The 72,089-nt window shown below is 34.5% G+C and overlaps 3 protein-coding genes across 3 annotated transcripts in view; 2 read left to right on the top strand and 1 right to left on the bottom strand.

Moving 5' to 3' along the window:
- Positions 1–12,088, top strand: part of LOC128162228 (uncharacterized) — a 34,315-nt gene extending 22,227 nt beyond the window's left edge. Inside the window, exons 3-4 of the mRNA XM_052825403.1 lie at positions 9,300–9,507; positions 11,270–12,088. Of these exons, the coding sequence (XP_052681363.1) occupies positions 9,300–9,507; positions 11,270–11,940 (879 nt within the window). The 3' untranslated portion in view covers positions 11,941–12,088. The remainder of the gene's footprint in view (positions 1–9,299; positions 9,508–11,269) is intronic.
- Positions 12,089–26,256: 14,168 nt separating this feature from the next.
- On the bottom strand, positions 26,257–30,425 carry LOC128163654 (uncharacterized). The gene is made up of 3 exons (XM_052827279.1): positions 30,086–30,425; positions 27,698–27,823; positions 26,257–26,840 (listed from the first exon to the last, which is right to left on the bottom strand). Exons 1-3 carry the CDS (start codon positions 30,423–30,425, stop codon positions 26,257–26,259), a joined length of 1,050 nt encoding a protein of 349 aa, XP_052683239.1.
- Positions 30,426–41,236: 10,811 nt separating this feature from the next.
- LOC128163576 (mitogen-activated protein kinase kinase kinase 20-like) lies at positions 41,237–62,413 on the top strand. Its single transcript, XM_052827201.1, has 20 exons — positions 41,237–41,499; positions 41,695–41,782; positions 42,691–42,789; positions 43,094–43,159; positions 43,652–43,680; positions 43,788–43,871; positions 44,319–44,372; positions 44,864–44,950; positions 48,238–48,367; positions 48,484–48,535; positions 48,823–48,958; positions 49,048–49,092; positions 49,236–49,263; positions 49,544–49,680; positions 49,935–49,997; positions 51,121–51,216; positions 57,690–57,815; positions 58,430–58,504; positions 58,735–58,999; positions 59,257–62,413. Exons 1-20 carry the CDS (start codon positions 41,344–41,346, stop codon positions 60,408–60,410), a joined length of 2,970 nt encoding a protein of 989 aa, XP_052683161.1. The 5' UTR covers positions 41,237–41,343; the 3' UTR covers positions 60,411–62,413.
- The last annotated feature ends 9,676 nt before the right edge of the window (positions 62,414–72,089 follow it).

Here is a 72,089-nt window from a genome sequence, read left to right as displayed (position 1 = left end):
TGTACATGATTTCTTTCACTAGACAATAATTTTTTTATAAATGGGGCTTAAAATAACAAAAACATTACATTGATACCTTTAATAATCGGATTGTGAATTGAAACAATTAAATGAAAATAAATTTATTCAAACTATTTTGTTAAATGGTATTGAAATCTTTTAAGCTGTAAAGAAATTCGTTATAAAGCTGTGAAATTTCGTTTTTATTCACATCTACGGGACTCAAAATCAGTTCACTATATCTGTAAATTCATTATTTCCGAATTCGTTATAACTGGAAAAATTTTCAAAATTTTGATAGGAATTTGCTGGGGACTCAAAAAAACTTCGCTATATCCGTGTTCGTACTAAACGAGTTTAAATGTACATCTGCTTGTTCCATGCGACTGCCATATCACGTGACCACTATGAACGTATAATATTGTACTGTTATATATATTCTTTAGAAATATATTGCATTTGAGGGACTGTTATTGCTTTTAAAAAGGACATACCAGTTGAACAAAAGTATATGTGTTTTCATCACAAAAATCTGCCGATATTTTTTATTGGCCGCCTTAACTGTACTGCACACCCTTAGGCAAAGGGGATTCAACGCTCATTGGAGTCATAATACAATGCGGAAATTAAGGACAACGCCATTTTCAACGGGAATTAATTAAAAATTATTGAAAACATTTGAGAAATTTTTAAAAATCTTTTACTCAAACACCATTACGCCAGGAAAGCTGAAACTTGTGTGGAAGCATCTTCAGATAGTGGTAGGATGGAGTCACATTGGTGGCCTTATTTTTACAAAGGATAATATTGAGTAAATCTTGAAAGACCTTCTTCTCCTTAGAAACTAATTAGCCAGGAAAGCTGAAACTTGCGTGAAAGCATCCTCAGGTAATGTACATTTAAAATTATGAAAATCATTTCCCCTGGGTGTAGGATGGGGCCACAATGGGGGTCGATTTTTTTTACATAGGGTGATCTAGAGTAAATCTCCGAAAATCATCTTCTCAGAAACATATCAGCCGTGTGATTCTTTTAAATTGTGTTTGATTGGACAATTCTTGTGCGTCACAAGGGGTTGAGAGTTTGATGTAGGTTAATTTCCCATATACATAAACAATTGTTTAGGATCTTTTTGAGAACTGCAATGCTCTACATGTGTTATGACTACATGTATAAATTTATCCTGTTAGAAAAGGGACTAATGATAATAAGAATAAAAATATGCACGAAGGAAAAGTGATTTTTATTTATGCAGGATCTACATGATTATAAAACATTGTCCAGATAGTTTGTATTATGACTCCATTAAGCTGATTTTATCATACCTACCGGTATTGTTCCTCAGGTGAGCGATGTGGCATATATATATATATATATATATATATATATATATATATATATATATATATATATATATATATATATATATATATATATATATATATATATATATATATTGAAACACAATAAAATCCACAGTGGTCGGCGAGTTATAGATAAAAATTAAATAAGAAAACACGACAAACGTTCAATATAGCTTAAGCGCTTTCATTTTAAAATCTTCAGAAGCTATAGCTTCCACGATACACGTGTTTTGGACTAAGTGAGACAACAACCGGAGGCTAGGGCTGTATCGCCCTCGGGGCTGATATTTCTCTGTCTCAGCCCGTCGTTAAGGGGTGTATTGCCCTCAAATTTGAAATCGATAATTCCCTATATCTATGCTTTAAATTAAGACTAGTTTGTGAAATAACGATAGAATAAGGAATAAATGATACAAAGACCCTACACGTCTGAATATTTTAATTTATTGCCGAAAATTGAAAAATAATTATTCAAAAATAGCACCAAAGAGTGATATGTATCTCAGTAAGGGGAGGTAACCTTCACAACGATTGTGTATTTAGAACAATAGCACGCTTTATTTAATATCAATCAACATTTAAATTATGGAGGATATAGAGAAGGATGAAACGAGACTTAGAAAACCAGAGATTAGACTGTAAAAATTAAGTGATTGAAGTAATGGACGTGCTTATGAACGTTCTCAAACAACTTGCTATACCAACTTATAGATTTTTAGCTCACCTGAGCTGAAAGTTCAAGTGAGCTATTCTGATCACATTTTGTCTGTCGTCCGTCTGTCTGTCTGTCTGTCCGTCTGTCCGTAAACTTTTCACATTTTCAACATCTTCTCAAGAACTACTGGGCCAATTTCAACCAAACTTGGCACAAATCATCCTAAGGCAAAGGGAATCAAAGTTGTGAAAATTAAGGGCCACACTCGTTTTCAAGGGGAGATAATTAGAAATTAATGAAAAATTTCGAGAAATTTTCAAAAATCTTCTTCTCAAGAACCAGAAAGCCAGGAAAGCTGAAACTTGTGTGGAAGCATCCTCTGGTAGTGTAGATTCAAAGTTGTGAAATTCATGACCCCCGGGGGTAGGGTGGGGCCACAATGGGGGGGTCGAAGTTTTACATAGGAATATATAGAGTAAATCTTTAAAAATCTTCTTCTCAGAAACTAATCAGCCAGGAAAGCTGAAACTTGTGTGGAAGCATCCTGAGGTAGTGTAGATTCAAAGTTGTGAAAATCATGATCCCTGGGGGTAGGGTGGGGCACAATGGAGGGTCAAAGTTTTACATATGAATATATAGAGTAAATCTTTAAAATTCTTCTCCTCAGAAACTAATCAGCCAGGAAAGCTGAAACTTGTGTGGAAGCATCCTCAGGCAGTGTAGATTCAAAGTTGTGAAAATCATGACCCCCAGGGGTAGGGTGGGGCCACAATGGGGTGGTCGAAGTTTAAAATAGGAATATATAAAGTAAATCTTTGAAAATCTTTTTCTCAGAAACTAATCAGCCAGGAAAGCTGAAACTCGTGTGGAAGCATCCTCAGGCAGTGTAAATTAAAAGTTGTGAAATTCAAAACCCCTGGGGGTAGGGTGAGGCACAATGGGGGGTCGAAGTTGTACATAGGAATATATAGAGTAAATCTTTAAAAATCTTCTTCTCAGAAACTAAACAGCCAGGAAAGCTGAAACTTGTGTGGAAGCATCCTCAGGTAGTGTAGATTCAAAGTTGTGAAAATCATGACCCCCAGGGGTAGGGTGAGGCCACATTGGGGGGGGGGGGGTGTTAAAGTTTTACAAAGGAATATATAGAGTAAATCTTTAAAAATCTTCTTCTCAAAAACTAATCAGCCAGGAAAGCTGAAACTTGTTTGGAAGCATCCTGAGGTAGTGTAGATTCAAAGTTGTGAAAATCATGACCCCTGGGGGTAGGGTGAGGCCACCTTGGGGGGGGGGGGGTTAAAGTTTTACATAGGAATATATAGAGTAAATCTTTAAAAATCTTCTTCTCAGAAACTAATCAGCAAGATGATTCTTTATAATTGTTAAGACTTTGGCTCCAGGACAATTCCTTGGCCTCACAAGAAGGTTCAGAGTTTGATGCAGCTAAATATCCAATATATATACAATTGTAAAGGATCTTTTTGAGAACTGCAATACTAGTACTCAACATGTGATATGACTATAAAATTGAAGCAGGCAGCTATTTTTTCATTAGAATCTTTTTGTATTACTGTATTGAGTTATTGCCCTTGATTTATTTATTCTTGATTATTTTAATTAATGCATCCACTGTAAACCAATTAATGTGATGATTATTTTTATACAATAATAAATATTCAATGTATATAAGTTGTTCTGCATAAGTAGTTTTGGGTTAGGCCGGATTAGTTTGTTTATTTTTGATTTCCAATTTTTAGATACTATGAATTATTTTAGGCCGGCACATATATAGTGTCTTTTGCCTTACGACGAGCGACTGTTTGGGGTTAAACTTAAACAGGTACGGATAGATTGAGTGTGTGGACACCCCTGCTCTATCTAATCTTCGTGTTTTCTAAACTATGATACAGAGTGTGCGTTCATTCCTGCCCTGTGTCGCATTAATACAAGTGTGCGGTCATACCTGCTTGTGGTAATTGCGGCGGAGCACTAGTATATGGGCATCCCTGCTGGTTATCTGGCCTTTCTAGTGCAAGTGTGCAGCACCCCTGCTTGCGTTAGGTTGAGCTGTTGGCGCAAGTGTGCGGTCATCCCTGCTTGCGTTATCCCTGCTTGCGTTAATGTTGGTACCTGTTGAGTTGCGTAGGTGTGCGGTCATGCCTGCCTGCGTAACGTTGAGTCCCTATATATGTGCAGGAGCGGTGATTAAAGTCTGCTCTAGTAAATATTGGCAGCAATCAGGGCTATCCGAGTTCCAAGGAGGAAAAATGGATTTTATTTATACAGGATCTTCATGTATTATTGTACATTGTCCAGATTGTTTGTATTATGACTCCATTAAGCTGACTTTATCATTCCTATTGTTCCTCAGGTGAGCGATGTGGACCATGGGCCTCTTGTTATGAATGGAATCTGACAGGAAACTTACGAAATCCCAGTGAAAGAATTTTACTCATTACAAAGCTGCGTAGAATGGAAGTTTTTCACTCGATAATTTTGATTCTAGAAAATAGTGCTTCATCTCAGACGACAGACCCCCTTCTACTGTATTTCAAATAACGATCGTTTGTCAACAAAGTCCGGCAACTCTTACAGTTCTTAACACATATGAAAAGGAATAAAAGCGAACAAGTTTTGTAAACCCGATAAAAATCTATAGCTTCTTTATGATAAATTAAATTTCTTATTTGGAATTGAAATAAAATTCTTTGATTTTAGATATATGATATAAACAATATTGCTGTTGTTTTGATCTTGTCCCTGGTATCAGCCCTCGGATGGTACCGGCCCGCGCCCTTCGGGCTTGGGCCAATAGCAACCGCTCGTGCTGATACCAGGGCCGAGATCAAAACAACAGTGTGATATTCTATATATCTCTATGTGCATGAATGTCATGTTCCCAGAGGGTGCTCATAACCCCCACTGAAATAGGAAGTGCTGTAATATCTTGTAAACCATTAATATCTTCACCTTAAATATTCTAAATGATTTTCACCAAAGTCAATATAGTAGATTCAAATGAAACAAAGTTGAAGTAATGAAGCGCTGCTAGATTTAAAAAAAATTATAATGTGTCTAATCAAGATATGAAGAAAACTAGACATAGTGATTAGAAAAGCAAAATTTTACCATCGAAACATAAAATTAGAAATATTTAATGTATATGAAAGTAAGATATAGTTATATACATTGTCTACCCGTATTACAAAACATAATGAAGCGCTACTTTTTAATTTAAAATAGCACTTTGTTGTGCATGTTTGTAATAAAAATTGCTTCAGTCAGCAAGAGTTATCTTTTATTAAAGTATACTTTTAGAAAGTTTTACATACATGTTTACATACATTATATGATAAAATGCCACAGTTTCTGATTTTCCTGAAAATGTTTTCATGTTCATAAATTTGGATATAAGAAAATAGAATATGGATCCATATGTTTGAGGATGCTAAAAATGTAAACCAGATCACTTTGTAATAAGACAAAAAGGGGATCAAATAAATGATCTTCCAGTAATTGGCTTGATCTCAATATACATGTAGGGACATATTGTCTTGAATAAATAGAGAATAATACATGGCAAAATCTGTATCACATTATATATCTACCCGAGACTCCAATACATTCATTTATCTACGGGGGTCATTTTTCCTCATGGTTAACATGAAGAAAAAAAAACTTGGGTTTTTTTTTTCAAAAAATCTTATTATTGTTATGCAAGGGGGGGGGGGGGGCATTATCCTACGACGAAAAATGACCCCCGGTCATTATTCAACGGGGATCATTTTTCTTCGTTACCCGGAATTTAATAAAGATTTTAGACAAAGTTTCAGGCAGCTGCAAAAAGCCGAATTTTAACATAGATTGAATTACCTACTTCAAACTTAAAATGTTTTGAAGCATATTCGAGGAAAACGTGGACATATACAAATTCAAACTTTCAAGACCCCGTCTTTCAGTTCTCTCAGTGCTTTAATTAGTGTTATCACAGACAAAGAAACTGAAAAGGTAAATAGTGGTAAATAAATGATAAATGATCAAAATTTTGAAATGTCTTAAAAAACATTGGGATACCCAACCCTTAATTAATATTCTTTTACACTCAGTCTGTCTTTTTGATAGCTGCAGAACTGTAGCTCCATGGGAAATTTGGGTTGATGGTCCGTTGAGCTACAGGTCCATCCATATAAAAAAAAAACCTGTATATCCATTGCGCACAATAAGTTGCGCGGGGTTTTGAACTTATATACTTATACTTTTTGGAAATAAACTGCAAAATGCCTGCACTAGAGAAGCGGCTTATACCATTGATATTTTAACTTGTGTAAGATATTTTCTGTAAGCTATAACTGAATTTTACCTGAAAAGTAATCATTGTGAAATTATTTAAAAACATTCTTTAATTTTCGATAAACGAGCCCGAAATAGCAAAAATGAGAATGAGGTGGTGAACACGCTTTGGCGGATCTAAGTCAGTTGGAGTTGGCATCAATCATATACATGTACTTGCAATGAAATAATATTGAATGATTAAAGGTACATGCAGATATACCGTTTTAGCGGCATTTTTGCGATGTTGAAAAACAGACCCAATGTTTGTCAGCATGACTAGATATATGAAAAAGAAGTTTATAGATAAATTTTGGAATTCTTTGATAAATACTAACGAGGTTCCATCCATAATTAGAAAATAAATAATGGCGATTTACCTATGTATATTCATAAGCGATTTAGCTTGAGTTTGAATTGCGTTTGATTTAAACTGTATAATTTGCAGTTTAAACTGTATAATTTGCAGTTTAAACTGTATAATTTGCAGAAACTTTAAACTTTTGTAGCTTAATCGAAAAACGCAAACATTTCTTTCCTTAGTTTTCTTTTATTTAAAACTGCATATATGGTAAAGAGTGAATATATTTATTGGGACTTACTTAGAGTATACATGGAAGTTAAATTTTGACAAATATTAAATATTAATAAATACAATGAGGCAATTTCAATTTTGATGGATAGCCGCCTGTGAAGCATGACCTCTGGTTAGAAAATGGAATAGAACTTTCCAGAAAGGAGTAACCAAGAACGCAGGTTGAGTAATTTTAAAGTCATGACCAAAAGTGTAGCACGAGTCCATCATGCATCGCATGCAAATACCTTAGATCAGCAATCTTTGGTTAGTTAAAAAAAATGATTAATAAAATGGATTAATTTGATGTGGTTTTATTTTTTATGAAAAAAATGTTTAACGTGGTGCCCCAGGAATGTAGGTTTACTTATTAACGCCATGGCGGAAAGTGTAGAGCGAGTTAACCATCGGATAGATATTTTTATTCTGATTTTTGATTGCAATAAATGTGCATACACTAGTGTATCTTTAATTTTATACATTTTTATACCATGACAGATTGGTAGTAAACATTGTACCTTAATTTTTGAACAGATTGTGTTCTACAGTATATGTTTATATTAATTTGATAAATGAAACGGGATAAAGTTTGATAGTGGGATGGAGAGGGTTCCCAAATTATTTGATCAAAGCAGTCGTTCTTCTGAAATTCATGCAGCTGGTTTTTCATTTTGATTTTAAAGAATATGTAAAGAAAGCAACGAAAAAAGGTTGGACACAGAAGATATACTACAAAAAAGTAAACCTAAAAAATATGCTTCAACATATTAAGCATTGTATCCTATTCAAGTGTAAAGTGTGAATTCCCACCTTGCGCGAGTTGTCATCTAGTATTAACCTATTTAAGAAATATATTCTGTAACAAAAATTTCAATACCATAATTCCTGAGACATTTTACTAATTAGATATTAGAGAGGTTGAGATTTCAAACGTGTACGTGTACGTGAACTAGGGGAATCATCTAAATTCTTCGCGTATTACGTCATGTTTTTGTGACGACATGGTTTCTACCCATTCTCTAAACTTGTAGAGTGTCGTCTACACGAAAGTACAAACGTGTAGCTTTTTACAACAAATATCAAAGTACTGAAGAACTGACGGGAGTTGATTTTGTCGAAGTTTATTTATTTTAAAATCAATGATATGTTATTTTGCATGACAAGTACATGTATTTTCTAATTTGAATTACGCACATTTTTATAATATGAATTTTTGGACTTTTTCGACAAGAATGTCGAGAAACCCCCATATGAATCATGTTAAATAATATCTAAAGATAAAATTAATTCAATCAAACTATGTATCAGTAATAGAAATATTTCTCGAAAATTGTATGGATCAAAGCAATATTGAACTCTAGTCTCGTTCAACCAAACGCTCGGCTGGCACCGTAAATCTCCGACAAGGATTTACGGAGACAGCGGAGCGTCGAGTCGAACGAGACTATATTGAACTCTGGCGTGGGAATACATACAAGTACAAAAAATATTTAAATTGTTCGAACCATTTAAAATCTGACTATTTTGAAGATATTTATAAATAAGTTTCCTTGAAAAACAATGCTTTAGCGTACATTACATCGAATTTATCAATTATTTTCAAGAACTAAGTCTTGTCAGCAGCAGTGATTTATGCTGAGGTCCAAACACTGTTTCACTTTCGGTTTGTCTGAGTAACTGCATAGGAGAGTTGATTAAAATCAACTCCCAAAAATCTTATTGATGAGTGATTGTATTCTTGGGATACATTATATAGGTTTTAAAACTTCATTTGCATGAAAATTGATAAGAAATTTATCATTTATTTGGAATTAAATAATTTCATGTCACAAAACTGCGTCGATTTACGTACACGTTTATAACCTACAAGTTAAGAAATTTCAATTGATAAATAACAAAAACCTGTACGTGTAGATATAACACACATACAAGTACCCGTACACGTTTTAAATCTTTACCTCTCTATTATTTATATACTTGCTTCTAATATCTTTTAAACACCCTTGAGGCAAATAAACAGGCGAACCAGTAGTAATATGTCTCTGTTTTTGGTATTAACATTTTCACAGAATACATATTTTTAAACTAGTTTATTGAGTCTAAAACTGCATGCAACTTTTTGTGCGCAATACATGTAAAGTGTTTTGTATGGGTCGTAACGAAGCTCCATCGTCTGTCAATTCAAATTTATTTTGTATCACATGTTATCTGGGGTATGACTCCTGGAGGACCTCATGGCTTTCCAGAATTTGAAACCATTAAGTATTGTATCATTTATATGTAGAGTCTGACCAATGTGGGCCATGTTACTTTCTATGCAACATAGAATTGTTATCATTAACTTATTTGGATTTTAGAATTTGATATTTTTTTAACATAGAGCTTACTTAAAAGATGTGCCACTGCTCATCCCTTTTCAAAAGGAATACACACTCAGAGGACAGTGTTGTCAAGTGATGTTACAGCAGAAGTCAGTAAGAGTGTTGGACTTATCCATATTAATGGACAACCAATTGCGACGGGGTTTCGAGTGGGAGACAATTTCATCGCTACCTGTGTACATGTCATTGGCAGTGTCATTATAAAAGGTCAGATTCAACGTTTTTCTGCTTATATGAGATGAAAGTAAATTATTCTATACAATATTTTTGTATAGTGCCAATCTGTCAACTTTCTGTCTACAGTAGGCCTTTTTTTACTCAATGACTTTATTTCATGAATTCCGGGAGATAAACCAGTACGCAGCAACTAATTTTCACAACCAAATAGTAAATTGTTAGGAAAATAAATAAACATTTGAGGACTGGTTCACGGCTAGAAATATCAGTGACAAAGAGGCTCTTCTTTACCGGATGAAACTTTCCCGACAAGAACAGGATATGTTTGTCAGTAAACTTTTACATTTCACTCTTCTTTTCGCTTACCACTTTGTCATTTGCACTCACCGAGACATAGTAAGGGGAGCTTATGCTATACCCCCCGAGAGTGCATCTAGACCTAGTTATAGTGTTTGGTGGAGGTCCTTTATCTTACTGGTAGTTATGACTTATCCTACCTTTTAAAAAGCTTGCATGGATGATGCATCTGGACACACTTAAGGACTTGCAAAATTGGATATGCCATAAATTTGAAATGCTGGATGCATGAGGGTAAGGTTTTCGAAACAGATTCCCTTTAATAGCTATATCTAAGTTACTATTGGTCCTATCATTACCACACTTGCATGGCTGGTGCGTCTTATAATACTGATGCACTTGACAGGCTTGAATGCTGAATCTGAGCCATAGGTTTCGGATGCTGGATGAGGTTAAGGTTTTTTGAGCTGGTTAAAGTTTTTAGAGCATGTGCTCTCTAGTGATCACATCTTAGTTATTACTGGTCCTAACTTCCGAAAAGCTAGCAGGTTATGTAATTTTTATATGCAAGGATCGCTTCCTTCATAACCAGCATGAATCGTTAAAGAGAGCATTTTATTGTTTATATTAACATCTTTCTTTTAACTAATTAATAAATTCATTATGAAAAGCTAGTAAAATTCACTATGAAATTACTGTTAATGTACATAAGAACGTTAGCTAAAAGAAAAAGCCAAATCGTTTCCTGTGAGACTTTGAGTCAACATGATCATTTCGTGCAGTCGATGATTTTTCGTAGGTCGCTCTAGTCTTCGACCAATCAATAAAAGGGGCGTGCCTATTTCAGTCCTGTCAGAGCTTGTTAGTTTCAGCCGTTGTAGATTTTGACCAATGGGTATACGGGGCGTGTAGATTGCTGTCTGGCTGTTATCTATAGAGCTATGAACTAACAATAAGTTTCCGTAAGAAATAGACGAAATGAGACTTGTTAGATGTTACAATGTAATATATGATATTGTTTCTGAATTATCTATGAGGAAATGTTGTATGATTGTATCATTTGATACAATATCATAATAATACAATATATGACTTGATATAGTATCATATTGTATGACAAACTTGGCCCAATTCACACTTAGGTGATGGAGAAATTTTAAAAATTGTTAACAATAAAATGACCACAGCTTCTTTAGATAGTGAAGATTCTGAATTGAGCAAACTGTGACCTTCTGACTTCAGAAAGTGTGTAAAACTAAATTAACATAGCTCATACTGGAAATTCACATATACTGAAATCACTTTCTACAGATACTTTAAAGAGCTGTATATAAGTCAAATGACCATTCAGACCTATAGACTTTGATTCTATAATCCTGTTTTGTTTATTTGTACATGTATATAATATATGCATTGTCGATTCATTTGAGAGTTAGAAATCAAATGGAGCATAATTTTATTTTCCATTGTTTTAAAATGTTCATTTATCATGCAGATAACCCACATGTCATTAATTGTGATAGAATTGCCATTGAGTTTGAGAGAAAAGTATGCAACATGAAGGAAGATCCAGATAAGATATTTCGATTTCAACCAACTGTTGCATACATCGATGAAGAATTCCAATTTGTTGTTTTGGAACTGAGTATCCATAGTAATGGGGTTCCATTCCCTCCACCGCTGATATGTTTTGGAGATATCAAAACCTCAGATGCTATTCACCTTGTTGGGCATCCTGGCAGAAAGCAGATGATGGAGGATAGTGATATTATCCCTAAGTGGTCACCAGATCACGACAAAGAAATCAACCCATATATTAGGGCACTGGCAGAGTGGAGTAAAGAGTGTCTTCCCAAGTCGAATGGTGTGAAGATTGATTATTACAGTTTTCTTCTAGCTCCACCCCGAAAAATCATATTCCATACTTTTTTTAATGAAGGATCATCGGGATCCCCTGGGGTTACAATTAGGGATGAAAAACCATGTGTGGTCTTAATGATAGAAGGAGGCACACCTTATTCTTTGGACACAATTCCAATATCAGCTTTACTTGTGGAAGACTGGTGTAAAGTGGAGTATGGATTTGCCATGTCCGATATATATAAAAAAATGTTGAATTCTCCACAGAAGAGTCTTGCATCAAATATTTTCAGAGAAATTATCTGACTTGATGTGCATTGAATTTTGTCATCATGATAGTCTGTTTTCTACAAGTTGCCAGGAATATAAAGATGATGTATGTGAAGTACATAAAAAAAGTACCTCTACATTTTGTAAAGAAGAAAAATTAATTGCTACTTCGTTTTTAAAAATGACAACACAGCCATTCTCCAGAAATGGTTCCAAATATGGGATTGCTTTCAGTGAAAAATGAACTTTTGATATTCGTGTTTTAATTGTAATAATATTGAAGTACAACTATTCGCCGATATAATTATGAAATTTGACTCACCAAAATTTCTTCGTTCACGAAATATTTGATTTTGAAGACCATATTAAAAACCCTGTTACGGAAGTCAGAAGTGAATTAATGCAACTAATCCTCGGCCTGTACAATAACAGTAAAATCACTAGCCACTTTGTTTGATATCATATTGAATACGAATGACATATTTGACAGAATCCTGAAGAATTTAAATTTAAGGGGAACATATTTTCAAAAATATCTTTATTTTAAGAAAATCTTTATTTCCATAATAAAAAAGAAAATAATGCATCATCTTTCATTCAAATTCAAATGTAAACTAGGAACAATTTCATATGTTCAATGATTTTAATTAAAATATTGAAACAACAGAACATTAATATAGAGATGTTGAGAAATTGTACATCACAAATTGATGTCAGAAGGATTTTTAAAGATAATGACCCGAAGTTACGGAAGTTAGCAAATGACCTTTTTCATGGAGAATTATTTTTTCCAATACATTTTACAACCAAATATTAGAGAATAAAAATCAAATACAGGTTATTCATTGTAGAAAATACATTTTTAACTTAATAATCACGCTTTTTATAAAATTTCTTTCCTTTAATTAGTATGTAATCAACATTACATAGATTTAAAAATGTTGACATGAAATATCTGTCTAAAATAGTGAAATACCTAATTGTATTAAAATTGCATGCTCTAATTGATGTCCCAAACACAATTATGAAATATACCGGTAAAAAGTCAAACATATAAATCAGTTGTCTTTTTATATTTGATAAAAAGCTTGGATGGTTCGTTACGGATGTCAGAGATTATCATTTCACAAATATCTACTCCTATGATGTTTTAAATAGTCATGAAATTTAATGGTTATATCTTCCTAAACTTCCTTTTTTATGTGGAGGAAGTGAGGTCTTATCCCCTTTAAATATGGGTTGACTGAATCCACATCTCACCTTTTTCGGATTTTCACTTATGTTTCTCCATGTTTGCCTGCTTTGCATTAATGTATATACGCATATAATGCATTAATGCATATATATACATATGTATATGTATTGTTACTAATAAGTCAACTAAATAAGGTCTGTTTTTCGCAAGTATATATAAACTCTTACTAGTTTTAGTTTCGGGTATTAGTTCTTTAAAATACTGACATCCGTAACTAATCATGTTTTAAAAAAAATCATGAACAGAGTATTTATCAAATATTCTGATCCGGGAATAATACCATTTCGATATAAACATGCATGCATATTAATACAACGTTGAAAAGCCAAATATATTTTGGTCACCTGATATTTTTTTTTATCAAATCACATGTTGTAGAAAACAATAAGCTTGATGCACTATATTTCAATAGAGTAAACTTTAAATAGCATATTATGCTAATATTACATAAAAAATGACCACTTTGTTGATTTTAAAACATAAGAATAGATTATCCGTCGTGGAAAATATACATAAGAAGCACTGGAATGAACAGATGCCAAATCTGTTTTTCCCCCTGATATCCGTAACGCTGCAGCAAATATTTAGAAAATATTGTCAAATGATAAATTGTCTTAGGTGAATTGGTTTTAATCTGCAACTGATATATCTCTTGCAAATAAAAATAAACTAAAACAGATAAATCCACACATAATGATTCATATTTTTTCGATAGTTTAGTACACTCTCATCATATTTTTCTTAAAAATGCACTTTGTATCAAAATATTAATTGCTTCAGTTAAGAATATCAAAGTCCCTTTACTTTTTAAACTCATGTTCTGTTTCGCTGAACAATCCAAATTATTATCGATGGAAAATCGAGCCATATATCACTGATTGAAAATACTGTTACGGATGTCATACGTTACGCCGGTCAGGGGTTTTAGTAAATTTTCCTCTCACTGTACCATGCTATTACATTATTTTTCTACAGATGATGATAGATAGCGTTGGAACACTGTGTACTCCAAAGGCATCATGAATAAGTTTTTCAAATGCCATGAATTTAGTTGAAAATGGCGTTACGGAAGTCAGGCCTTGAAATGCGTCAAACTCAATTTTCAATTTTATAATCGATGATGAAAAAATCACATAGATTTTCGACTGTAAATTGTATATATTTTTCTTTTAATATGCCTATGACATTCAATTACTATAATATCAATAGATATTGTTTTGAATATCATCGCTTACTTTTAAGTCAAACACGTGTTACGGAAATCAGGACTGTTTCAGCGACAATATATAAATCGGGGGGAAAAAAGGAAGAAAAGATTTTTATCAACAGGTGTTTACTGACAAAACACGCTATGTGATCCTGAAATAAAAAATGAGTTTTAATTGTCTCTTTCATCACCGTAATTCTATTTAGTATTGTAGTAAAATTGAAATATTCACGTGCGACATGCTGAAAAATACACAAACCGATTTTTTATTGAAATAATTTGACATCATTTGACACTTCAAATGCATATTGTTTGGTATCAAAATTTGTAATTTTTACTGTAGATATCTCCTGAGAAAAGTATCAGCCAAATACATTAAACGGCAAATAATAATTTTGTGATGAATGCTGGCGACAACATTATATCATAATTGGAACCATTTCTGGAGAATGGCTGAACAATGACAAATTGAATATGAAATACATGTAGTATCTTTTTTTTCCTGTTTGATAACTTTAAGAGGGATAGATTGCCATTGTGATTCCGGTATTCCCATCTGATAAAAAATGTGACTAAAGAAATAACATTTCCATCATAATAAAACATATCAAGGTTCATTCTACATATTTATCAATGATTTTTATTCCAAAGATTAGAATACTGAGATTTAACTATGTTGAAATTCATGTTTTATTGTACAGTGTGTATATATATATATATATATATATATATATATATATATATATATATATATATATATATATATATATATATATATATATATATATATTGTACATGTATGTAGTTAATTTTTTAGTACAGCTTATTTAATCTTTCAAAAAAGATCATGTTGTTTGACCACAATGTTTGATTATGAGCATGCCCACTTTAACAATGTACATTATCTGATTTAAGCCTTTTAATATTGCATTGTTTATGCATACATTTCTATTCCGTATTTTGTTACACAGTTTTGGAAATCTATGTGAAATGTCTCTGGAATGCTGCTGATTAATGATATGAATTGGTTTCTTGGTGATACCATCTTATTGCTAGTAATATTAGAAATGTGGATATTGTTTTTGATTGGTCATTATGAATAATCTGATCAGAAACATAAAAACTCACTAAATAAAGGAAAATATTGTTATTATATGATAATGATTTGGCTAATTAGTAAAAATACACAAAAATTGACACAAATTAAATTAATGTGCATATTTAATTTTTTCCACTTTCTTGTAGTTAATAAATGTATCTTACAGGTATCATATTACAAGCTTTTATTGTTGATACTGTGAGTAGCTAACATAAAAATGCAATATAAAATTGTATCAGAGGATGTATCTTTCTGATAAAGCAAGGATTGGTATAGTCAACATTAAAAGATCAACTTTTTAACTCACCTGAGCTGAAAGTTCAAGTGAGCTTTTCTGATCACTTTTTTGTCCGGCGTTCGTCTGTCTGTCTGTCTGTCCGTAAACTTTTTACATTTTCGACTTCTTCTCCAGACCCACTGGGCCGATTTTAACCAGACTTGGCACAAAGCATCCTTAGGTAAAAAGGATTTAAGGTGTTTTTTTAAATGGCAGGCCACCCCCTCTTTTAATGGAGATACTCAAACATCATTGAAAATTTGTTGGTGTTTTTCAAAAAACTTCTTCTCAAAAAACATTCAGCCATAAAAGCTTAAAACTTTTTATGGAAGCATCCTCAGGTAGTGTAGATTCAAGTTTGGTCAAATCATGATCCCTGGGAGTCGGTTGGGGCCAGAATGTTTTTACACAGGAATATATAGAGTAAAACTTTGAAAATCTTCTCCGAAACTGATCAGCCAAAAAGCTGTAACTTTTGTGGAATCATCTTCAGTTAGTGAATATTCAAGTTTGTTCAAATCATGTTCCCCAGTGGTAGGGTGGAACCCAAATGGGGGGGGGGGGGTCAATATTTACATAGAATATATAGAGTAAATCTTTTTACATATTATTATCTGAAACTGATCAGCCATAATGGCTGTAACTTTTGTGAAAGCATCCTCGCGTAGTTTAGATTCAGATTTGTTCAAATCATGATTCCCAGATGTGGAGTGGGGCAACAATGGGGGGGGGGGGGTGTCAATTTTTACATAGGAATATAAAGGTAAATATATCTAAAAAGCATCTTCTAAAACAAAAATTGTCTAGAAAACCTTAAGTCAGTTCAGATAGTGTATATCAAAACTTGTCAGAATCATTTTCTTAAGGAGTACGGTTGGGCCACATGGGGGGGGGGGGGGGTGTCAATTTTACATGTACAAAAGAAAACATTTACATTTAAATTATTTACAAAAACTCAAATGTAATTATATATGGTTTTACAGCATTTTGATATATTGTTGATTCTTAAAATTGTATAGACTCTGGCCCCTGGACAATTCTCTGAACTCACAAGGAGTTCAAAGTTTGATGTAGATTTATAATTCATTTATAAACAGTTGTTTAAGTCTAAACATCTTCTCAAGAACTGCAATGCTCAATATGTGATAAGACTATAAAATCATCCTGTTAAAAATGGTCTCAATGATAAACAAAAAGATTATGCAGGGGATCTTTTTATACAGGATCTATTATACGACAATGATCAAATATTTTGTATATGATTCCATAAAGCTGATTGTATTATGTCTAGCGTTGATCAGGTGAGCAATGTGGCCCATGGGACTCTTGTTCATGATTCTATCATGTCAAATAAACAATCTTTGATTCATTTTCTCATTTTGTAGCCAAGAACATTTGTATAATTGTTACCAAGTTGCTTGTCATTCTGTTACTATTTATGTACTTCTTTTTGTGTTTTAGGTCGAAGTCGGGGGAAGCTTATGCTATACCCGTGGCGTCGTTTAAGTTGTTACCTATCCTGTCTTCACCAAACTGGCATGGATGATGCATCTGGACCTACCTATGCACTTGAAAGTCTTAAATGATGAATCTGGGCTATGAATTTAGGATGCTGGAGGAGGTTAAGGTTTTTGGAGCAGGTTAAAGTGTTTGGTGCAGGTGCCCTTTGATACTACTGGTCCTAACTTCACCAAACTTGCAATGGCTGTGCGTTTTATGATATACTGATGCACTTGACAGGTTTGAATGCTGAATCTGAGACATGGGTCTTGAAGGCTTAGTGAGGTAAGGTTTTTAGAGCAGGTTAAAGTTTTTGTTGCAGGTGCTCTGTGATGATTATATCTTAGTTACTACTAGTCTTAACTTCCCCAAACTTGCATGAATGGTGCATCGTATGATACTGTTGCACATGACAAGCTTGAATGCTAAATCTGAGCCAACAGTTTTGGGGCTGAATCAGGTTAAAGCCTTTTGAGCTAATAAAAGTTTTTGGAGCAGGTGTCCTCTGATGATTTTTTTCTTAGAACTTTATAACTGGTTTTAACTTCACCAAACGTGAATGGATGGGCTCAATGATATCGATGCCCTTGCAGATTTGAATGCTGAATCTGAGACATAGGTCTCGGACGCTTAGTGCGTTAAGGTTTTTTGAGCTGGTTAAAGTTTGTAAATCAGATGCCCTCTGATGATCATATCTTAGTCAATATGTTTTACAGTGCGACCGTTGTGGCGAGCGCATCAAGAATTACACATAACTTGAATCATTGTCAACTTAGTGTTATTTAGGTACAATTAACGTACTATGTATCAACGAACGTCAAAAAATTTAAGAAAGAGAGAGAGAGAGAGAGAGAGAGAGAGAGAGAGAGAGAGAGAGAGAGAGAGAGAGAGAGAGAGAAAGAGCACAGTCCCTGTTTGTACATGTAGGTGTGTGATTTCCCACTTTCAAATTTAATGGTTTGATAATATGCAATACTTGCATAATTTTTTAAACTTTTTATTTCTTCTGTGTATTCTTTTTTATTTAGTTCAAAATAGTCCATTGTTTATTCCCTCCCTACTCATATACTAACTTGCTTACTGTTCATGCATGCAGAACTAACTTCAAATTGGATCGATTATATGGCAGTAAACTATGGCTCTTTCTAGTATATATTTATATAATCTCTATATCAAAAAATAAAAATCATAGTCAATGAGGCAGGTGTCACTGTCTATACTGAAAAAGCTAGTACACGCATTATAGATGTTTGATCCACCTGTAAATTTATCGCGGGAAAAATAGCATGAGAACACTGTCACGTCATCCATGACCCTTTTTGTCTTTGTTTACATATCTCGACTCAATACAACGGTATAGAAGTATGTAACAAATCTCTTGGGTCTCGCCAAAGCTTGTGCAGTACTTAAAAACGTGTCTTCAAACCTCAAGACACCGTGAATTACGAGTTAAATGTCGGTCATTTTTGGCATAGCACCACGTGTGAAAACAGAACATTAAAGGACATGAATCTATAGATTTAGCTCTTTGATTTTCCCGCGCACACTGGTTCTTAGAGCTCCTAACTTCACCAAACTTGCATGGATGGTGCGTGTTATGAAACTGATGCACTCGATAGGCTTGAATGCTGAATCTGAGCCATTGGTCGCGGATGCTTAGTGCAGTTAAGGTTTTTGGAGCTGGTTAAAGTTTTGGAGCAGATGCCCTTTGATGATTATATCTTAGACATTTCTGGTCTTAACTTCACCAAACTTGATATTGATGAACTTGATGCACTTGAAATGTTCCAACGCTGAATCTGAGCGATAAGTGTTGGATGGTGGATGTAAGCTTGTTTTAGAGCAGGTGCCATTTCATAGACTCTTAGATTTTTTTTATCCAGTCTTTATCTAATTTGAATAGGTGCTGCATCATGTGATTCTAATGCACTTGACAGGCAAGTTGAATCAGAGCCATAGGTTTCGGATCCTGAAGGAGGTTTATTATTTTTGAACATATTACATGTATATATGATTACATTTTTAATAAATAATAATACTGTTTCGAACGTTTATGGTTGATTTAACTATAATAATAAAACTTGCTTGATAGATATGTTTGGTGTTAATGATATTTCATGATTTCTATTATACAGTATTGTACGATAAGATAAATTATTGTATTACTGTAAACGTATTATATTTTGCGTGGACGATATTTGGCGGAAAACAGTTTTTGAACAAGTTGGCGTTGATTTAAATTAGCGTATTCCTGAATGTGACTATTCTTATGCATATATGCATTTCATTTAGCGATGTACTTGAATTAGCGGAAGCCGCGTTCCGCCAAAAACGCCAAAAAGAATACACAGCCAAATGTAATACGTTTAATGTATATGATACATGTTCAATATTATATTATACAAGTATTGACTGGGGTTGAGGGCAATATTGATTATATTAGCCCCCGATGGACGTTATATTGGCCGACGCGAAGCGGAGAGCAATATATTTGTCCCAAGGAGGCTATTACATTGTATAATTAATGTTGCCCGAAAACACAGTAAATATTTGTTTTGTTATATGAAGAAACAAACTAAAATTCGATGAAATATTACAATTATTGACTATTCGGCTGTATAATATTATATAGTGAGCATATCGAACTAAATGTAACAATGTATTTTATATTACTGTATTGATTAATATTGTATCTTACAATACCGTTTCAGATTAACATATGATTATTAAACAATTTTAACATGATTTACGATATTGTGTCAAACTACATTACAGTATCGAAGAATATCAAAGATCATATAGTTTTCCCGCGTTTCGTAGAATAGCGGGAAAATGTTGTATGATAATAACGTGTTCGAATAGATTCGCGTAGGAATACAGGGCGGGGCAATAGGAAGGCCAGTATAAAAGGTCAGAGTTAATAGTAAAGGTCATTCTAGCCAGTTTCACTCAGCGCACGAAGCTTACATTCTTTTTTCGCGGGCAGCATGGCGGCACCAAATGACGAATTCTTACAAAGAGTTTCAGAAATAATGGACTCCAAACTGTCTTCATTCGAGCAAAAGATATCCAAACAACAAAAACAGCAACACGAACAGCAATTGTCCAGGATTCAGGCAGCAAACGACAAGACGTTTGTTTTCAAGAGAAAGGGAAACGAAGCCCAGTACAAATTCAACAACAGCGTAAGAGAAACATTGATAATAGCCAACACCAGCTTAAGCGAAGGGGAACCAGAAATGGCCTTTAACAGCATTTCATCAGGTATAGAGCTTATTCATCAGAGACAAAAGTTAATTAAATTAGCAGACTCTTCCAAAACAGGTTGGCGAACAGTGCAAGAATATACACAGCATGAATTAGCGTCAGACGAGGAGGACGAAAAACGAATTTTTAAAGATGAAATCAGGGCGGAGAAGAAATTAAAGGAGGAGAGGATACAGAAGGCGAGGACCAATCCATACCCGGAGCGAGCCAGCAGCGTGCAGAACCAGCCCAAGTCCTACGAGAACAGTAAAAAATCGGGAACATGCTTCAAATGCGGTTTCCCCGGTCATTGGGCAAAGAATTGCACCACCACCAACAACAACAAAGAGACAGGCTCTAAGTTAAGTACTTTAAATAGTAATGTTCCAAGTATGTGTATTGTTCAGAGCAAAGATTTACATGCATGCATGAGTGAGCACTTTTCAGAGAGTAAAAATAATGTCTGCCGTTTTGTGGCCACAATAGATGAAAATGTCAGTCCAGTTGGACGTTTGAGAGGTCATTTGACTAAATGGGTAGATATACAAGCAGATAAGTATATTTTGAAAATGGATACAAAATTCCGTTTAAGACTATTCAAAAAAGTGTGTGTTTAGACAACAATAAATCTGCTAGGGATAATGTCAAAGTAGTTTGTTGTGAGATTCAAAAACTCATTGATAAAGGTTGCGTAGCAGAGGTCAAGAATGTTCCTTTTGTTGTGAATCCTTTGACACTCGCTTTCAATAAAACAGGTAAACCTCGGTTGGTGTTAGATTGCAGGCATATCAATAGTTGTATTCACGATTTCTTTTCAGAATGGAAGATGTCAAAACTGCTAGAGAAATTTTTCAGAAGGGCGATTTTTTGATAAGTTTTGATTTAAAATCAGCATATCATCACATTGAAATTTTTGAACACCATAAACAATATCTTGGTTTTCGATGGGAGATGAAAGGGGATATAAAATACTTTGTGTTCAACGTATTACCTTTTGGCATTTCTTCTGCAGCATTTATTTTTACAAAACTTATGAGAAAGGTGGTTCAGTATTGGAGATCTTTGAGTTATCGGGTCATTATGTACTTGGACGATGGTTTAGCAGGGGCCGAAGATTTTGATCAAGCGTCTACACTCAGTGAGGTTATCAAACGCGACCTGACAGAGTTAGGTTTCATTATAGCCGAGTCTAAAAGTGTTTGGTTCCTACAACAAAATATTGTGTGGTTAGGTTTCAAATGGGATATGAGTAACGGTATTTTAAAAGTAACCCAAGAGAGAGTTAGGAAACTACTCAGTTGCATTGGAGAAGTGTATTTGAAAAGTCAATCAGGGTGTTCGCATTTTCGGGTGAAATCTATTGCTAGTATAGCAGGTCAGATCATATCTATGGAAAACGCTATAGGAAATGCGGTCAGTTTCAAAACTAGGTATCTTTATCAAGATATATTGTCAAGATTCAGTTGGAATTCTTACATTGAATTAAGTTTGCAAACTTTAGAAGAATTAGAATTTTGGAAGATTAATTTAAGATCTATAAAAGGCAAAGAAATAAAGACTTCCAAAGAACTTTCAGAACTAAATATTTTTAGCGATGCATCCGACTCGGGTTTTAGAGCTTACGTAGAAAATTCTGAGATATCAGATGTAGTAGGCCTCTGGACTGGAGAGGAATCCATGAAAAGTTCCACCTGGAGGGAACTAGAGGCAATTAACAGGTGTTTGAATACTATAGGAGAAAGTATTCAGGGTAAAGAAGTTACATGGTATACCGACAGCAAAAATGTTTGCAGAATTTTGGAAGTCGGTAGCAGAAAGTCGTATTTACATGAAATTGCTGAAACAATTTTTGAAAAATTACAGAATTTACATATCATTTTTGACATTCAGTGGTTACCAAGGGCAGAAAACATTCAAGCCGATTCACTTAGCAGGTGTTTTGACAGTGACGACTGGGGAATAAAAAACAGTGTTTTTCAAATTATTGATGGATGTTGGGGCATACACACTTGTGATAGGTTTGCTACAGATTATAATAGTAAATGTACCAAATTTAACTCTAGATGGTGGTGTCCAAACACAAGCGGGATAGACGCTTTTAAGCAATTCTGGGGTAACGATAATAACTGGTTAGTTCCACCACCAAGGTTGGTTTGCAAGACAATAAATAAATTAAATCAGGATAAGGGTAAGGGTACCCTTGTTATTCCTCAGTGGAAATCGGCTCCGTTTTGGCCATTATTGTGCAAAGCGGAAAAGTGGGATTATTTCATTAAGGGCGTGAAAAAACTTAATTCTTTGATAACCGAAAGAGGCAGAGGGGCAAACGGCATATTTGGGGGCCATAAAATGTTCGACATGGTAGCACTGCGCTTGGAATTTTAGATATTAAATGCAACTCGTTCAGTTTTTTTTATTTTTTATTCCAGAGCTAAACATTGAACAGAGAGTACACGACAGTTTATTTTTAGCGGGCATCGACACATATCAGCGGACAATGCAGCTCTAGCAGAAAAAATGTGTGAATATATTGTGAAATCCAGAAGTGAAAACACAAGCAAAAAATATATGTCGTCATTCAATAGGTGGTCAAAATTCATTACGAACAAAGGAAAATCAGCTATTCCAGCCAATTCAATGCATGTCGCTCTTTATCTAACGTATTTGTTGAATATCGGATGTTCTTTTCATGTTATATCCAGTGCTGTGTACGCTATCAAGTGGGCGCATTCCATTTTAGGATATGAGGATCCAACAGAACATCCATTCATTAAAAATATAGTAGAAGCTTCCAAACGCAACAACAAAGCCAGAGTTATCAAAAAAGAAGTCGTCACGACTAAAGATCTCGTATTATTGTGTGATATTTATGCAGATAGTTCCAGTTTGTTGGAAGTGCGTGATATGTGCATGATTCTACTTTCCTTTGCAGGTTTTTTACGCTACAAGAACTAAGTTCACTTCGTTGTTCGGATGTTAAATTTTTCGATGGATACGTCAAAATTTTCATCAACAAAAGCAAAACTGACCAATATAGACAAGGAAACGAAATACTAATTTCAGCAGGTGTTACATTGTACTTCGTAAAAATGTTGCAACCTTATATCGACATTTTTTCTGATCATTTTTTGTTTAAGTCCGTGTTTAAATCCAAGGAGGGTTTAAAGTTAATATACAAAAATAAAAAACTTAGTTACACACGAGCAAGAGAGTGCATGTTATCAAAACTTAAATCCGTTATGGGAAATGTCAACATTGGTCTTCATTCCTTACGATCGGGAGGCGCGACAGCAGCAGCAAATTCCAACGTAAACGAGCGATGTTGGAAAAAGCACGGACGATGGGCATCAGATTCGTCTAAAGACGGTTATGTAAAAGACAGTTTAGAAAGCAGACTTTCAGTTTCAAAAAATTTGGGATTATGATAACAAACGAAAGACAGTCAGGTTACATGTTTTGTCTTGTTGGGGTTTTTTTTTTCAGTACTTAAACTATTTCGCATAATATTTCATACTTTGCTTACTTTTGAACATTTAATTCTAAGCTCGTCTGGCTCACACCTAAGTTGTGTTGTTCTTAATGTGTTGGAAATATTCTTATAAGTGTATATTATACTTAACTATGATTTGCATATGATATTGTAAAGGTGGATTCATAAAGGTGAAGCCTTGTTTCGGAGAGCTTTGTAATCTATGATTACCCATGGGGTTTTTTCACTTACATTTGTGCATGTAGTTGTCTGCTTGTTGTGTTGGTCAAGATAGGATTATTATTTAGAAAAAAAGTAAACATTAAATAATTTAAAAAAAAATCAGAATATTTTACTTAATATGTTTGAAAAAAAGCAACACGAGATGTACAACTTTTCATTTTTATTTAAGTATTATGATAAATGTAAATCTGTGTTATTTCTGTATGATTTTAATTAACATTTTTAATTTTTAAAACGGGCATGGTCACGATTTTGCTCAAGTTTTTTTTTATTGTTTACAGTGCTTTAAGAGTGTATTTCTAATGCTCAAATGAAATTTGACAGTCTGATGTAAAGTTATTAGCAAGATACAGGGCTCAGAATTCTTCGTCATATAAACAAGGCTCGTGCCCTTTTTTTAGCTAGCTCAAGAGAGCAATTCTGATAACATTTTCCTTGTCGTCCGTCTGTCTATCCGTGTATTTGTCTGTAAACTTTTCACATTTTCAACAACTTTTCCAGAACCACTAAGCCAATTTCAACCAAATTTGACACAAAGCACCCTTACGCTAAGGGAATACAAAGTTGTATAAAAAAAAAAAGGACCACGCCTATTTGCAAAGGGATATAATAAGTAATTATTTCATGACCTTTGCCCAAATAAATATGCTTTTCATGTTTCTAGCTAATACTAATATCAAAACAACAGACAATTATGATTCAGATATTTACCCTGATGTATATACAAAACTAAATAGACTTTTGTTTGTTTGGCGTAGTTGTCATGGCCGTTTAATCAAATGTGCAAAAATTAGATAAGTACATGAATATCAGAGAGATATCAGTCAGATATATAGTACATGTACATCAGATAGATTTCATACATATACATTGAACTCGACATGCGCCGTTCAAACAATATGGCAGCATATATCAAATATATATATGTAATATACAATATTAGAAATACTCTCTTGACCCGAGGAGCCTGGAAAAAACAGTGCCCCACGGAGACAGTATTCTAATCAAAATTATGCACTTTGTCACCGAGTCCTTGAATACAGATGACCTGAAAAACCATTCTTTGTCCATATTCACTTTCCAGCACATCTTTCTTCTATTCTTCATGGCCATGACGCTGCAAAAGAAAACTCAACCCGAAAAAGCTATTCACAATTTATAATTGTACAAAAAACAATACCTATGCAACTATTCACAAGTAGTTTAAATGGAAATTTATAATAAATTATAACCATGCAACCTAATTCTAAATAATGGGTTTGGGTGGGAGGGGATTTTTTGTGACCGACTCAGGGAACAGTTGAATATAAAAGGAAGAGCTTAACCCGCACGCTCCAAGACCAGGAAGTGTAGAGTTATTTCCCTTGAATTAACATTACTAGAGTTATAGTTCTTGCCCCAAACAATATGCTTAACTGCATGAAATAACAGGGTTTATCCATATTTGATAAACCTAATTATTTCATGACCTTTGCCCAAATAAATATGCTTTTCATGTTTCTAGCTAATACTAATATCAAAACAACAGACAATTATGATTCAGATATTTACCCTGATGTATATACAAAACTAAATAGACTTTTGTTTGTTTGGCGTAGTTGTCATGGCCGTTTAATCAAATGTGCAAAAATTAGATAAGTACATGAATATCAGATAGATATCAGTCAGATATATAGTACATGTACATCAGATAGATTTCATACATGTACATTGAACTCGACATGCGCCGTTCAAACAATATGGCAGCATATATCAAATATATATATATGTAATATACAATATTAGAAATACTCTCTTGACCCGAGGAGCCTGGAAAAAACAGTGCCCCACGGAGACAGTATTCTAATCAAAATTATGCCAAATGGATTACGGACACTGTCACGTGAACCATCCGCCAATACCAGGCGGCAATTTTGACAACAATGACACCTGTAGATATGATACATAAGAATGTCTATACTTGGGCATTTTAGATTCAGATATATGTATATGATATATAATAAGATAGATAAGTAAACGGACCATGACTTGCCAGGGATATATCAGCTAGTATATTTTAAGGATAGGTGCGAGAGGAAGATGTCACAAACTGCACAGTAGCATTTTTCAGGGAATTTATGTATATATTGTTACCCAGATCTGACAAATGCACACCATCTAATCTAAATAATCTCTTTTGAGTTATCTGGATATCTGGATATTTTATAGATGCACCATTAAGCTTTTTCAAAACAAATGTTGCAATGGCACTATTTATTCTACGCCTAGAGTTTTCACCTTCAATGGTTGATAAAGACTGCCTCCAATTACTTCTAGGTAATATATGTGACCATACAATGAGAGTGTTTGGCAAGAGGTCTGCTATTTGAGATAAAGTTAGTTTCATGAATTTTTGAATACCTTTAAGGGTATTTTGAGGGTCCCCAATATTATTACCACCGCAGTGAATTATCAAAATAGTTGGTTGTTTATTAGCTATTAACATACTTGACACAGTTGTATACAAGTACTCCCAAACCATTCCCCTTCTACCATTCCAATTAATGGTAAAGTGGTTTAATCCAAGGTTTAACTGATTTAAGTTCTCTGCATATTTCTGTGCCCAATGAATAATAGATGAGCCAATGATCCAAACTGAATCGAAATTTATGTATGATTTAACAGCATAAAACTAAAAATACTATTAACATGGTCTTATGTAGGATTTGAAAGCCGAGGAACTCCATCTACCCATGTGCTTGATTTGTATTTCAGAAACCCTTTTAAGTACAGGTAAGTTGCACCTCCAATCCTAAATGAGTGCGACTTGTATGAATTTGTAGGTACCTCTAGGAATTTTAAGGATTTATACAGCATGGATGAAAATTGATATTGAGTCAATGGTTTAGTATTGCAGTGGGCAAATAGATGTGTTGCTTGAATGCATTGCCTATGACTTTGAAATTTTTGAAAAATTTGAAACATCAAAAAAGAATCTGGTGTTTTTGGTATTCTAATGGATGAACCGTTACCAAATTGATCTGTTTTTGAGCAACCCACAAAAACTATAAACTCATCCTCCAACATTTGAACATGATTTCTTTCCGATGCCACTAGCTCACTTACTCTCAATAAAGCAAAAAATGCAATGAGAAATGCTGACTGAAATAAATGTGCTTCATATGAAGAAATAGTTAAATGTGGAATGATACTGGTAATTTGTGTTAATAAAGACAATGTAATTGGTTGTCTAATGTCCTGAGTTCTGCATGACCTTTTAAATCCTGCTAACAACTTTTTGACCAAAAAGGATTCCATAGCATTCTGCCAACCATGTAAATTTACAACAAAACTCAAACCAGTCATATAAGATTTTGCTGTTGAAAATGCAAATCCAGATTCCTTCATATAAGCTATAAACATTAGTATATGATCTATAGGTGGTGGCCTCAAATGCTCAAAGGAAGCTTGAACTCTGAAATTAAAAAATGCTTGGATGCCTTGTTTATAAACTTTACTTGAGTTTTCAGATATACTGGCTTCTAACAGTTGATCTATAGTTGATGAATAATCTCCCAAAATGGAGCAGGAATTTGACATGGAAAATTGTCTGCTGTAGGAGCCAACTGTCGGAATCTTGACCACTGAAAGCGAGAAATAGCATCTGCTTTATTGTTATTTTTCCCCGGAACATGTATAGCTCTAACCTGGATGTTATAACTAAGGGTATACAATACCAACGCTCGAATTAAAACCATGACCCTGTTATTTTTTGAAGACTTTTGATTAATAATATGAACTAATGAGAGATTGTCAATATGTAACAATAACTTTTTTGCATAGAGTTGTTCTGCCCAAATAAAAACTCCCAAAACAATAGGCACAAGTTCAAGAAAAGTAATATCTTTTGTTGTCTCATAAAACCAATGTGAAGGCCAAGCCAAATAACACCACTGACTGCCAAATATAACCCCACACCCTTTTGAACCTGAGCTATCTGTATAAAATTTGAGTGTCTCATCATCTTGCCATGTCAAAGATGGAAAAGGGGTTAAGCCATTAAACTTTGTAAGAAATTCTATCCACTTTTCTAAATCCAATCTGATTTCTTTTGAAATTCTTACGAAATGGAAAGATTTTTTACCTCCTGCTAAAGCCGCATATACACGACGACAAAATGCTCTTCCTGAGGGCAAAGCTTTAACCACAAATGCAAGTGACCCTGCTAATGACTGTAATTTTTTAACGGTGACCTTTTTACAACTTAAAGCATCATTAATTTTTTCCAAAAGTTCAGTAACTTTATTTTTTGGAATGAAAATAGTTCTTGAAACTGTGTCAATGCCTAATCCTAAGAAACAAATAGATGTACACGGACCTTCTGTTTTTTCTGGAGCTAATGGGATCCCTAAAATTTCAGATAACTTTATCATATGAGCCATTAACATCTCACAATCAGCTGTGTTTGCTCTACCTATAAATAAAAAATCATCTAAATAATGAATGATCCCCCTTGAATTTGACCTTTGCTGCAGCTCCCAGTGAAGGAAGGAAGAGAACATCTCAAATAATGAACATGAAATTGAGCAACCCATTGGCAAGCATTTGTCCACATAATATGAATTTAAAAACTTGAAACCTAGCAAGCAGAAATCTTCAGGACAGACTGGCAACAATCGAAAAGCACTTGAAATGTGCATTTTGGCCATTAATGCACCCTCCCCCATCTCCTGAATCAGTGACAAGGCTTGATCAAATGTAGAGTACGACACTGAACAATATTGCTGATCAATGTAATCATTGATACTATTACCCACTGGGTGTGATAAATTAGAAATCATACGCCACCCCCCTTGCGTTTTGGGGAGGATACCAATAGGATTACACCGCAAATTTGAAATAGGTGGACAGGGAAAGGGGCCTAAAATTCTACCCAATTTTATTTCTTTATTTATTTTTTCATGTAACTCAACAGCATGTTCCTCTGCAGATATCATGTTTTTAAATTCAACCTTTTTTCTAATGCCTGTATATTGAAGTGAAAACCCATTTTTAAACCCATTTGATAGAACTGTTGCTATTTCTTTGTTTGGGTAATTTACCAGTAAAGAATTGAAGTTATATGTATTGATTGGAGTGCTGCCAATATCCCATAATTTATGTAACAAGTTACATGTAGGTTTGCCGTCCTGTGGTTTGTTGTCGATTCCTGAAAAATTTGTTGTTGGAATTAAAATTTTCCGAACGAGCAGGTGCATTTTTGGGAATTTGATTAGATTGATTATTTTTGAAGCAGTTAATGGAGGGATGATATGCATTACATGTGATGCACTGATGCAAATACTTGCAATATTGTTTCTGACAAACACCTTCATAATTGTAGGCATAACATTTCAAATACCTACGAGTTGACTGATTTGACAATTGGGTTTTATTAACTGTTTGCATGTAAAACAACCATAGTTCAGCATCAATAGATCCCCAGTTTAAAGAGGAGTCTACAGACTTCTTTAAGCGAAATTGCACATCATAATCCAACCAACCTGAATTGTTACTAGCAGCCCCCCTTTTAATTGTTGACATATACCTAAAGAGTGAAATGGCTTGTAGTGGATGTTTTTCTAAGTATATAGAAGCATATATGAAAAATGCATCCATCCATTGTGAGAAGTTTGTAATTTTTGTTTCTTTATTTTTTGGTTTGACCTGAAAAACACCCCCCTCGAAAACAATTTGATTTTGCATTTCTGTGCAAGGCTCTTGAAGCAACAATTTGTTTAAATGAACAAATTCGCCATTCCAAATTTTATCTTTGAGAGCTTGGGATACATGGGATCCCAGTATAGAAGTAACACTGTTAAATGGGTTTGGCGTGTCAATATTATTTTCCAAATAATTTTCTGTACCTTGATTCATGGGAACATGTGACGACAACGCACTCGGTGCGTCAGGGGTGGGGTTAACTATGGGCGGCATGTGAGGAATCATCCCAATCATCCCGCTCCGTGACATTCCCTGGCCTGCTTCAGTTGACGCCTGTGTCGCTGGTGTCGTCGGAGCCGCAGGTGTTGGAGGAGTCGCTTGTGTCTGAGGAACGGGCTGTCTCACTTGACCTCCTCGACGATTTCCGCGACGACCTCGTGCCAATACACTACTCGAGGCAACTGTATTTGTTCCATTTGGCACGGCTGCGTATCCACATGGGCTTCTCGCCTTAGATGCCCTTTGGTTCCTTACCCTCAGCATGATATTGTAATAATATGCCGGTATAAAGTAATAAAACTCGCCGATTAATACGATAAAACTTGATTATTTCTCTAGTTGATTTTTTGTGACCGACTCAGGGAACAGTTGAATATAAAAGGAAGAGCTTAACCCGCACGCTCCAAGACCAGGAAGTGTAGAGTTATTTCCCTTGAATTAACATTACTAGAGTTATAGTTCTTGTCCCAAACAATATGCTTAACTGCATGAAATAACAGGGTTTATCCATATTTGATAAACCTAATTATTGAAAAATTTTGAGAAATTTTCAAAAATCTTCTTTTCACAAAGCATTAGGCCATGAAAGCTAAAACCTGGGTGGAAGCATCCTTAGGTAGTGTAGACTCAAAGTTTTGAAAATCATGAAACCCGGGCGTAGGGTGAGGCCAGAATTGGGGTTACATTTTTACATATAAATATATAGAGTAAATCTTTAGAAATCTTCTTCTCAAGAACCATTTTGCAAGGAAAGTTGAAACTTATGTGGAAGCATCCTTAGCTGGCGTTAATTCAGGGTTGTAAAAAAATGACCCTCGGGGGAGGGTGGGGCCACTATAGGGGGTCAAATTCTTACACCAGAAAAAATAGAGAAAATCTTTAAAAACCTTCTTCTCAAGAACCATTTGGGCAGGAGAGCTGAAACTTGTTTGAAGGAATCGTCAGGTAATGAGATTTTAAGTTTATTCAAATCATGATTCCCAAGGGGTAGGATGGGGTCACAAGGGGCGAACACATTTATACATAGGAATACATAGAAAAATATCATTAAATCTTTTTTCTTTAACAAACATTGCCTAGAAAAGCTGTAACTTTAGTGAAAGCAACTTCAGATAGTGTAAATTCAAATTTGTTCAAATCACAATCTTTAGGATTAGTGTGGGTCCACATTGGAGATTCAGTTGTACAAAGGAAAACATTTTAATTATTCTCAAAAACTGAAATGTTTTCAATTATACTTTTACTTATATGCAAGCATTTTTATATAATTCTGATTCTTTAAAATTGTTTAATCTTTGGCCCCTGGACGATTATTGGGCTTCACAAGGGGTTCAGAGTTTGATGTCGGTTTATATCCTGTATGTAAACAATTTTTAATGGTCTTTTCGAGTGCTGCAATGCTTATTATAGATATGATATATCCAGGGGAAACAGATTTTGATGTATAGGATCTACATGTATTATACCACAATGTCCAGATATTTTGTATTATTTGTATTACTCTTATTGTTTACATATATTCAAATTACCGGTAAAGGTTTTTATCAATCTGAATGGTGTATTTTCTTATTAATTTTAAACATAAATAAATAATTCTTAACGTTAAACACATTCATTTTAGGTCTTAAGGTACTCCATCTATAACTGAGGTGAATTCAACAATTTTGGTTGATATGAACTATATTGAATATATATTTTGAAATTAGTATGAGGCCGACATGAAGCAAACTCGGGAATATGTATGCAGTCCAATAAATGAACTTTTTGCACTTGGAACTTTTTTAGGGGGTTATCTGCCCCTTGCATAAATTAATAAAATTATATTATTAAAAATGTATACGGTAAATAATTAATTTATTAATGTTATCAAAGAAAAGGAAAGCTTTTGCAACTTTTTACATGTACCAAGAGATTTGTGAGAAAATTATTTATACTACAAGATATATTTCAAAATGCATTTTTTCATAGACTTCAATGAGATAAATTTGTTAATATTAAAAACATTTCAAAATTTTAAAGATGAATCTTTATTTTTAAATAAACCCTTTGAAATCATTTTAGTAATCAAACTTGCAATTCATTAGATATGAAATATGACGGTTATGGATGGACTACCTTAAACTGGGATTTTCTCTTATGTATGATGATCATGTAATAGTGATGGAGCTTTGTTTACATAGCAAAGAATTATAACTCGCTTATAACTCAACGAATGACACTCAAGTTTTGGTTGCCTACTAAAAATGTCTCACTAAAGCATTAATATTGAAAAAATATTTTTGACCGATATCGTGACCATGCACCTTTCATAAATATTTTTTCACTCTCTTAATATTACTTTTTTTCTTTTATTAAAAGTGGTATGTATAAATAGTGACTTGGTCATATTCTGTCATATTCCAAAGGAAAATTTAAAGCTCTGAAACTATAATCTGTGACAAAGAAGAGGAAAAATGAGTTTACAGGTATATTTCCCAAAGATTTGTTCAATTAGTAACAACTAGGACATTACGTGAGAAATAACGAAAATAGAGGATATTGATAAAATTAAAGTAATTAAATTTGTACATGTACATGTATATTGATCAAAAAGAGGACTACTAATTTGAAACAGCTGCCATGTTTCCATTAATTTGTTGCTATTAAAAAAAAAAGGGGATTGTTGTGCCCATATTTTTTTATTAGCTCAACTCAAAAATCGGTTTATATATAGCGGAGCGGATCAGAAACTCTTGAATTGGGAAGATGTCTGTCATTGTATAAAAATGAAATTATAAAACGCTAGCGTATGCGTGTTTATTTGCATCAGATTTGCTTGATCCAAAGTATCACTGACAGTCCAATTGTTAACTCGCCTTAAACAACCGCGTTCATGAAAATTTATACACACCCCACCGAAAATCTTCAATTGTTATTACGCACCCCTTTCCACTAAGCATTGGCTATTATGACGTACAGTTCGGTATGCGACGTTCAACTCCGATCTCCGACTGTATGTCGTCAAATCAGGAAATACAAAAAAAACAGTCCCTCATAGAACACACATAAAAACGTGAAAATTGCATTATTTGTGGGAGCAGTTATTATTTCAGATTCAGTTTAATCGATATCAGGTGATATCAACAATGCAATACTTTGGCTGATCAATATTTACATTAAGAGGCCGGGATGGTCATGGCCATATTAAGACTATATTAGCCTCCTTCAAATAAAGAGCTCAGTAATTGAAAGTAAAAATATTTTAATTTTTTAATTTTTTCCCTACTGAGTATGTTTTGGCCAAAAATGATCATCCAGTCTCCTGAAAACAACTTTAAAGAATGCATTAATGCATTAAATGCACTCAACAATTGGATTTTTAAAAGGGTCATAACTTCCTATTAATATAACATAAAATTAATTCTTGCACATCTGCATGTATACTTTTGTCCTCAACAAAATAATTACAAAGTGCCAACATTCTGCTAAAAATAAAAGAATCAAAAAGAAAATTTGAAGATTTACACATTAAGTTCGAAATATCTGCAAAGGTTCATAGAATTTTATTCAGCAAATTAAGAGTAGTTTCACTGACTGTTTATTACTGTATTGTTTATATGGTCATACATGTAATTCTAACCTAGAAAGAAATAAAATTAGTTGAGCTAAAATAAAACAGTACAGACAGATTGATTAACTTACAGACTAACGGACGGATGGGTCAAAAACACACCTACTGTTGCATGAGGAACACAAAATAAGGATCTAAATAAGAACATCTTTGTTTTAAAAAAACATTCTCTGTATAATAATTGTAGACCAGGCAGTACAGAAACCGAGTCAACAGATCTCAGGTGTAATACAAATCTCAGTACAATGTTTGATTTTTCAAATCCCAAGCTTTGTGTAATAATCCTCCGTGCCATTTACGTTAAGGAAGAAATGTTCGAAAAGAGTATCGACATTTGATACACTTTCAGCGGTACCGGTATTTAATGTGTGTACTCGCATATTTATATTGTCAAATGTACTTTACACAAATAGCTCCATAGAAATGAATGTTGAAGGCTGCTAAACATCACATCTGCTTGTGAACCGTTACGGATAACTGGTAAAACCTGTCTAAAGTAACCTCCAAGTAGAGCAATTTTTCCTCCAATTGGATTTTCATTTTTCATTATGTCAGAGAACGTTCTATGAACACATTTAAACACGTATCCGTGCATCAATTGGGCCTAATCTCTAATTATGATTAAAGCATTTCGAATTAATTCTGCTAAAAAAAACTCTGTATGAAATATTGCATGTACTTGTCTCAAGTATTGGTATTGGTATTTTAAATCGTGAATTTGCTGTTCTACCACGCTCCAATAGCTCTGCTGCGATTCCCGATGATGCAACTGCTAAAGCATTACTGGTATTACCAGTAGATCTTCTTTTTGCTGAAATTGTGTTGTTAACAAATGTCTTTCCAGTTTCTCCTGGACCATCCAGAAAAAAAGCATGGCTTCAACGGCTTCAATTACTGTATTGTAAACTTTAAGCTGATCCTTATTCTTTTTTTTTTCATGCTCCAAAAAATATACTGCCTAAGTCCTGTGCATAGTAAGATAATTCTTCTTCTGTTATATTTGGTACTGATATTAGTATGTTGGTATAAATTGTAGCAAACAATTCGGCCATCTCTGGAAGATTTTGTAATGTCCTTAATTTCCGTGAGAAATTAACTGATCATCAATCAGAAGCAATGTTTTTGTAAAGTGAACCCACATCAGAGTGGTTGAAATTATCTTTACTTGTTCTCAAGTCTTTAGAAATTTGGGAGTAAAACTGATTCCATAATTTAACAGGTTCAGCTGGTTCACAAAACAGTAACATTGTTGCAAAAAGTAAACGCAACTGACTGGAAGATCCAAATGCTGCTGCTTCACTCATACATTCAATCCATAACTCATCATTTTGATGAAATCCCCTTTTCATTGCTGTTTCTTTGAAAGTGTTAACAACTAAACGATCTTCTAAACTAAGTAAAGCTTGAAAAGATTTGCAGCCGGTGTAACGAAGAATTTTGACCTGGTTGAAAATTGACCCGGGGTCATTTTTTCAACGATGAATATTGAGACCAAAGGTGTTGAATAAAGACCCTAGTCCGTTGAAAATTGACCCGCATCGTGGAATTTTATTCATGAAACCGGTTCTAAATTCAACAACAAATAAAAGAACATCAATGAATTGATATGTATAGCTTTGATTTATTCAAATATTTATACATGTATATTGAAATTGCATGAGCGTCTTCAATTTTAGATAAACAGACATGAGTCAGTCGACTATTTGTTTAATTATGAAACACTTTTAGGTCCGTGTATTATTCTGATTCCGATTTTAAACATTTTCCCTAATATATATTTCTATGTTAAACTCTGAAAGGCCCTCTTGGATTCCCATTATTAATTCGTGACCATCTCAAAGGGCCCCGGTTACATAGTGAACATTATGATGAAGAGAGTTTTAGAGAATTTTGGTTGTCCTTAACCTATAACTTTGAAATTTTCCAATTTGCATAGAACGTCTTATTCAATCTCATTACCTCTTACATACAGGCATTTTTGTTCAATCTGAACAGATCTAGATTTACCAAATTGGGAATAATCTATGGTCTGAAACTGATTATAAAGAGATCTGCTATGGCCTTCACGTTGACTTGGTTCAAGGTCACTGCACACCATTAACCAAAAAGCTCTGTTTAAGTAAAGTAATAACCAAAAAAGACTAAGTGGAGTGTATATATATATATATATATATATATATATATATATATATATATATATATATATATATATATATATATATATATATATATATATATATGCTCTTAAAAAGGATTTTTGTTCGATCTGATATGACCTTGACACTAATAAACCATAAAGAGGAAAATAAGAGTTGGTTGTACTAATTTTTATGGTAAATTTTAATATACTTTCAGCAACTTGTTTTGAAGTTTAACATTTTACTATTATCATAGAGAATAGAGTTCGTTACTGTAAGCATTTCTAACGGAAATTGTATGGTCATTGTCATAGTATGAAGTAATGGAGAACACCTTGATTTGTGCATTACTCTAATACAAAGTTCAACTCATCATTTTTCTCTTTGGAGATTATGTATTTCAAACCCATTTGAAGTTTAACATTATACTATTTTCATAAAGAATCGAGTTCGTTACTGTAAGCATTTCTAAATCATTGCCATAGTATGAAGTAATGGAGAACACATTGATTTGTACATTACTCTAATACAAAGCTCAACTCATCATTTTTCTCTTGGAGAGTATGTATTTCAAATCGTTTTGTTTTTATTTTGTTGTTGCATTGCATTGAATGAAACTTAATGCATTCGTTTGATTTATAATTTCAAGGGACCACACGATAAAAAATAAATGAATTAGTTCAAATGTTCCAGTCAATTCAAATTTTCATTTCTGTCATATTCTTGCGCACGGGCCCTGGAAGTTATTGTAAATATATTGCATGTGCATGTATAAAAAAGTAAGGGTAGGACACTCTTTTTGGGGCGAAATCGGGTTTGACGAAGTCTGGGCGTTCCTCAAACGAAATTTCGCGATAAATCGTTCAAGTTTACTTTACTTACGACATATGTATACATTCGTTCCGCTCCAATGCTGTTACGTCGAAGAAAAAGGTGTTTTTATACATCCAAGTGCCTAAGAATTTCGCTAGACTGGTTTACATCCGGTTTAATCGCAGTGTTCTGATTGAATATACATGTATATGGAAAAATGTGTGCATTTTTAAGCTATCTTTTTGGGATCGGGGTGTTTATGATTTTAAAATAACAACACAACTATTATAATAACATTTTTATTCCTTTTGTAGATTATCCGTTGGCCCTCGACGGTGAAACAGCTACAAATTGCAGAAGAAGTGGAGAATTCTTGTGGGATCCCTGGAGTGGTCGGTTTTATTGACGGCACCCACAAACGCCTTACTCATGCCCCTAATGGGGACAATGATTACTACAACCGCAAAGGTTATCCTGCAGGTAGCACATTTTCTACACCCATTAACCAACGGTTATTTATTTTTCTATAATTATTACAATTATATACTGACAATCATGTATCTTCAGAGAGTATATGATAATCGGTATATTCTTATATACTACATAATTTTTAAACTAAACATATGCCTGTGTCATATAAAGGAGTTGATTACTGGTTTAATAGTCCTGAAAATATGGAAATGAATATATCCAAATTGCTGTGCAATCGCAATAAGGATATATTCATTTCCTTATTTTCAGTTCAGTTCTTAATTAACTTTAAGCTGTACAGCTTTTCAGTACATTAAATATAAACAACATACACATATGTGGCAAAAGTGTTATCATAGTGTCATTTATATTAATAACCTATATATCAGATAATTTTAGGTGGTGGTAGACAACAACCTTCTCATTACAAGTGCTTATACTGGATGGCCAGGATGTACACACGATGCAAGATTCCATCGAAATTCAGCATTGTATCAAAAAGCAGAAGCTCAGTTGAATTGATTTTGGAAAACCACCACATCTTGGCAGATAATGCCTATCCATTGAGAAACTGGCTCATATCCCCTGTGAAAAATTATGGGAATCTATTACTGCAAACAATTCGGTTTAACAAAAAACTGTCTAGTGCTAGGCAAACTGTAGAGAGAGCCTTTTGAATAATGAAAAGCAGATTCAGGATTCTGAGAGATATGCCTCTTAGGAATACTGCTTTAATTTGTAAACTAATACTTACAACATGTATACTCCATAACATATGCATCATGCACAGTGATACAGTTGATGAGCAGCTTCAAGATGAAGACATGGACCCAAACAACTGTGAAGGAGTATTTCAGAATGGAGTAAATGGAGTACTTATGCAAAAGAGCAGAACTCATTCAGCTTGTGTAAAACTGTAATCTGCACATTCTCAAAATAAACTGATTTGTTACATTTCTTAAAAAGATATTCAAAATAAAGTTTAATTGAAAATCATTGTGTTTTTTTTCATCAGTTTTATATGCAAGAAAAAAAATGATATTCAGAAGCTCTTCTCCAAACTTTAAAACTTTTATTTTAAAATGTAAAAAAAAAAACCATAGTACATTGTAACAAGGTCAAAAAGTAACAATAACAAAAAATGGTAAAATAATCACATATTGAAATGCTTTCACGAACAAGAATAAATCACTACATGTATCTGTGGTGTTGAGGATAAACATATATATATTTATTTTGTTCAACGTAATTTTTAGTTTTACCATGTTTACATCAGTGGAAATTTCAAATCTTGTTTAGTCGTACACAGGCACGTACATGTAGTATCGGGGGGGTTGGGGGTTGGAGGAGGGGGGCAGCCCCCCCCCCCCTTTTCTCACAGCAACTAATTTTTTAAAATTTACATATAAAAAATTAAATTATTATGGAGTTGCCCCCCCCCCCCCACTTTTTTGGAGGATGTAAAAAATTGATATGAAAATAAGGAAATTAGGATTGAAATTGAAGTTATATACTATGCAACCGGTACCCCCCCCCCCCCCCCCGGATTAGGATTTTGAAGATTTTGGGGATTTCTTTCTTTTTTTTTTTTTTTGCTTGTCAAGATTTTTTGGATGAGTCTGCCCCCCCCCCCCCCCCCCCCCACTTTCAAAAACAATGCTACGTGCCTGGTACACTATCCTTTTAGCAACTTTTTTTTAGAATAGCTTATTATTGTCTAGCTAGTTTAGCCTTCACTCATCAAATTTATTGTCTGGATAAACAGGATAACACCTTTCAGATTAACTGCTGCACTTTATTTCAACACTGTGCCGGATAATTATGCCAGTGCCAAGGTGGCATTTTTGCACCCGCTTAAGCTGCATATATCGAAAAATTCAAATATGCCATATGAGAGACCATTGCTTAAAGAGTTAACAACCGCCTTTGTTATCAGTGTATCTCACCTGTCAGGTAAGATATTTACCTTTCAAAAATAAATTCCTATAGGAAAAAAATTTTTCCTGTAGGAAAATCAATATTCCTATAGGTAATTTGAAATTTCCTATCGGAATATAAGAACTTCCTATAGGAATTTCAATTCCGATAGGATTTGATAAAATCCGATAGGAAAACTTAATATCCTATAGGAAAACTACATGTCTGAATCAAATTCCTACAGGAATTACCATTCTCCTCTAGGAAATATAATTCCTACAGGACTTTTGAAAAATCCTATAGGATTGTCAATATTTCCCGTAGGAGAGTCAATTCTCCTATGGGAATTATCATTTTACTATGGGATATTAATTTTTAAAGGTAAATAACTTACCTGTCAGGTGAAACACACTAAAAACAAAAGTGGTTATTTACTCTCTAGACAATGGTCTATCATTTGGTATACATGGATTTTTCCGAAACTGCATCTTAAGCGGGTGCAAAAATGCCACCTTGGCACTGGCATATAATTATCCGGCACAGTGTTTTTCCATTATTTGTATAATATTACTTTCTTTCTCTTAAATTTTGGATGATTTCATTTTTTTTGGCGATGATTTGAAAAAATAATTTGAAACATGTAGTGCTTCTCAATATTAATATTTCGTTTTTTTTTTAAATTTAAAGGTAAAAGGAACAATTATGTTTGCTGCGAGAAAAAGTGGAGGAGCCCCCGGGCTGGCCCCTCCGCGATGCTACATGTATGAGCCTGATGGTTAGGTCTAACATTGCAAAAAAGTGGCGGGGGGGTCAGCCCCCCTAGCCACCCCCCCCCCCCCCCCCCCCCCCCCCCCCCCCCCCCGGTTCCGACGCCTAAGTATTAAACTATTATTGAAAATTTGCAGGTTCATCCCGTACCCTAACCTTCAGGAAATGGTTAAGATTTTATAGTTTCCATCAAACGTAAGCTTGACCCCGATCATCAAGCGCCTGAGCGATAAAGAGTGTTGACAGTGGAAAACACAGCAAACCAACTTCAAAGAACTGAGCTATTTAATTATAGATATCATCCAAGAAGTAAAAAGGTTTTTATCTTATATCCTACTCATCACAATAGCGTAAATTTGTGTGTCATGTTAAGTTGATGACAAATGATGTAAATTAAATGCAACGTTTTTCAAGTGGAAAGGGGGGTGGAGGTAGAGAAATAGATAACTTTAGCATACCTCACTAGAAAGTTAGGTAAAAATATACAGGTTTGCAAAAAAACACCCCAAAAACAACACAGAATTCTTATTGAACAGATGTGATATATATGGGTTTTTTGGGGTTGAGTACAGTATTCTAATGTGTAAACGGTGTGACCGTTGGACTGAGCGCAGATTTAACACAGTGCAGTTTGATTTTTGTAGAACAAAATTTATTTGAAATGCACACACTAGGATCGGCCTGGTTACCTACTCAAATGATTAGCCAAAGATTAACTAAACGCCGCGTGCTCAGTCTACATTATGACATCATATTTCAGACGTAAAACATAAATGAGAAGAGAGTTAATGTATTCCAAACCTTTTTTTATTTCTTCTTTCATTGTTTATCAATTTAATTCACATATATGCCGCGGTAATAAAATTTGATACTTTATTCAGTATCTAGAAGATCAGTTCCTTGATGTTAATGTTTTTATTTTCCATCTGATAATTTGATAAGACATACATAGAACTAGTCATGTTTCATGATTGAAGCACTATTGAAACTTATCTGGTATCCTCTTTTATTTCTTTGAACTCAAATTACCTTCAATTGAAACACTGGAACATTTAATCGAGTTGAGGGTAATATACATCGATAAGTACCAGTCAATCAATGATCGAACTAACTTTTAAAAAACAAAATGGCTGCCAATATGGCGGCACCCAGGGCTGGAAGAAATTTTTTTTGGCCTTAGTACCCCTGATTCAACTTTCATTTTTCACTGATTTTCTTATATACGTTTTACCATTAATCCTCACTTCGCGAAGCGAGCTCTGCCCGCCTCTCGCTGCGCTCAGTACAAATTAGTTTTCTCAATAAACATTGACTAAATATGTTTGAACCATTTACCGTACAGGTGTTTGTAACTTTTCTTAATTTGAAATGAGCATTTTCTCTTTTAACAGATGGTTATGGGTTGAATGGCAGAAGAAAGGGTGTTTGGAAGGGCATTATTTTTTATGTAACTGTGTGAGACAGAATGGATGCAGGTATAACGTTCTGTGAGATTGCCTTAGATGACCTGGAGTTCTATGAGAGATGTGGAGGGGGCTCATTTGGCAGTGTGTACCGAGCTAAATGGAAGTCAGAAAACATCATCGTGGCTGTGAAAAAGTTACTTGTATTAGACAAAGAGGTAAAGTACTTCTGCAAAAAAGCACTACTGGTCCAAAAATTTATTCTTAAAATGAATAATCAACTTATAATTCTATTTTAATAGTTTTATGAAAGCCAGGTAATATTTTGAAAGTTTAGCAATGTTTGACACAACACATGCTGATGATAAAAGATGTGAATTGAATATTTTTTTACTATTTTGCGTTATGTATAGGCCCATGTACTAAGCTTGCTTAGTCACAGAAACATCATACAGTTCTATGGAGCAGTTATGGAGGAACCCAACTACTGCCTCGTCACAGGTTAGCAGAGATTTGTGAATAACTATTATGGAGTAGCCATAAACATTGTCGCAAATGCTGGTCAATAAGCATCTTTGCTAGCCAAGCTAGGGTTTTTGATCCGCATCGCTTCTCACGAACGAGAAGCTGTGTGGATTAGAAACCCTTGGCTTGCAGAGAATTAGATGGTCAATAAGTACCATATTCTATTCCATCTGGTAGTGGTTGTGAGAGAAGAGAATACTCATGTCTGGTTAAGTAATGATCACTGGAAGTAAAGCATAGTCAATTTTTTTCTAACTTGGTTACATACTGTAAATTCCTAATTATTAGCGAGGAATTTATATCCGCGTAAAATCGCGAGAAGCACCCCTCGCGGATTTTAAAACCTCGCCATTATTTTCTGAGGGTTTGGAACTATAAGAAATATGGAGAAAGGATCCGCGTTCGCGATTTTATATTCTCACGATTTGATGCAAAACAGCCGGATTGCAGAATTAAGTACTCGCGTAATATAAGGATTTTACAGTAAAACATTGTTTATGTAAATTGCTGATGTATCATAAAAAGAGATGTTTGGAATTTAAACAGGTTACATAATTATAGATCAGACTGATTCATTCCTGAGTAAAGATGTAATAACTGTCAACAGATTCCAAACATACACAAAAGAAAAATTTATCATTGTTGAGAACATGGAACATAAAGCCAGCCATACATAAACATACATATTGATACTGTAAATATGAAAGCTCTGAGACAATTGTGTAAGAGTTTATCGGTGCTTTAATTAAATGAAATCTTTAAAGATCGATCAAAAACATTAAAAGTCACTGCATATATTCTAAAAAAGAGTGTTCACTGAGGCAATGTAGATTTAACTATTTTTATTCCAAAAAGGTTTCACGTTTTTGATTTTGACCTTTCAGAGTTTGCTGAGAAGGGATCACTCTATGATTACCTTCAAAATCCCAATAATCCCATGGACTTTCAGCATATTCTGACCTGGGCAAGGGAGATAGCCCAAGGTGGAGTTTTATTTTGATCATGCGCAAATTGAAGTAGAAATTGCTTGTTTTATATTTGTATATACAAATACAGATCTGAAGTAACATTACAGCTGCAACTAAAAATTCATTGTTTTATTAGCAAAACCAAATTTAATGAGGATTCTATAATGTTAAAATGTAAGTAATATAATTGTGCCAAAATGTCATATGTGGCTCTTCTTAAATATTCATTTTATATTGTCAGAAGACAATTTTTTGTAAACCCCATAGATGAATAATGTATATTGTATTATTGATAAGTCCTGTTCTCTTTGATTTGTAGGCATGAATTACTTGCATAATGAGGCACCAACCAAAATCATCCACAGAGATCTCAAGTCAAAGAATGGTAATCTTAAGGTGGCTCACTACACCTTGAAATAGTTTCTCAAATCTCAAATATGACGATATTCATCTGAATCGACTGATACAAACAGTTTAACAAAACATTTAAATCGCCATCTTGTGATGTAGTGTCCTAAAAAGTATAAGTCTAGGTGTAGTGGAGTACCTTAATTTTGGTTGCTGCATTATCAAGTCCATAGCGAATCAAGTCTTTTAGGCTTTATCAAAATTATTTTCAATATGAATTGGTATACAAAAATAACAGTACATTGACATTACCTTTTATGTATTTTAAACAACATGTTAAAGATGGTTAAGTCCCGGCAAATTCTTGGGAAGGTTAAAGACACATATCTGTTTAGCACCATAGAAACTGGCTCCAGGATTTTGGAAAGATTTAACATTAACCCAATGTACAATGTTATAGGGCACAGAAATCTTATATGTATTGTTTTACACACTTTAAGAACGACTCAAAAGTTTGTTTTTATTGCAGTTGTCATCTCTGTCCAGAATGTTTGTAAGGTAAGATCGTTTCTTTATCACTGATTTGTAATATGTAACATGCTTTGTATCCTTTGCATTTTGCTATAAGCATGTACCGGTACAACAATTTGTCCGTTTTCCTGTAGATATGTGACTTTGGAGCATCCAGATTTATGGGGAGTACGACCAAAATGTCTCTAGCTGGAACTTTCCCATGGATGGCACCTGAGGTAAAAAAAAAAAATACAAAATTGATATCTTTTATATTCTGTACCTTTGATATGAACATATTTTATTGCATTATATATTACAATGGGATTGGGCACAAGTTATAAAAACTTAATTCGCCCTCTCCCTTTGCTTTTGCAATGACTTTGAATTACTTTATACAGGGTTATTTTTGCCCCACGTAATTTTGCAAACAATTTCGCCATGTATTGAATTCGCCCAGACAGTTGTGTTTTAAGAGAGTTTGTTTGAGACATTTGAATTTGCCCAGTCTTAGATTCCCCTGCTGAGGGCAAAAGGAGCAAAAATAAAACGGTGGCGAATATTTCCCAGTATAGAGTATTGTTTGCTTTGTATTGTTTGTGTGTATTATGCTTGACCTGTTGACTGCCCATTGGTGTAAACATGGAATAAATTGAATTAATACACTTTGCTTGTTTTTGTTACAGGTGATACAGAGTCAGCCCGTGTCTGATGCTTGTGACACCTGGTCCTATGGGGTGGTAAGAATAGTAAATTTTACATGTATTGTCATTCTTTTGGGATTTTGCTCTCCTTGTAAAAGGCATACAATAAAAAATGTACTACAGCTGCTTAAAGAAAATGGATTTTGTCTGTAGAGAAACAAATAAGATTAACGTGTTGTTTTTCTTTATTTGTCTGAGAAAATTAGTAAGAATAACTTAACACAGATTTGTGAATGACCCCATGACTTCAGTGAGAGTTAGTTAAGGCTAACTGTAGATATAGTCAAGGTTAAGTCAACCTAATTCAAAGTCGATTCTTTAAAAATACAAGGCCCCCCCACTTCTTTTAAAAACATCTAAAATTTTCTTGTTGCTATATACAGTGAAGATATTAAATTATAGATAATAACATGTAATACTACATGTACTTTAGAAGTGCTTGTAAAGATGAAATATTCCTTGATATCAGTTTTAATCCTCTTGTATGACTACATGTTTATATTTGAATAACAACTTTTGGTTGTTAGGTTTTGTGGGAGCTGCTCACCCATGAAGTGCCATACAGGGGGATAGAGGGCTTCCAAGTGGCCTGGCTGGTGGTAGAGAAAGGGGAGGTAAGTAAATGACCACAGCTCAAGGAGGAAAGGGAGAGTAATCTGTTACAAGATCTCAATTACATTTTCCTTTTGTTGTGTGAGTGAAGTTCAATGGACATGTTTTAGATGAGAAGTTTAAGTAGAATAATGATTAGAAAATAAAATGTATGCTATCAAAATTTATTGTTAATTTACAATGTCTTGTGACACCACCTCCCCTTCCCCCTCCAAAAAAAGAAAAAAAGAAAAAAAGGGAATTGAAATACATATACACATGAAAAAAAAGCTATATTTTATACATTAACTTTTCTGTTAATGTATAAGGAGTCTTTTGGTCCACTTTTTACATGTTTACATGTTTTTATTGTCAAAAATTTTAATGTATTGAAAAATATTGTTTCATTAACCAAAGCTTTATTGAAATGTGGTAAACAATGGATCTCTTGTAGTATAAAGACAGGTTAATTTGCTTCATTATAAACGTAAAACGTTAAATCTGTTAACTTAGGCTAAATAAAATTGAAATTACGGTTCTCAGGCCCGCGCGCATCCGTTTTGAGGGTGCCGCATTGCAAATTTTATTGCATTTTCAATAAAATAAAAAGTTGATAATGCGGAGACCTATCCGGGGAAAAAAAGTTTCCGCTTTCGGTTTGTATATAGTTTTACTTTCGTTTCTAATACGCAGCTTCCGGTGTAGTCTTAATCATTAAGGAAGGAGTCTTTTCTGGTTTTCGACTTGTCAAACGTAAATTTGATTAATTGTTCATTAAATCAAGATGAAAGGAAATTAAAATAGTATATTTTTCTTTCTTTTTTACTATCATACAACTTGGCATAGAAAAATGTAATCAATGTTTGGAATGGAACAAGAACTATATTTTTGGCGTAGGAAAATATTACATGTTGCGCAATTCAGAATTGCTGCAGATTATATATATAATGAGTCTGTTTTAGCATTTTAAAAACAATAACAATAATGTTGGATTTTTTTTTACTAATGTGAACTAATAATATGATACTTGGGTTTCAGAATATGTTTTTAAAATATGATTTGCCTATCAAATAACATTTTTATAAGCTTTTTTAAGCGCCCATTCTATACATTGATTTTTGTGAAAAAATCTCTAAAATCAGTGTTTCTCTCTTATGAAATGGTCAATATATTAGCTTTTCTGTCAATTTATATCTTTATATAAAGTCTTCATAATACATAAAAATTAGAAATATTTTATTATTGGAAGCATAAAAAATAATCAAAATTTCTTCAAAATTTATGAAAATTAGAAGAAATGCAGGCTAAGCAATATCAATTTTAGTATAAATATTTATTCCAATTTTGTAGTATAATCTGATAGACACTCTCATGGTCTATGATTTCATTGAAGATTTGAATCTTCAAATCTTAAACAAATGTCTACAGAACTATAAAGAGCTACACTTATTTTTATCATTCTTTACGTTGAGGAAAAAGATAGTGACCTTGACCTTACCTTTATCCGATAACAAAAAGGTCAAATTTAATTAAACTGATAGAATCATTAAGTAATATGATCCGTTTGACTGTGTCAAAATTTCATGCATTTCTTATTATAAGAAGTATGTTTGATAATGAAAAGACTCCTTCCTTAAGTCGCTTATTTTCGTGAGTAAAAACTTTATGATCCGAACCTCCCGATGATATAGACGATACTAGTAAAAATGGGGTCGATGGAAATTTTGGACTTAAAACGAATCAAAATGTCTGCTGTTTCGATTTGTATCCGCCATGGAACCCTTTTAATTCTACCGTGGACTATAATTGAGAGTTTTTCCGATGGATGTTTTTTGTTAGACCTGTACGAGGGAGTGAAATCGATGAAATTCGATTGTGAAAGTCGGACCTCCCCAGAAATATTACTTGGTGCCTCGGTTTCTTTGTCAGTTTGCAAGCACAAGAACAGTTTGGACGCCGCGATTTTAACCATTATAAACTTGCGGGGTTTATTGATAACTGCTGTGTATTCAGGACTTACTTCTTAAGTTCTTAACTGTGAAGAAATGTGGTCCTAGTAACTGTCGGGCACTTAAGATTGCATAATGATATCTCTAGCCAGTTACACAACTTTCCTGATCCAGTGCAAGGTATTTTAGAGTAAACATCATTTATGTCATTTTACATTTTGTAAAGTGGATTGGTATTTTTCTTTATTTTTAAATGCCTGTCATTTATTAAAGGAGAAGAAGGACACTACAAAGAATTCAGTAATTTTTTTTGAAACAATACTACAGAGGAACACTGTCCTTCTTTATCATATAAACGAGCACAATCAATTGCAAACAGACATGGAATTCCATTTAGTCTATCTGCTCAGACTGCCAAAACAGTGAAACAAATGGAACCTGCATAGATTGCCAGAAACCCAGAGTCTTATAAGTTATATAGTGCTACTAAACTTGGTGCCCAAGAAAGTGCCTTGCTTACCAAAATCATTGGACTTTATTAGTTTTCATGTGGATCTAAATTTAGGAATTAAAACCTGATAATCCTGAGAAAGCACCCTCAATATGCACTCTCTTGTAGAACGTTTATATGAGATCAAATTTGACCTGTGCATCTCCAATTGAGATCCCCTACTACATATACAGCTCTGGTGTATTCCCCCCAATATGCTATCACTGTTGGACACAAGACACAGATACAGAAGAAGGACAGTACCCAATGTGTCATGAATGTGTTGTTTCACAACGACAGCCCCTGTTAAAACGGAAAAATGTTCAAAGCTCCAAGGCAAAGAAGCAGAAAAAAATGAAAACAAACAGTTCATTTATAAAAGAATAGATGTTTTTTTGTTTGACTTAAATATTAAATATCATTGTTGTACTTTGAAAGTTGGACTGTATATTTAATAGATATCCTTATTAAATAATAGAACAGCAGATTGAATAAAGAAAATCTTGTTTTTTAAATTTAAGGTAGTTAATTTCTTTCCCAAATAAAAAAAAGCCTCCCTCATCTGTTTTTTTACCAATAAAAAAGAAAAAAAAAAGCCTCCCTCCCTCATCTAATTTTTGAAAATTTGGCCTGAGAACCAGAGAATTAATTTTATGTGGCCTTATCAATATGTTTAAAACCTATGGAGAATGAACATCACTTCACCATTTAAGTGTTAATTTATTTCAGGCATGTTTGCTATTAGCGTGTTTAGGTGTAAATACATGTAATGCCTAAAATTTCATTGTAAAACTTAAAGGTAATTTGATAAGCATCCTCCTAATAAAACAGTACGAATATCTATGTATTCACCATATTGTTGCACTTTCAGAGGTTAACCATACCCAGCACTTGTCCGCCATGTTTTGCCAAGTTGATGCAGCAGTGCTGGCACACCGACCCCAAACTACGACCTAACTTCAAGGATATCTTGCTGACCTTACACACAATGCTTAGTGATGGTGGGTGGATTCAAACAATCTACTGTGGAATTTTTAGGCAAAAACGATTAATCTGTAGTTTCTCAAGTACCGGTTTCATACAAGTATTTGTGTTAAAAAAATTTTGTTCTTCTTAGATTTGCTGCCTGATCAAACAAACTCATTCTTGGAGCACAGGGAAGTTTGGAGGTAAGAGTGAAAGATGTCTGAAGCAAAAATGATTTTTTTGGGGGGTGGGGGCTATATGCAGCAGTAGCTTAAGCACTAAACCTGAGGTACTGTAAGAAAAAAACCCACAAAAATTCTGTGTTTTACTTACAATAAAACCTTTAATCTTTGATTTCATTTTATATGTTTTTTAAAAAGAGTTTTCATGGAGAGTTATTTTCAAGGCTTACCGCATTGCAAATATAGCAATTGGATCATATTTATTTCCCTTAAAACTATTCACATTTTTTTTTTGTATTTGTGTACAGAAAAGAAATTCAGGCTACGCTAGAAAGACTGAAGAGAGCTGAGAGTAATTTAACGGCCAAAGAACGAGAATTAATGGAGCGAGAGATAAAACTGATAGAAAGGGAGAAGACTCTTGAGCAGCAGTTTAAAACAGTGGTAAGATATCCTGAAACATAAAATGATTCCACAGTACAATGTTTTTTTCTTAAAGATGTCTTTCAATATCTATGCTTTTTCTGTTTCAGCATTTGGACTCTTATGATGTGAATACGTGGAGTGAGATTGATGTGGTAGGATTTTTCAGTTTCTTTAGCTTTTCATTGCTTGTTTAATTATTGATATTAAGATGAAAACCTCTAGTTCTGTGATTTAAAATGTGGTACCCTGAGTTTGTGTTTTTTAATTATACATACTTCTTTTTTATTTGTTACAGTATCAGTGGATAAAGCAGATGGAAAATGGCAAGAATTTAAAATTTTGGTTTTCTTCTGTAAATTTTATTGTATTTTCTTTCAGTGTAAAAGTTTCAAAATTATCTTTTGAGCATAAACTTACCGTCTCAAAAAAATATTTGTTGTTATCATTTTTATCAATAGCCAATCACAAATCAAAGTTATTGCAAATACATATGTAACAGTTAGTTTACATTATATGTATCAAGCTGTATTAAGGGTAAAGATTTCTGGACATTGTTGATATCATCTTAGGGTTTTAAATAAACATCACTCTTGCTTTGTGCAGGCCATTCCAGTGACTTGGCCCAGTATGCAGACATTTTCCTCCAACACAACATCACGGGCAAGCGGTTACTGATGCTGACTCTGGACCGCATTCACGCCATGGGCATCACCTCCACTGGCCACAGCATGGAGCTCATAGCAAGTTATAACTTAAGAAACTAACTCTTTACACAATTTATTTTTTCGAGGATAATAATAACATAGGTAGAAACATGATTCTTGATATTGTTAATAAGATTATGATCTTTGGTAGTAAAACAGTTTCTCAATTTTTATGAATTCTTAAAATTTATGGGTAAAAGTTACTGGTACTATACCCACAAAATACATAAATTCTGTGTTCTTTAACATTAACATTGTTAAATTATTTTTTTTTTGTCTGATATTTGCAGACAGAAATTGAACTATTGAAAGCTCACAATCACAGGCTGCTGAATTTTCCACCTCTGTCCAAGGTAAGCAAATCTGGTTAGAGTTATATTTCTTGGTTAACAACTTAGGAGGACTAAGTAAAAGTCTCCTTTAACTGAATACTAAGAAGATGTATGTCAAACAGAAATTTTTGAATTTATCAACATTAAAATTATATTGAATATTTCTCAAAATTGTATCAGATTGGTTTTTAAATGGACTATATGCGGCATTATGCATTTCTCACCCCCAAAATTGAAGCTCTATATAGAGAGCTTTAAAATGTAGGTTGAAAATAGTTGAAATCATATTGAATAAAGCATGTAAAAGGTTTTCTCCCAGTGATGTCATTATGTACAAATGACTTCATGAATATTGTCTTATTTGGACAAATTAATGTTTTGAAGCTCAGTACAGGCGTTTTCTGACGGTTTTTCGACTGTGAAACATCAAGCGCATGCTTGCTCAAATACCATTTGAAACTTTGATGTGTAAACATGTAATTACATTGTACATATGAACTAAATCATATGTGAAAATCATATTTGAGCAAACCTGTGCTATTTAATTTTATAGGCAAAATATGATATAAAATTGACAATGTTTTAATTTCTTTGCAAAATCACTATAATTAGCCCATTTTAGGGACTTCACAGATAAACAGCTATTGGACAAATTATGACTAATATAAAGAATAATATGACAGACAACCTCTGTATAATGTTAAATGAAGATTTGGATTTGATACGATACTATTTAAAAATTGGTTAAAATCAGGGGCAGATATTTGGCCATACCGCACATAGTCCTTTCTTTTTACTGATTATCTTTTTGTATTAATTCTGCTGTTTAATGAAACTAATTCAAATTTTAATGCTGAAACGTAGAAACTTTGAAAAAAAAACCTTTTATATTTAATAAATATAAATGGTTATTAGTGTAGATTCCTTAATTTACCATATACAGAAACACCAGATAATTCCAATATTAAAAGCTATCACTTATACTGAGCTTGTTTAATAACAAAATTCTTGGAGATAGAAAAGTAAAAATAAGGGTGACTTTTTACTTTGAACTGGAAAGAAAGTACCTTGCAAAATGGAGATGCCCCATTTACTCCTGAAATTTTATTCTGTTTAGTTAATGTTGATTTGTCTCCCCTTGTAGACTTTAGAAACGCCCAAAGACAAATCCCCCGTGCATCGACAGATCACTGTCACTCTCATCTTTGGACATCACTTGAGGCAGGGCAAGGGTCCAGAGGTAAGGAAAATTAGTTATTTATAATTGTTAGTTGTTTTGGGCCAAATGTTTTAAAGTGAGATGGTGAATCAAATTAGATACAGAAGGTTTCAGGCATCAATAGGCATTATCTGTCAGTTTACAAGTTGTGAAAACTTATGTACGGAAATTAAACATGTTTACAAACAAACTGAGTTATTTTGGATATTGATTTTAGTGTCACGTGATTGCAATTGCTGTCTAGAAAAAAAACATTAGTTTAGTTTAATAAATATTTTATTCAAAAATATACATATAAGTATATAAATGAATCAGGATTGAACAGCAGGCAACACTAGCCTATATTGGTTCTCTCCATCTGAGATCAAGGTATAAATATTTATAATACTAATAGTATATACTTTTCAAAGATTTACATGAACATTTACTAACTTATAAAGAATATAGTAATAAAGGATTTAGATAAATAACAATATAATGATAGACAAAAGAACAAAAGAGAAAATAGAGATATATATATACACATATATAGTACTAGTTATAGTATAATAGGCTCAGTAATTAGTATATGTAAAAAAACATTGCTTAATTCTATATTTTTTTAATTTGATTTATTTACTTTTGAACACTGTAATTTTTCAAAAGTTCATCTTTTCATATGATATATAAAAAATTGATATGTGAAAATTCAATATCTGGTAAATCATTGGTTTGTGCAACACCGTGTCTTTTTAAGATATCATCCAGAAGGATTTAGATGTATACGGTAATTATTTTTATTTTGGTTGCAATATTTGAAAAAGGGGTATAACTCAGATTTGATATTTTTACTTTACCATCAGGCATGAAAGGTTGAGATAATGGTAATTCAAATAATCAATTCAGCATAACTTTGCACAATGTGGCAGTGCCTGAAAAAAATTATCATTAGCGTTTTTTCCATATGGCTACGCATGTTTTCAAATATTTAAGAATATAACTTTTGCCTAGTAAGTTTGTTTCTTTTTGGTATGGCAACGCAGGTTATTTCGGCAAAACATCATGCAGCTTATACCATATTTTATCAATCAAGATTGAGATCATCAAAGATATTCATAGCTTGTGCATGTAGAAGTGAAAATTTTTGGAAAACATTAGAATCTCAACAGTCAAAGCTTATCGGTAATACATGAACCTTTGTGTTATCTCTTAAATTCGTCAAATCTTACTTTGGTAAAGAAAACTTCACTGTACAATATTGAAAATGGTTCTCTGTTCAAATCTCTTTGTGGTCTTCACATCCACAGATCAAACAGACAAACATTACAATTCGCTAGGCATTTAGTATTGATACATGTAAGTTGTCTTCTGTATCATTGAGAAATTTCATCAATGGGAGTTTTTTTAATAGCTTTGAAGAATTTCTTTGAATCTAATTTTCTCTACAGAGCATGTTTAACATGTCTACACTCTTATTTCATCGTTAATAAGCCCTAGCTGGCACCGAGTGATTGGTATTTTAAGCTGATACAAGTTGAACTACATGGGTAAACATACTCTATATGTCTCCACTGTGCTCTCTCGCTCGCTCTCTCTCTCTCTCTCTCTCTCTCTCTCTCTCTCTCTCTCTCTCTGTTACATGGAAGCTTGAATCCGCTGCATAAACAACTAGTATAACACTGGATGGCAGGTTTTGTTGATCCCAGTTGAGTACCGTATTTATTCATAAAGCCTAAACTCTAAAACTCTGTTGATACTCGTATAAATTCTGTAGCTATTTAATCTGTTCCTATATTAAAATGATACAGGTACACGTGCCTTACAAATTTTACCAACAAAATTTGTGAATGCATGTAACGCTGAAAGCAATAATGAAAAAACTTGACGTTTTTGCTTGTAAATCTAATGGACAACAGTTACATTTGTATGTACAACTGAATTCTATTGCATCCCTCACTTTTTAAAATGGTTCTATATACATGTACATTTTACACACATTGCTGACTTCGTTACTGCCTCTGTCGCTGGGTTGGATCTTGCATGTAAGGGAAGCTCGGTAGCGATTATTCTAAGAGGGAACAAAAACTATTTTTATTACCTTCTATGTCTACAGGCATCTAAGGATGTCAGTGCCACTTTGAATCAGCCGTTACAGAAGTGGAAAATGTCTTCCTCATTCTCATGTAAAGAACTACCCCCCCCCCCCCCCTTCCAAAATATCTGGTCCGAACAGATAAGCCTTTGAGAGAGACTGGCAGAATTCCTTGATGATATGCATCAGTGGTTCAGAAAAAGAACTATGTCTTTTGTTTTGGGGGGTAGTGTGGGGAAGATAGAGTAATAAGAACTGACTTAACGCTAGAAAATAAAGGCTCCGTGGATCCCTATCTCCGCCATTACATCGTGTCGACCATGACCTGACAGTGTGTTTGTCAGGGTTCCCCGGCCGTTACTGTCAGGGGAGATAAATATGTACAGAGCCCAAGCATGCTAATTATTGGTCGTTCATTTATACCACACGGCGCTATACTTGTATCTTGTGTTCTATATCTAGAGGAAAGTTCCGGAAATGTTCGCGGCATGAGAAATCTCGAGCTTTTGAGATTTGTCCAGCAGAGCGAAAGTGTAACCGAATTATGAGAGAGAGAGAGAGAGAGAGAGAGAGAGAGAGAGAGAGAGAGAGAGAGAGAGAGAGAGAGAGAGAGAGAGAGAGAGAGAGACATACAGACAGACAGACAGAGTATAAATGCCTCTTTGAATGGGAGGTAAACTCAAAAGTTGAGGCTAAACAAAATGTACATGTATGGGTGTTGTTCAGACGGTCTGAAATCCTAGAGAATTTGGAATTGCTCTAAAATGTATCGAACACAGCAATTAATTAATCAATCAAAAGTTACTTAACTTATTTAAAGTGTTAACGTTAACCCATTCGTTTTGGTTTGGGTAAAAGATGATTCGATGAAAATTAATCAACGGGCGTTGTTTCGATGAAAATTAATCAGTTATGTGTATTTGTCGGGACAAGACAGGGCGTCGGGTTTTTTTTTAAAATTATTTCGTTACCTTGGCAGTTTTGCTGATTGGGAGGGGGTTGGTCATACATGTACTTGAAGATGGTGGGAACTTGACTTGAAGGCTCGTCCCATTGTTTGCTTTCCCCCTAACGTTACATATTTGAGACTTGTATTTTGTTGATTTTCTTCTTTACGTTTTTACCGGCCGTTGAGACATCATGGGGCTATAACCTTGTTTCCGATCCACCATTACACGCGACTTCTTAAAGAGAAACCTTTCCGCGGCATTCTTTTTGTCATTTAAGACAAGTACCCGGTCACTTTTCAGTGTTTACACATGCCAATCTGATGTTAACCTACACTATCTATTATAAAACCATTCATCACCGTTTGGCAGTGAACAAGGGTCTCCATTTTTTTTCAACTCTTCAACTCAAGAGCTCGGGAGAGGGGTTTTTTCTGCTCTAAGTGCACATGGCACATCTGTGGAAAAATAGATTGATTTAGACGGCGATTTATGAAAGACGGATGTTTTAATTTGCTGTTTATTTCAGAATTAAGACGTCCCCTTGAAAGGTTCATTCCACGGTTTCTTGAAACTCTCGGCATGTTTTTATATAAACTGAAGAGTATTGAATTAAAGTCCTTATTTTAGGAGCCACATAGTTACAGAATGTCCGCTAGACATTGAGAGAGAGAGAGAGAGAGAGAGAGAGAGAGAGAGAGAGAGGAGAGAGAGATTTGTCTGCACGCTCTGTATTACAAACTTGACTCCCTACCGACTGCATATTTTATTATAAATGATAAACGTTTAGAAATAATTGGCAAAGTTGAATACAAGTAATGTTTTTATAAGTTTTGAATTATACTACTAGTATTAGGTAATGTACAATGCACTGGAAATAAAAAAGAAAGAATGTAGCATGGCAATACTTATAATTACTTTATTTACAATTTAGAGTGCATTTTTGTGTAACTACATGGATTTTTTGTAGATTTGATTTTCAAAAAATATATGTGAGAGAGAGAGAGAGAGAGAGAGAGAGAGAGAGAGGGAGAGAGAGAGAGAGAATATTAAAGTACACGTAATTGAATATCTTTTTGTAAATTCCAAACAAAGAAATCTCCGAACATTTCCTTTTAGTTTCACGTTTTAAAACCTTGTTAATCATCCCCGTCTCTTGTTTAAAAATTCCAAACATGTACCGACGCTAGCCCTGCAGATAAATAAATGTGAGATTAAGACTCCGTACTTTTACCAAACAATGTTTAAAATTCAAATTTGGTTCCTTTTTTATCAATTTTGCATTCAAATTTTTTCCTGTAATTTTTCGAATCGACTTCCTGGCAGCAACCTTATTGATGCCAAAAACAAACGGAGACCTCCGGGGCCGATGAAAGCGGGTTTTTGATTGGTTCATGACTAACTGTCTCCAAAATAACACAGGCAATTTGGATTTCTTTTGTCTTGATGATAAATTGATTCACTTTTTATTTTTTTCGAAAAATGTATTCTTTTCTTTTGAAGAATGAAATTTGTTCATTAAAATGGTCATAAAATTTTGAAGGTTTTTTGTGTGTGGTTTTCCTTTTCTTTTCAAATTTTAAATTTAAATCTTCAATTTGCAAACAATTATAAAATGCACATAAATTATCAACAACGAAAAATGAAAAAAAACAACAAATAATTAAGATCCACATCTTAACAAAATACGCAATCAAGAACGTTCAAAATATATTTTCACGCAATATTTATTCGCCACCCCAAAAACAAAATCTACATGTAGCTAAAAAAAAAAAAAGTCATATTCTCGGGTCATAATGAACGTGCGCCAAAATCTAATTTTAACCTTTTCCAAAAAAAAAAAAGAAAAAAAACTTTAAATTTTTTGAGATATGTTTTCTGTCATTTCGCCCGTATGTCACCGTCACGGCGGGGTCCCGTGTTCGCGGTAATTTATCACGGTTTATATTGCCTGTACCTGCCGAGATTTCGCATCAAATCCCCACAATTCCGATACAGTGTACCTCATGTTTTTTCTCCCTCTTTTTTTTTTCTCTCTCTCTCCCTCTTTTTCCTGCAGTCGCGCTGTAGTGAATTTTGAAGAGCACAGAATTAAGCTCTTAATGTTCAGCTCTTTTAGAAATGCTCCCGAATTTTTATTTTAGCCGTTGTTTGGGTATTTAGTGGTTTTTTATGGGTGCTGAATGCATTTACTCACTAGGGGACAGTGGGTTATCGGCACGAATCCGTAGACTTTTCATTCTTGTTGTTTTTTTTTTCAAACTTTGCTGAATTAAAGAACATTATCATTTACTAACGATTCGCAATTCTAGCCAGAATTGCTGCAATGTGGTTAAAGTCTAAAGAACCCTTGCGATGGACAGAAATATTCACAAAAATATGTTAAACAATGTTAAACAATTTTGAAACAGAAGCCTATACGTGAGGATTAAGCTCGCCGGTGTTCTTAATTTTCCAGCTAAATTTGCGTGCCTTTGTGTAGGGCCTTGATGGTCAGTAAATCTACAGTGTCTTAACGAAAACTTGTACTGTATCTCTAACTTAAGGTGTTAAGAGACAACTTAGATTCATTGGCTGCCGATGAAAGTACATGTACTTAATAATCAGAATACAATTCAAATTGTACAATATTTGAACAAAGGATGCACTTCCAAAAACAATTCTTCTTATTAAAAAAACTTTAAGTGATATAATTGATATTTATGTACACGAATGGACGAATAAAAGTAAAATGAAAAATAGTTTATGTTAGCGAAATGTTTTCGTTGAACATCCGTATTGTTTTGTGTTATATGATTAATATATATGTCAGTAGACGAATAAAATCAACTGTGCCTTATCAGTATTCGTTAAAAATCATTTTTTGTTGGATTTCTTCTTTGTGTCAATCCATGAAATCAAATGTTCATTGAAGTACAATAAAGTACACTTTAAACTAGCTGCAGGTCTGTAGCTCCCGGTCTGAAAAAAAAATCGGATGGACGACCCGGGAGCAACAGTGCCCCCCATAGTCAAAACCTGCAATTTACAGTGCATAAAAAATTGCGCTAATTTTGGACTGATTAACCTTATTTTCGAACACATTCTATACAAATATTCGATTTCTCGGACATTTTAGTAAAAAGGTCGTCCATCCGAATTATTTTTAAGACCGGGAGCTACAGATCTGCAGTAAACTGCCGATTTCACGATACTCATGAAATTGATACCCATAAATAGTAATGAAACCACAGTATACCTCTCGTCAGTGCATTGGCCTATTTTATATCCAATGCTATCGTATAGTTATTGCTAACATCTAAGATGTAGATGATTAGATGGTAGGTGTAATGATGGACCTCTTCATTGTAGTGTGTGACCTCTTCATTGTAGTGTTTGACCTCTTCATTGTAGTGTTTGACCTCTTCATTGTAGTGTTGAAATTCTTCATTGTAGTGTTGGACCCCTTCATTGTGTGTTTTACCTCTTCTTTGTAGGATCACAAATGGAAGATGTACATGGAGCTGGACACCGACGACGATGAGGAGGATGTTCAACCTTTGACCTTCATCAAGGACGTGGAGTTTGAGAGCGCGCTCTTCGGAACCTTCCTTATCACTCATGTAAAATATTGTTTTGATTTAAGGCTGTTTGTTTGGAGAGAGAGAGAGAGAGAGAGAGAGAGAGAGAGAGAGAGAGAGAGAGAGAGAGAGAATCTTTTACATACCTAATGTAAATATTTTTTATAAAAGAGAGAGAGAGAGAGAAAGAGAATCTTTTACATACCTAATGTAAATATTTTTTATAAAAGAGAGAGAGAGAGAGAGAGAGAGAGAGAGAGAGAGAATCTTTTACATACCTAATGTAAATATTTTTTATAAAAGAGAGAGAGAGAGAGAGAAAGAGAATCTTTTACATACCTAATGTAAATATTTTTTATAAGAGAGAGAGAGAGAGAGAGAGAGAGAGAGAGAGAGAGAGAGAGAGAGAGAGAATGTTGGTTCTGAATGGCACATTTTCTTCATCATTTTATCACACGAAGTACAATAAAAGATACGATTGTTTTAACTTTTAACACGTTGGTTACATAACTACAAGCCTCACAGAAAGCAGAGATTGCAAGCTCTGATCTTAACATTGTATACCGCCGTCTCTCTGATTTTTGTTAGCTTTTTTTTTCGGAAGATGATGGATTTTATTTTACATTTATGGGATTGCTTTTTACTCTTCTTTGCAGCCCCCATTTATTATGGAGAAGTGGTGCACCGGCATTGTAGCAGATATGAAAATTGATTGTACCGTACGCTTTGAAGTAAGCTGTCAGAGAGAGAGAAAGAGAGAGAAAAAAGCTGCGTTAGAATTATACTCAGATGAATACCATTCATCAAAGGACTTTTCTTGTCATTTCCCTTTTTTATTCTTCAAAACTATGACATTTTTTACCTTGAAAGTTTTTAATCGTTTTTCAACGATGGCTTTTTTTAGCTTAGAATTTTTTTAACGGTTTTTGGATTGTGAATTTTTTTCTTCATTTTTTCAAAGTCGTCAGTGAGGAAGCCGAAAAGCATCAAGTACACACACAACCTTGACCCCAATGTCACGACCTCGGGGCAGAAGGTCGTGACACTGGTCCTTCAACAGATCAGTCAAGGACAGGCGGACACATCTCCCGCGGTCATCCACGGTCCTCTAACCCTGACCACTCCTCCTCGTCCCCCTCAACAAACCTTTGCCTCACGGCTACAGGGCGACTGGCTGAAGAGGGAGTTTCAAAATACCCCGGTGCCAAACGTACCGGCAGCGAAAGGTGAGATGATTAGCATGAATTTCTTAAAGAAGAAAATAAATAGATGCGTTGCATTTATTTCATTATTTGAAAATGTCCCCCTTTTTATGAGTATTTTAAGTAAGTGATTAAAGGATGATCCAAATTTAAAAGGACGAAATCCTTAGAGCAAAATCAATCTAATCTGAATACATGTAAGTGTCGAATTTTTTTGTCTTTTGCGTTGATTTAACGTTACTGCTTGGTCTATTCTTTATACATGCCATATTTTTTTTCAGCTCCGGATATTTGGTCCGGTGTGGTGTCTGGCAGGAAGCCCTCCCTCCCGTCCTCCCCCGTCTCATTCAGCGTGAAGCCGATCCCCGGGACCCAGCAGGTCCTCTACTCCTCCGCAACCAAACCTTTCTCTCACTCAATGACCTCCCCCGCTAATCTGGTCAGCGGTGGCGGCGGCGGCGGATCTCTCCACCCGTCTCCGGTCCGTATGTCATCCACAGGATCATCACAAACTAGCCCCGGGCAGCTCTCCTCGGGGTACAACTCGACGTCCGAATCCCCGCACCCTAACCGGTCCCCGTGGCGATTCAGCCCCCGGGGTTACAGAGGAGGAAGTGGGGTGGCGGAGTCACAGTCCAACTTGTCCGATCTGACGGAAGCCAGGGTGACTTTTAACCTCGAGGGCTCGGAGTCTTCTAACAGTACGGAAGCCAATAGCGCCGAGAGCGGATTCAGCGAACATAAAGTGGAGAAAACGTACGCGTCCGTGTGTAGCAGCTGTCAGGGCGAAATGAAACCAAAGCATCAGTCGCCGCTAAACACCGCGACGAGATCACGTCACCATAGCGACGGGGGAATTCCGTCTCGGGCCGCCGCTCACAGGCACGGGCGTGATATAGAAAGCGAGGGGGGTAGGTATCACAGGGGGAGGGGGCATTATAGAGGTCAAGGTGACACGAGACACGAAGGTCATTACGACCGGGGGAAATATTCTAGGCGGTACTCAGATCGAGGCGGGATTCACCACGATTTAAAAAGAGAGGAGAGATACTACAGGGAGAGAAGCAATTCCGCCGGGCGTGATGGACAGTTTATGGGTCAGAATAAGCGCGGGAATTACGAACGGCGACCATTTTCAACGGGAAGCAGGGGTACAGGAAGGGGTCGACCGTACAGGGGTGGGGCTCACGACACCAGGAGACAGGGTGGGGAGGATTTTCAGAGAAGTTTCAGTGACCCCAGAGCAAGGACAGAAAGTCTGGGTGTTCCCGAACACGATCGCAATGTTAACAGTGACGGTGGTGGGCGGGGCTATAGGAGGGGTGGGTGGGGTAGAGAGGCCACAGACGGGGATGGTGCGCGGGGGAGGGTCAGTAGAGGGGGAGGGGGGTTCACACGGCGTGGATCGGTACCCAGGGGAAAATTCGATAGATGATAAATATTTTTTTGATAGATGATACATGCATTTATTGAACAACTTCTTGAAAGATGAAATAAGAATTTTTTTTCCTCCTCTAATTTGTCGAGAGAGGAAAATAAATGTTTATATCGGAGATAAGATTGATGTGGTACATGTATACACAACCACGGACGCCCGAGTGATAACGGATAACAGTATCATCATGTAGACACTAAATCAATGTCAGGGGATGTGAAGAAAATCACAGAGACTGTTCGCCCTCCCTATCTAGTCGCTTATATCTTCTACACTCTCGTCAATGTTTAATTTTTTTCCTGTGAAGTCATTGGATGCTACAAACTTATATAAAATAATGTACATGTATTAATTAAAACGTTCATAAGTTTTATTTACCTTGAATAGACAATGTATTAATAGATTAAAGTTTAAGTGTTCAATACTTTGACCAAGGATTTCTATAGTTAACGTCAAGAAAATGACTGTTTAACGTCAAAAAAATGTATGGCTTTTTTGTATATTTTTTCTAGACCAATTCCTTTGAATAGGGAATTGATTACATATTATTGTGCATTTATTGACGACTATTTATTGATTTATTCTTGAACAACGACATTTTTAATGAATGTTCACTTTGCACAAAACAAATATTTTATAGTTTATAGATACTCTCAAATATCTTTAATCACTGAATCGGGGTATTAGATGAGGTAAAATTTATTTAATTGATAATCACGATCACAATCGCTTTGTTCAATTGCCATGACAATTGATTCATATATATTAAATATATTAAATTATGAATTACATACATGTACAATGTATATTATAGTACACAATTTATAACGATTGTAATAGATGAATTTTTATATAAAAACAATTTATTACATGATATTTCTGAAATGAGATGTGTTCAAATATCGGCTTTCTCACTCTTGACATCATCATTATCGTTGTGACAGAATACTAATATAATATACAGGGTAATTTTCGCCCGGTGTAATTTTCGCCCTACTACATTTGCAAACAGCAAACAGTTTCGCTCCGTCTTGAATTTCGCCAAGACATAGATGTGTTTTAAGAGAGATAGTTGGAGACACCGTTGTTCGCTCAGTCTTAAATTCGCCGGTTAACAATTAACGAGGGCGAAAGGGGCGAAAATAAACCGGGGGCGAATATTTCCCTGTATACAGTATTGATATCATGAAATATACCAGCGGAACAGATTGTTAATTCAGTGTTCACTAAATGCTTACTTGTGTCTCTTTTTTTTAAAGTTTTTTGACCTTTTTAAAAACTTTAAGGGGAACAATTGATGCAATCAGTGTATTGATTTGGATGCAATACAGTACTGTAAAATCATTAAGTTCGTGGGGGCCAAAAATTTTTCGTGGATTGTCTATTTTGTTAAGGTTCGTTGCGGTGATTTTTGGTGGATTCGGAGTTATTTATTGTGAAAAAACAATGCATGCGTTTAATATTTCTTTTGGGATGTCGAATTGCAAAATTCTTGAATGTTAAGCCATCAATAATGTTATTGAATGATTCCATAGTTAGCTTGTAACAGTATAAGTGAGTGCTCATGCGCGGGTCTAAAGAGGGGAGGCAGGGGGATCCCCCCTCCTGCAAAATTCAGATTATTTTTATGCCTCGGACCCCCCTCCCCCCGGCAAACACAAAGAACCTTCGAACCCTAACCCCCCCACCACCCCAAGGAAACATTTTCTGGATCCGCGCATGGTGCTTGTTATATGGAATGTAGTGAGAGAGTGCAATACAACATGTATGTATGCAAACATTTTACCGAGATGTTCCGTTAGACATAGCTGTGAATTTTCAATTTCAAAACACCATTGTTCTGTCTGAATCATATCAACAACAACAAAAATCTTCAAAATTAGTATTTCTTTTGCATTGCACATGTATTGTCGTATAAAGAATATTAAGATCTTCAAGATCGCTCTTTGTAAAGTTATCAGGGATCGTTTACTTAAAATAAAATACATTGACTGTGATATTAAAAAGAATGTAGTTTTTGTTGTTTTTTACCCCGCCTGAGCTGAAGGCTTAAAATTCGGTTGCACGAACGGCAGTAAATATAACTAAGTAAACGTCAAATTAACAGCCAGTTATTGCAACTGGAAATTAACGTCAAGTTAGCTGCTAGTTATTGTAACTCTAAGTTAACGACAAGTTAACAGCTAGTTAGTGTAACTCTAAGCTAACGTCCAGTTAACAGCTAGTTATTGTAATTCAAAGGAAACGTCAAGTTAACAGCTATAGTTATTAGGTCACCTGAGTCACTCAGGTGACCTATTGCAATTGGTCTTCGTCCGTCGTCGTGCGTCGTGCGTTAACAATTTTACATTTTTAACTTCTTCTTGAAAACTACCTGGCCAATCGTTACCATTTTTGGTGTGAAGCATCTCTATGGTAAGAAGAATCTAAATTGTGAAATATATGGCTCTACCACCCCTGGGGTGCCACGGGCGGGGCCAAATATGCAAAAAAAAAGCCAAATTTTCAAAAATCTCCTTCTCTACTCCCACGCATGTGAGGAAAAAACTGGTTACATGGTTATAATGTCCATGAAGCCCTCTACCAAAATTGTGAAATTCATGACCCCTGGGTTAGGGGTTCAGGATCTGGGGTGGGGCCAATGTGGCCAAATAGTGAAAATGTATTAAATCTTAAAAAATCTTCTTCTCTACACCCATATATATTTGTTAAAAACTAAATGCATGATTATGATGTCCATGAGGCCCTTTACCAAAATTGTGAAATTCATGACCCCTGGGTTAGGGGTTCAGGATCTGGGGTGGGGCCAAAATGGCCATATAGTAAAAATGTTTTAAATCTTAAAAAATCTTCTTCTCTACTCCCACACATGTGAGCAAAAAACTGAATACATGGTTATGATGACAATGAGGGCCTCTGCTAAAATTGTGAAATTCATGACCCCTTGGTCAGGGGTTCAGGATCTGGGGTGGGGCCAATATGGCCAAATAGTGAAAATGTATTAAATCTTAGAAAATCTTCTTCTCTCCTCCAATATATATTTGTTAAAAACTAAATGCATGATTATGATGTCCATGAGGCCCTCTACCAAAATTGTGAAATTCATGACCCCTGGGTTAGGGGTTCAGGATCTGGGGTGGGGCCAATATGGCCATATAGTAAAAATGTATTAAATCTTAAAAAATCTTCTTCTCTACTCCCACACATGTGAGCAAAAAACTGAATACATGGTTATGATGTCAATGAGGGCCTCTACTAAAATTGTGAAATTCATGACCCCTGGGTCAGGGGTTCAGGATCTGGGGTGGGGCCAATGTGGCCAAATAGTGAAAATGTATTAAATCTTAGAAAATCTTCTTCTCTACTATCATATATATATTTGTTAAAAACTAAATGTATGATTATGATGTCCATGAGGCCCTCTATCAAAATTGTGAAATTCATGACCCCTGGGTCAGGGTTCAGGATCTGGGGTGGGGCCAATATGGCCATATAGTAAAAATGTATTAATCTTAAAAAAATCTTCTTCTCTACTCCCACACATGTGAGCAAAAAACTGAATACATGGTTATGATGTCAATGAGGGCCTCTACTAAAATTGTGAAATTCATGACCCCTTTGTTAGGTGTTCAGGCTCTAGGGTGGGGCCAATGTGGCCATATAGTAAAACTGTTTTTAATCTTAAAAAATCTTCTTCTCTACTCCCACACATGTGGGCAAAAAACTGAATACATGGTTATGATATCCACAATCTCCTTTACCTAAATTGTGAAATTCATGGCCCTTGGGATAGGAGTTCAGGACATGAAGGGGGGGGGGGGGCGCAATATGGCAATATAGTGTTAATGCATGTATTGTTTAAAAATTTTCTTCTTTATTCTCACACATCTGTATAAAAAAACTGACTAATAATTATGTTTACCAGGAAGTCCTCTACTGAAATTTTAATTTTCATGTCCCCTCAAGGATGGGTTTTGACTCTAGGGCAGGGCCAAAATGGATGTATAGATGTTAATGCATATAACGTTAAAAAAATATCTTCTTTACTCCCACACACCTGAAAGGAAAACTGAATTCATGATTTTGTAGACCAGATCTTTTATTTTTTCACTAAAATAATAGGTGTCATAGTTCTTTTTGAAATGTGGTCGTCATTACAAATTTAAAGTTGTTCTAATCCAGTATGAAACCTAATTAATTAGATGCATATATGAGACTCCATGACAAGTTTGTGTATGGGATATACTAGTATGCTACTCAGGTGACCGTTAAGGCCAATTGGCCTCTTGTTGTAATTATTGAAAACGTCAAGTTTTAAACAGCGGTCAGTTATTGTAAATCCAAGTTAAGTTAACTTTAAGTCAACTTCAACGGCTAGTGATATTCAACTAACGTTCCTTCACATATCTGCGGCGTCCCTGTTTTTCGTTTTATCTTCGTCTGCGGCGTTCACTTTTCAAACTTGTATGTTCTCACCTGAAACTTTCGATCCCTATAAAACTTTCTCCTTCCTTCTGTATGAACATTGGGGAAAGGCTAATTCTGAATCTTTAATAGACGCATACCCTTGCATAGCACACTTGTGTAAAACGGGTCCAGATTTTGAGATACATGTAGGAATATATAAGAAGCACCTTTGAAAATCTTCTGATGAAAGATTTACAAGTTCTATGCAAGCATCTGAATATTATTTTTGCAGAGTTCGATCAAGTTTGGCCTACAAAGGTTGCTAGAATTTAACATAGTTTAATACAGAGGAGGGCTTTAAAAAAAAATAAGATAAAAAGGATACACTGTATGTATAACGATTCAAAAACGTACATGTTCTATCCTAATTCAACAAAGTTGTATTTACGTTTAAGGCTTAGAACATAATGTAAGAAAATTTATGAGATTCAAGCGGTTACCTAGGTTAGCTAGTAATCATGGTTATAATTAATGTTAGTAAATGAAGTCGATTAAGGGTTTTTATATTCCTCCAGCGATTCTATAGCAAACTATTACAGACGAAAGAAAGGAAGGACTGCAAATAGTTACCCCCTTCCCTTCGTGAATCTTAAATCTTTTGGGGCATTAATATTAAAAGCGTGTGGGCTCAGATTTCGCATCGTTCTTCCGTTTTTATACTGGTTTTATTTTTTAATTCTGTATTCACGGGTGAATCCAACATGAAACATCATAATTTATTCAAATACAAATCAAACGCTGGAGGAGGAAGCTTGGAAGCAACTGTCATAACTCCAGCATCGCTAACGTCAAACGACAGACCGCGCGCGCACGATCGTCTGCTTCTGTCGCTTACGGCCAGCACAACTCGTTATGTCAAGGCAGCAGCGCCGCCACAAAGGGGAGACAACCCGACGACAGCGATCAAAAAACCCTAATTACTTTCTCATAGAAAAGTGCTCATCTCATATCTCCTACCTGATTATACGTACAAAGAATCCAGGGTATTGATCACGACTCTGATCAATAATTCTATCAGTGCAAATCAACATCTCTCTCTCTCTCTCTCTCTCTCTCTCTCTCTCTCTCTCAATTTGAAAAAAAAAATTCAGTTTCAATTTTTTTTGCAATCGCTGTTTGTTCCGCTGTCGTGGTCATTAAAGCCCAAGTGCTATTTTGGAGAGTTTATAATTTCAAATTAAATATGATTGTATATATCCATTTTCTTTAATCTTAAGGTGCTCCGGTGCACCTTTCTATATTAATTGAGCTGGATTGGAACTCGTGTCTTAAAGCTGCGTAGGTAATACTGTAACCCACTGCTTTTTGGTAACAATTTTGGGGAAGCAAGCATTTATAAAATTATACTTGATTTTATTGTTTATTTCGATAGGAAGTACGTCACAATATGGAGGTGTCCCATACAACCTTAAAAAATGTTTGTCACTAAAATGAGAATTTTTCAGTTTTTCATACCAAATGAAAACGTATTCGTAAACTCAGTGTAAAAGATTACATATGAGAGAGAGAGAGAGAGAGAGAGAGAGAGAGAGAGAGAGAGAGAGAGAGAGAGAGAGAGAGAGAATGCGCTGTTCAGGCCCTTCTCTTTCTCTCTCTGTTAAAATATAAGACTTTAAAAATTTCTTAAAGAAATGTCTTTAACGGTAATTGTACACTTACAGTGTTCCACAGAAATGCACTAAGACTACCCCCTTCCGTTTCTATAATGTTTCTTTATTTAGTGTAAGGTACATGTATGATAAAACTTCCTATAGGGCATAGAATGTTGCATCCGATTCAAAGCAAGACTCATCCAAAAATGTTTATATCCTATTTCACACTGCAGTAGCATTTGAAGGACTTAATTGAAATCTGAACCACCCTTGTTTCACCTTAAGAGCGGAGAGACTCGTGTCTTTTTACCTTTGCCAAAAAAAAATTTTGATGCAAGAAGTTTTTTGTCCCCGAAATCTGATCTCGAGTGTTTGAAAAGCAGACGACAAATTGTCCGGTTATTTAATATCTCGCTATCAATTGAATATCAATTGTTTCCTCTGATATTTCATATGGAAAGGAATTAACGATTCTCGGGCCGTGCGATTCTTCGAGAGTATGGTGAGGTCTTCATTTGAAAAATGAAACCAAATTTGCAGCGACGGGTATTGTTCGACCGGCGGTTTCAGTTTCAACATAATTTGGGATATGATTGAAAAATTGCCCCTAAAATATGAAAGATAATTAGCATATTGAATGTTTTAATGTAATTCTATACCTTTTTTCCATTCATAGACATAATTTGCTGCTCTTGCTCGAGTTTGATAACATAATTAAGAATTCTTTTTCAGCGGACGGATGCATCGGTATTTCTCTCTCTCTCTCTCTCTCTCTCTCTCTCTCTCTCTCTCTCTCTCTCTCTCTCTCTCTCTCTCTCTCTCTCTCTCTCTCTCTCTCTCTCTCTCCTTTAGTTCATTTGGATAAAGGGGCCTTTTTTCCTTCTCTCTAATTACACTATTCCATCTTAAATGTAAAGGGCCAAAATCTCTCTCTCTCTCTCTCTCTCTCTCTCTCTCTCTCTCTCTCTCTCTCTGAGAGATTGATCAAAATGTTTCCAGATATTAGATTTAAAAACCCCCAAATAAAATCCAAAATATATATGAAGTATTTCAATCGTTTTAATGATGATTGCAGAAAGAAGCTTCAATGCCTCATTATCATTCACATTCATTTGAAAAAAGGAGAGATATTTATTCAAACACAGACTTAGTCTATATCAGGCGCCCTCGAGACGAGAACAATCACACAGTCAGCTTTTTTCCCATTGCTCACGAATAGAAAAATCCTCAAAAACACAGAATATTTAATTTTTTTTGACTTGTCAGTAAATTAAAGAAAAGAAAGTAAGAAACTTGTTAAGAAGCGTCTAGAAGAATAAAACGCACAGAAAACCTCAATCAGGGCCGCCTTCAAGACGCGACTAACACCGGATTAGAATTATAGATAATTGAATAATAATGCCATATAATTTGACATTTTTTGTTCTGTTCAGATGCCAATCTAAACTACCGTCGAGGTCTCCTCAGCTGAAGACATAAAATCTTTCAATCCCCTCTAAAGAATGTGTGTAAAGGGTGGTATAATGAAATAATACATAGATGTATATATATTCGATGCGTACTTTCTTTTGTTCCGGGTATTTTGTTCTTGTTTCAACAAGCGGGGGGAGAGGGGGGGGGGAGTTCCAAGTTTTGTGGTGTTATATGCCATAACAGTTGTAATACTGTTTTCTTATTATTTAGACCCGCTGTTTTGTAAACTTTGCAAAGATGGTAGACATACTTAACTTATTGGTTCATTAATGTACATGTATTTATAAACTGCTCGATTGTTGTGTAAATAATGGAAATGATTTAAATTTGTTACCAAACTGTAAATATTGACTTATTCTAGAAACCACTCGACTTTTACTCGAAACGTATAGACTTGAAACATTTGAATAAAAATTGAAAAATTCGCAAATAGATTTTTTTTCAAACAGAAAAAAATAATTTAATCAACAGGGCAATAAAATTGTTCGACGCCGTAGATAAAAACACAAACATCAAATCCAGAAATTAATGTATATTGGTGTGTTTGCCTAAAAAAATGGGGAGTTTATGAGAGTAATTTAGTCTGCCAGTTCATTCATGGTCCAGGATTAAAGGGAAATCCTCAAGATTTACAGATTAGAGTTTTTCAAAGTCACTAGTCCAACACGAATCGAGACTTAACGAGTATCCGTATTATTTGAAGAGTCCATTAGCAAGGGCCGCGTACCGTCGGTAAGGCTGCCATTTTCTCTCCCTTGATTCCACAGAAGATAACAGTTCGTTTGTGAGACCAAGTCCCCAAATCCTATAATTTATTTTTTTTTTCTTCCTTTCACAAGCTTTGATGTGTTTTTCTTTTGAAAGTTGCCACAAATTAAAGAATTATCATTAGAAATCGTTTGTTAAAAGGGTTTTTAATGTTTGACTTTTTGCCCCTTTCTTATCATTACTTCAAACGACATTTGCTGATATTTTTTTTCAATATTTTATTTGAATTTCTTTTTATAAAATGAAATGTGAAAATTAGACTCTTTCGTAATACACACAAACCTTCAGAATCCATTTCAACAAACAAAAACAAAAAACAGTTAAAATCGATGTGATTTGTCAAGCATTACCCGCCTTGTATTTTTTATTTTGGGCTTAGGATAAACAGATTAAATAAGCAACGTTTCGCATAATAGTATTAAAGCTTATTCCTAATACATGTGTAATAGGTGATATAAGATTTAAGCTTCGAGACCTAAATATCGATGAGAGTATACATTGCAAATGTAAGAAACGCTGTAAAATTTGAAATTGTACATACTGTAGAAAAGAAAATTTGACCATAGAATGATGCAAAACCTATATATGTCAGCTTCAAAGTATACTTTCTAGTTTTTTAATGCTTTCTTAATTAGTCTCCTAAAGAGGAAAAGCGCGAATCTAGCCCCCCCCCCCCCCCCCTGGAAAATTCAGATTTCTTAATTTACATGTTCCTCGAAATACCCCACTCCCCAACAAACATAAATATCCCTCGGAAACCCTCCCCCCCCCTCCCCTCCTCGAAGATTTTTCTGGATCCGCACATCGTATATTAAATTCAAAGTTATTATATTTCAATATTTTCTATACTAAATAGTAGTTTATAGCTAAGAAAACTTCATCTGGGAATTTAAGGTAGATCTGATGGATAATGTGCAATGTTAAACCTCCGTAACACTTAACACTGCTCAATTTTTGATCAAAGATTATCGCATCTTAAAACTAGATGGGATACGATGCTTTTAAATTTGTATATCTGTAAGACATTTGTAGCAATCCTTTGATTAATCTATACGATCGTTTATCGGATATGCAGGGCTTGAAATCAATAAAGTAGTGTTATATTTTTGCAGTCACCATATTGTTCAAGAGTGTAGTTTTATTTTACGGTTGATTTCGTTGTTGTTGTTGTTGCAATCCTTTTCGAGAATATTTTGCCAATGGCTTTTCAAGAATTTGACTACAAGCACGAAAGTCCCCGTATTTCTACATTATGTAATTATACTAAACTCCCATTCAAGTTTGCGTCATAGATGCATGTACAGCGTGGCTATATAAGGATATATACATGTACTATGTACATAGATCTTTATCTCTTTGTAAAGGAGAATATTATTAGTCTCTGACGTCAGAATTAGAGCCTCGTAATCGAAGTATTCAGGCTCAAACGGTTCCGACTTGTATTTTAACTATCCATGTCACGTGATTGTATCTGCGATTCATGTTCACGGTGTTTGAATATGATTAAGTATATTTAGTTTAACTATCAAATTAAGTAGGTAGTATAGATAACGGAAAACGATCGTTTTCCTTAATCTAAGATTGTCAAATAGAATCAGTTCATGGAATTTTAATGAAATAAAAAATATTGTAGTTTCCCGAAATCTGTTAGGCGAAGTAAGGAAAAGGACTGAACCTGATTGTTTTAATTACAATGGCTGATCGTAATTTGCATTTAAATTATTAAACCTTCATTTTTATGTTGAAGTATGTTCGGTTTTTCAAAAAATGTTCAAAATCTGACATCCCCAAATTAGCAAAATTTATTGATAATGACATTGATTAGTGACAGATATACACGAGATTTTACCACGCTGTTTTTGAAATATGAACATGCAGTTCAAGGCAATGATGATATCAAAGACATATTTAAATCAATAATTAAAGTGCACCTATTGTCAAGGACAACGCCTAATTGTTTTAGCATTTTTGAAAACCAACGATCATGCAGTTTAAAAATATATACAAGGACATTGAAATTTCGGGAAATGACCACATCAATAATTTCTCAGAAGCTGACGTTCACAAAGGCTCTTTGGTGATATTTTTTCTTCAATAAAATGAAATATAAATTTCAATTCTTTAACTATTACATTCTAACTATATAAAGCCTTTAATTTCCTTAATTTGATTAAATTTCAAATTCCCAAAATTTTAATTTTTTTTTTTTGGAGATTACTTAATTAAATTACAACTTTACATTCTCTCTCTCTCTCTCTCTCTCTCTCTCTCTCTCTCTCCTGAGATTCTTTTTATTTTTTTTAGTAATTAATTTATTAATTTTATTAACTTTTTTGGGGAGAAAATTATAAGTAGTTTGATACGAAAGAAGCTGAAGCTAACATTGATAATTGGTTTCAAAATACGTGTTTTATAATTAAGATAAATATATTTCGAATGATCATATGCTAATTATGGTTGAAAGGTTTATTTTGAATAAGCAACGAACGATGTACTTTAAAAACAAATTCCTTTTTGTTGACAAATATTCATTGTTTACTTTACAAACATCATTTATTGATGGAACACATTTCAGATTGTAAAGATATTTCATACAAATCAGAATTTTAGCTATTCTCGTCAGAAAACTGTCGTCAAAGTTTTTGAGAAACAAGACTTCATATTGTAATTATCTAAAAGCAACCCTCGCTGTACATCCATTTTTTCTTGTTTTTGAATCTACGAAAACATGTCCGGACAAAAAAAAATACGACAAGCATCTTGCTTGTGCTCAATCTTATTTTTTATTAGCAATAGCTGATTCCTAGCGCCACTGGATAATTGGACAGACCAAAAGGAATTTTTTTTTTGCCTGTTGGCATCAGCCCTTCTCGGTTAACTCTATAGGATATTCTGATAAATCTCCACTCAACAAGAACAAGCTATAACTAGAAGTGGTTCTTCCTAGCTATACATTTAGTTAATAGGAGTTTTCTAATAGAACGCAAGGCCATGCACCCCCCCCCCCCCTCAAGCGTAGCCCGTATAGAAACTTCTTACGGCCTTGCGCGCTGCAAGTTAGATTTTTTATTTGTTTAATTTTTTTTTCGTTTTTTTTTTCTTCGCCTGCAGGGTTCGGGGATCATTGTGCGCTCAGAGTATTATAATTTAATCAGGGGGAAATTGGAAGCGCTGTGTTGATTTGATTGAAAATGCGATAAGGATGGAAAGAGTAATTAGATTAAGGCTTCTGTAGCCTCGACTAATCTACTTTTTAATTAATCTGTTTTTTTTAACGTCTTTTTAATGCTGTTCTTTTCCCCGAAAATTACAAAGAACATTCGTATTTTTGTCAAATTTCATCATCATCATCATCATCATCATCATCGTCGTCGTCGTC

The sequence above is a fragment of the Crassostrea angulata genome, chromosome 9 (genome assembly GCF_025612915.1).
Source record: "Crassostrea angulata isolate pt1a10 chromosome 9, ASM2561291v2, whole genome shotgun sequence".
NCBI classification, from domain to species: Eukaryota; Metazoa; Mollusca; class Bivalvia; order Ostreida; family Ostreidae; genus Magallana; species Magallana angulata.
The sequence above is the reverse complement of the archived record's forward strand: the minus strand, read 5'-3'. Positions and strand labels throughout refer to the sequence as shown.

Coding starts and splice junctions, on each gene's coding strand:
- LOC128163576 (XM_052827201.1), top strand. CDS start 41,344: ATGGATGCAGGTATAACGTTCTGTGAGATTGCCTTAGATGACCTGGAG. Junction 48,536..48,822: donor GAGCACAGGGAAGTTTGGAG/GTAAGAGTGAAA, acceptor ATTTGTGTACAG/AAAAGAAATTCAGGCTACGC. Junction 49,681..49,934: donor GCCACAGCATGGAGCTCATA/GCAAGTTATAAC, acceptor TGATATTTGCAG/ACAGAAATTGAACTATTGAA.
- LOC128163654 (XM_052827279.1), bottom strand. CDS start 30,425: ATGCTGAGGGTAAGGAACCAAAGGGCATCTAAGGCGAGAAGCCCATGT. Junction 27,824..30,085: donor ACATGTTCCCATGAATCAAG/GTACAGAAAATT, acceptor TCTCGCTTTCAG/TGGTCAAGATTCCGACAGTT. Junction 26,841..27,697: donor CAGTATATCTGAAAACTCAA/GTAAAGTTTATA, acceptor ACATAAATTTCG/ATTCAGTTTGGATCATTGGC.